At 41.7% G+C, this 69,242-nt stretch overlaps 1 protein-coding gene and 2 long non-coding RNA genes across 8 annotated transcripts in view; 2 read left to right on the forward strand and 1 right to left on the reverse strand.

Annotated features, from left to right (window-relative positions):
- Positions 1-265: 265 nt before the first annotated feature.
- Positions 266-37,019, forward strand: LOC119023686 (chemokine-like protein TAFA-5). Of its 6 annotated transcripts, none has more exons than XM_037105773.1 (4): positions 266-976; positions 15,434-15,583; positions 28,348-28,475; positions 36,872-37,019. In XM_037105773.1, exons 1-4 carry the CDS (start codon positions 886-888, stop codon positions 36,878-36,880), a joined length of 378 nt encoding a protein of 125 aa, XP_036961668.1. In that variant the 5' UTR covers positions 266-885; the 3' UTR covers positions 36,881-37,019. The 6 variants fall into 6 exon arrangements, 5 of the variants coding, with proteins under 5 accessions (XP_036961668.1, XP_036961666.1, XP_036961665.1 ...); XM_037105771.1 differs by lacking the exon at positions 36,872-37,019 and adding an exon at positions 29,581-30,170; XM_037105770.1 differs by lacking the exons at positions 28,348-28,475; positions 36,872-37,019 and adding an exon at positions 17,047-17,942.
- LOC119023687 lies at positions 26,713-28,788 on the reverse strand. Its single transcript, XR_005076313.1, has 3 exons — positions 28,564-28,788; positions 28,319-28,438; positions 26,713-27,591 (listed from the first exon to the last, which is right to left on the reverse strand). It is a non-coding gene; the product is annotated as an uncharacterized LOC119023687 (long non-coding RNA).
- A 29,586-nt stretch (positions 37,020-66,605) lies between the features above and the next one.
- The window catches only part of LOC119024219, a 10,590-nt gene continuing 7,953 nt past the window's right edge, over positions 66,606-69,242 (forward strand). Inside the window, exon 1 of the long non-coding RNA XR_005076422.1 lies at positions 66,606-66,904. This is a non-coding gene — a long non-coding RNA (uncharacterized LOC119024219). The remainder of the gene's footprint in view (positions 66,905-69,242) is intronic.

The following is a 69,242-nucleotide window of genomic DNA, read 5'->3' on the forward strand; positions in this document are numbered from 1 at the left end:
CGCGCGCGCGCGCGCGCGCACACACACACACACACACACACACACACACACACACACACACACACACACACACACACACACCTGGTTCTGCTCACATTCCGGTTTTCCGCATCTCCAGGTGTTTAGCCTGTAGATGGATTTGACACGATATTGTAACCGGTGTGACGTCAGTCTGTGATTGAGAGAGAGAGAGAGAGAGAGAGAGAGAGAGAGAGAGAGAGAGAGAGAGAGAGAGAGAGAGAGAGACTCTGTGAGGAGGCTGCAGATCACAGTGGACCTGGAGGCAGCAGCTGCACCTCCTCCTCCTTCACTCTGCTCTCCTCTCCACCGGGCACCGAGCAGCCAGTACCGGAGGGGAAACGTGCAACATGCCCGCTGAGCAGCTCCAGCTGGGCCCGGTGTCGGTTTTTCCACTTGTGGAGGGATTTACGCGGACAAGCGGACGGAGACTCCTGGTGGATGCGAGGTGCAGAGAGCTGTAAGTTGCAGGCGGTACACTGGAAAACTTGATCTTCAGAGCAGATTTTGAGTTACGATGAACATGCTGTGGTGGAGGGGATCAGCCCGGGCATCTGCTGCTGCTGCTGCTGCCCGCCGCCGCTGCGCACCGTGACGCGCCGGGGAGCGCGGCGAGGACCCAGGTGGCTTCACCCGGAGAGTCCAGGCAGAAACAAAAACATCTGTGCAGCGATAAAATCTCCTCCGCTGTGGATTTGTCACTTCTGGCTATTGTGTGGTTTCATATCCCGGAGATGCCACCCGTATCTCGGCTCCATCCTCCTCTGGGTCGGATCGGGATGGATGAGGCTCAGTGAGGAGGCTACAGCCGGCGGATAATCACAGTTTGGACTTTCTTGCTCCCCGAGCGGCTCGCGGCTCTCCCTCATGCAGCTCCTCCGGCTGGCCTGGGCTCTGACTGCCGCCGCGGTCTGCTTCCTGCTCCTCCTGCTCCTCCACAACGAGATCCTGAGAGAAGGTACGGCTCTGCAGTTTGGGACGGTGTGTGTGTGTGTGTGTGTGTGTGTGTGTGTGTGTGTGTGTGTGTGTGTGTGTGTGTGTGTGTGTGTGTGTGTGTGTGTGTGCAGAGGGTCAATATCTCAGCAGGTCACCAAAGAGGTGAAAAGAAGAATCAATTATTATTCTGATTTTTTGCTTTCTGGGTGCGTTCTGTGTGCGCGCACTTGTGCGTGTTTTGCGCACATGTCGTCCAGTGTGTGTATGCATGCAGCAGCGGATGGTATGGTGATCGAAGCCGAGAGACGGGAAACAGATAAGACAGCAGCAAAAGCAGAAACACCAGCCTCGGGCCGCACCGGACCGGACTGGAGTGTGTCGCCCGGCTGAGGTGGTCAGGAGGCGCGCTGAGCTCCAGCGCAGGCCCGCTGGTTTTCATTGGAAGAATCCAGAGAGATTACAGACACTACTCTCTCACATCATGCTGCACACACACACACACACACACACACACACACACACACACACACACACACACACACACACACACACACACACACACACACACAGTTTTTTTTTTAATTAATTTTAATTTAAAAAACAAAAAACAAAACAAAACAAAAACTCGTTAATTAATTCCTTGATAAATAAAAGGATGAGTTTACTCACCTATCAGCATACTACTCGGGGTTGCTGTGGCTCAGGTGTAGAACCAGCAAACATACTTCACTACTCAACTACATTTATTTAATAAAAAAGAAAATATAATTAAAGAAACCATTCTGACATATTCTTCAGGGATTTGGATCAGATGATTCCTGAAGGTGAATTCACAAGTTGAGATCCAGTTTACCAGCTGCAACAATTAAGTGATGAACAATACAACAATAACTCAAATACAAAATATGATATACATGATCATTAAATGATGAAGAGGCCTACTTTTACTTTGGAATACTCACGTATTGATGTCAGTACTTACTAAGAGGGCAGAGTCAGTGAGAAGGTGAAGGTTCAGGTCCTCTTACCTTCCTTTCTTGATGGTTGATGCTCAGAGGTGAAAGATGTCCAGAACTGTTCGGGACCTCAGTACCACTGAGAGGTTAAGTGCCTGTGTGCAGACAGCTTTCACGCAAAACCCACCTTCAAAACCAGTCACGATCCCATTTCCAACTGGAAAACACATCTGCTAATGTTATATAAAACAACAACATACTTTCCTTTATGTAAATATATATGCTTCAAAATTGTTTGAAACTGCTTCTCCCGTCCGTGCTGGAGGGAACCTTTCCATAACTACAGGTCGTTACGCCAGCCGGTGTCAACACTGCTGCAGCTGACCCTCTGATGCTGAGTGTTGTGAGCTTTTTTTGGCAGGGAGTCGTTTTCCTGCAGAAATCTCCCACGTAAGATGTCACACAAAATAAGCTGTGATGTTTCATGATGTTCCATGGGTTGATCTGTAACTCATGTGAACTGCACATGCGCTTCCTTGCCTCCTAAACACACAGGGCTTGGAATGGGTGTGTTTCATTTATTGCTTTGGTCTTTTAGATTTGTGTCACAACCAAACCACTTTATTGATGTCACTCACGCCAAAGAGAGAACTGAATCCTACTGAATTCCAAACATTTTTTGTGGTTGGCTGACACATTGCCGTCACATTTCACATATGAAGCGAAGAAGGTTGCTGTTATAGTACCGGCAAGAAACACAGGACCCCTTCTTTGTTTCTTTCATTCTGCTGTGTGCACTGCCGTGATTGTTTGTCACCTCAACAGTAGATTAAAGTGAAAAAACTAATCACAGCAGCGTTAGAGTTTCTGACTGAGATTACATCATGAAGGACTTCAACTGTATTTGACTGCACTGGCAAAAAATCAGATACTCTGTGTTTGTGTTTTTGTGGCGGCTGGTCTGTTTAACAAACAGCCAGCCGTGGCGGTGGTGGTGGCGCAGCTGATTGTCAGCTGGACTTTCCCCAGAAGATGTCCCTGCACACATACCAAGCTTGGATGCCCAACTAACATTACTGATCTGCTGCAAGGTGATTTTTGCCAAGCAGGAGTGTAACCAAAGAAGAGCAGCGGCTGAAAAGGTCGCTGTGTTTATGAGGGGAAACTGCAGATCACCATCCCAGTATTAGCACCGCCGCTGCTGGCTGTTTGTTCTACCAATCAACCAATAACAAACTGCACATAAGCTACACGTTAAACAATCCCTGTGCCTGACTCAAACTGTTAACTCTTAAGCTTACGTAACAACCAATCACAGCACAGCAGGGTGTCCCTCCCCTGTCCGTCTGGCGAGTGCGTCGAACCAATTACATGATGTTTTACAGAGAGACGAGGACCAATAGAAGCACAGAGTTCTCTTCAGCTGTAAACATGATGAAGTGAAAGAGGAACATTTTTGTTGGTGCTGTGAACAAGCCCCCAGGAAGGGGGAAGTAGTGTAATACGTAAAAAACATTTTTAGCTTCGCGACACCCTCAAAATGACTTGTTTCACCATCAGAATTTGAGCCATTTGGTCCAATAAAATTTGAAAAAGTCTAGAAGAGCCAACAAGATTAAATAATTTAAGCTCTATTCATGTTAGACAGGCACTAAACTGGAAGTTAGCCGGCTCAGTCGGTGGAAGTCTAGTGCTGTACGGGCTCCACAACACGGATGATCCAAGTATTTTCATACTTGGGAAATCAAGCCTTTTGTGGCTTCAAAGCACCACTGAGCTTTCTGACGACTGAACGGTGCTCTGTCTGTCTCCTCTGTTTTAATGAAACACCCGTGACTGGAACATACTGTGGGCGCCATGTTTACATTCGTGTCCCTGGAAGGCAGCCCTTAGCACCGCCTTCCCAATAACGTCATGCAAATCATTTAAGTTGGCGAGCTATGATTGGTTGGGGACAAATGCTGTTTTTAAATAATTTTTTTCTCACTACACAATAAATGTTTAAAACTTGATTGTAAAATTTGATTGTATTATTTGTTTTGGCTTTTCTTTTCTTTTCTTCCTTATTGGTCCACCCCTCTTCTATACCAAACCTGAAATATAATTTGTGCTGCATTAGTGGTGCATATCGACAGAGCTGTTTTAATTTTGGATGCTTTTACTTTACAATGGATAACATAAATATATATGCATATTAACCTTTAGTTAGGTTACTGCAGCACAGGTCCATCTGTACAACATAAAGCTTTGTTTTTGTCCTGCAGCTCTTAAGTCCAGTTTGAGAATCAGAGTCTCATTTGCGCTTCGACCTACATTAACAGAATCAATGTAAAACTGCCCAGTGATCCATGTGGACGATCTGCTCGGCTTTTGCTTAAAGAGGACAGGAACAAAATCAAATCAAACAGTCTCCTCTTCCTTCCTTGGCTGCAGTAATGATCGTCCGTGATGGTTTTCGGGTGTCCTCGTCGGTTTGTCCGCAGCTCGTTATCTGAGCTTTCTGTAATGTTGAATTTATCCCTCAGAGAGAGGCTCTGCAGGAGAGCAGCTGCGTTAATAACTTCGGCAAATTCTAAATGCGAAGTGAAGAGGACAGTTTGGAGTACAAACACTGAATTAAACACGGGCTGAGTCAAAGAGTCAGACTGAGTTTTTAATTTAATGAAACATCAACCAAACTTTTTTTTTTTTTTCTGTTTATATTCCAGTCTGATCCTGCAGTTCTTTTGTAAAAGAGGCATGAAGGAGGCAGTGATGTTTCTCATGCATTTAAATGTAAAATCATCAGGATTAAAGGCCTGGTTGATCTACATTTTTAAGTCAACCATTAACCTTGACAGCAAAGGTCCTCTAACTTAACTCTATTGGTAATTTGATCCTAAACCAATGTGTTTCCCTCAATTTAACCGATCCAAACCTTAACTTTAGAGTGATCACATTGTAAAACAGATTTATTTTTACACAGTGAATGCTCTCTCTTACAGTTTAATGCAGAAAAGCATCAATTTGTGTTGGGCAGCTGCTTCTGACTCTCCCCCTTGTGTGCAGATGTTTCAGATAATCAGCTGCTGCAGAAAGAAGAAAATCATAAAAATCCAGCAGCTGCTCATTGAAATTCATCAGTCAGAGCTCAAACAGACTGAGCGAGGCAGGTTCGGGTCTCCCCTGATGCTGCAGGGACTATTATTTTGAAAAGACTGTCAGGTTAAGCAGGTGAAATATCAGATTAAGATTCCGTTAAAAAACACAAATGGGAAATGAAATTAACCCTTAGTCTCTGTTGTTATTGTCCTTTCTTCATTAATCGCCTCAGTGTGGAACGCTTTAATGAGCACAAACTACAGACTGAATTTAATTCCCTCATGCTCTCTGTTTACTGAGTTTCTCCTTTCTTTTCTCTGCCTGCTCACAAAGCTCATTTAGATCATGGAAACAAGCCTATTATGCAGCAGATACACTGTTGTGCCTGCAGTGTCGAAAGCTTACCTAAAGGAGCCTTCAGAGTCCAAATGAATTCTCAATGCTCCATTAAGCCGAGCATATATTCATGGGAATTATGAACACACTGCGTCTGAATGAGAGAGAAAATCAGCAGCTGAGAAGAGAAAGGGAAACACAAACAGAAATTAACGGAGCAAAAAGCTGCGGAGGGCGTAATTGGATTTGAATAAATTCATCCGGAGGAGGAACGTCAGTGAGTGATTCAACGCCGAGCACGACTGGAACTGTATTTAAAAATTTAAACACCCTCAACTGCACTACAATACACGTCCCAACCCTCAAGACAAAGACAAGATGATCAAACGCTGTGTGGCGGAGGAACCAGCACTGACACGAACAGACTTCACAATAAGAGTCTCTGCAGCAGCGAAGTCAGGATTTAAACTCAGGGAGCAAAGTCAGAAACTCAGGGGGCTGACTGCTTTCTGAAAAACTGCATTTAAAGCTGAAGAGTAAAGAGTCGATACGAGCATCATCTCAAGTGTTTCCGACAGTGTTCAAACTAGGAGATATCCACAAGTCTACTCAAGATAACGGTGCGTTTCATTTGGTTCGGAAGTTGGCAAAGGAGAGTATTTGTGAGCAAAACTTTAAAATCCGTGATCATTTGTACCTGAGTCACATCAGGTAGATCAGCAATTGTGGTTGTTTGACTGCAGGATCATTTGTGTTTCTGAGTGGTACTCGGCCTCAGATTAACAAGACCATTTTACTGTGCGTGTGTGTGTGTGTGTGTGTGTGTGTGTCCGCTTTCTATCCCCCCTGCCCTCTCTGTAACCCTACGTTAACCCTAGTCAAAAACATAACACAACATAAACATAAACGTAAACGAGGTCACCTCTGCAGATCTTTGCTGCAGTCTGGTTGGTAAAATGTAAGATAATCTCTGAGCTCTCCTACTGTCAGTGACTGGCTCCAGATCAGAGTAGAATCCAATATGACTGCGGCTGTTTGCTCCTCCAGAAGCTCTGGCTCTGCATCAGACTCCTCTAGTGATTTTTGATTGAGAGCGCTCCAGCAGTAGAGATTACACACTGTGCATTTATTTGGGTCTAATAACTGAGTTCACATCAGCTTCAAGGACCCACTTTGTTTTTTTTTGTTTTGTTTTGTTTTGTTTTTTTTAAGTCCCCCCTCAACCTAAACATTTCCCAACCTGTGAAGATGAGCGGATCCGATCAGCAGTGACACTGACTGACATGTGATCTCTCTTCAAAATAAGAGTCTCTGCAAAAAGGACCATAACAACAGCAGATGTTCTTTAAAAGGGTTAATGTAATGTCCCATTTTGTGTTTAAATGAATTTTAATCTGATATTTCGCCTGCTTAACCCGGCAGTCTTTTCAAAGTAAGAGTCTCTGCAGCATCACAGGAGATCTGAACCCGTTCAAGTCTGTCTGAGCTCTGAGCAGCTGCTGGATTTTATGATTTTCTTCTCACTGCAGCAGCTGATTATCTGAAACATCTGCACGCAAGGAGGAGACTGAAAAGCAGCTGCCTAACACAACCTGATGAGTTTCTTACAGTTATTTTATAAACATCTGTCTGTCTGTTTTTATTTCATTTACTCATTATTTTGATCCTGCTCAAGACTCACAACCAGGATTCACTGGTTCCTCAAGCTCCTCGTCGCCTCCAGAGACACATGAAAGCTCTGAACACCCCTGACAATGGTGGACTTTAATCACTTTCTGGGTCATGAGCTGGAGATGATGTGTTTGTTTTGGCGCTCGTCATGTCACTTGCTGTCATATATCTGCTCTCAATCATCATATTAAACATGCCCAACAGTAACACCTTTTTGCTTCCAAGCGGGTTGACTTTGCGTCCACCCTCGTGTTGGATTCTGTATTTGTTCTCCTGCTGCAGAGACTCATTAACCGTCTTCAGAGGATCAGAAAACAGCCGTCACATTGCGTCTAAACCAATTTCAGCCTCATCATTATTCTTCTGTCTTCACTCCCGGGACAAACACAGTGACTCCGGTTTTCCCGCTCTGTGATTGTTGTTCTTATTTTCAATTTGCTGGGAATTTACAGGAGATGACAGATAATAAAAGCTCAAACAGAAGCTATCAGCAACATGTCACTTTGTCTTCCTTCCTCTCATTCATAAATAGATTACATGTCAGCTGTGATTGAGAAAACAGCAGTCCGAGCAGAGAAAACAACGCATCGTAATTTCATTATTCTGCCGTAATGTGAGCGAGCTGTTTGCAGTCTTCACGCTGCGACGCGCGGGATTCATTCGGCCGAATCATAAAGTCAAATGAATGTTTTACTGCAGAGGCAAACCGCAGGGATCAGAGGGAGGAAATCAATTCCAGCATGAAGGAAGTCATCACAGCAAGTTTACTGCTGTAAGAGAGGAATGATGATGATAATAATAATAAAGTTATACAAGATATAAAAACTTGAATAAGACTTTGGGAGAATTTCTTTATGACAGTAATAAAAGGTTCCTGCAGGTTAGAGCCCGACCAACACGTCAGTTGGCGGATATTATCGGCTGATGTTGGTCTACTACAAAAAACCATTTGGTTTTAATGGACACGGTGCAAAAAGCAGTTCTTTGGGTGATTTTAGAATTATTAAATTATAACTGAAGTTTACTGTTTCAGTTTTGGTTCACAGATGTTGTTTCAAAGTGTTTGATAATGTCATTTGAGGGCTCACTGCCAAAAATATCGACTGATACTCTACGTCAATGTCTTTGACTTTTTTCCTCCCAGATATCAGCTTCAGCATCGGCCCCAAAGATGGCATGTGAGATGGCATGTGGGTTGGGCACCGCTGCAGGTGGACAAACTGCATTTTTCAAAATAGAAAGTTTTGAGTTCCAGGTGACCCGTAAAAAAAGGTGTTCATCAGCAGGAAAGTGGAACATCAGGATGAGGGGTCGACCCACATGTATTTATCATCTTTTAGAAATGAAGGAGGCAGATAACGGATATGCGGGGAAAATTTTTATTTGCAGTAAAAAGGAAAATCCTTGTGACAAGATTTTAGGTCACCCAGAGAAGGAACGAACCTCAGTTCAAGTTACCCGAGTATCCAAGTATAAGACTTTGAGGTACTTTACTTGTGTGTTTCCATTTTCTGCTACTTTATACTTCCTTTCCACTACATTCATTTAATAAATTGACGTACAACTTCACAGATTCAAATTTAATTTATTGCTTATAGGATAGGCATTGTGATGTGTTGCCAGTCAGATAGTGTTGTGGGCGGGACATTGTGTGAGTGGATGCAACAGAGCCAAAGTGGCACACACAGCACCAATACTGATGATCATGAGATGCTGAATATCGGCCCGACAGTCAGTCTATCCCTTATCAGGAGGTTTAGATTTGGAAACATGAACAAATTCAGACAAACTTCATTTTCCATGAGAACGCAAAAAAAACTTCAAGAGCATGAATGTTTGGTCTCGATCTTGAAAACTTTGAGGAAGTTTAACAAAATAATCTTAATAATCTGAATCTTCAGTTTCACTTACTAACTTTTTTTCTCTGAGACGTAGCTGCACATAGTTGGCAGAGGGGGGTGGACGTCCTACCCTCTGGAAAATGGATGTTTTTTGTTCACAAGTTATTTCATGACTGTTAAAAGACCACACATGTTATGCCCATCCTATTAACATGCTTTAAAGTGCAGTCGGTCGGGAAGCGCTGGCTCATAATTTGTGTCCACTCTCAGCTGTTAAACTCCTGCGGCCTTTTTCAGCTGAGTCCAAAGCTCTTCATGTTGCGCTCTTAAATTTGTTTTAATAATGAAAAAGCAGCAACTTGTCAAACATTTGAATAACAACAAACCTGCAGCTCCGAGCTTCAGTCGTCAGATTTCTTTTCTCTTGAAGATTGTATCAACAGATAGTTATTATTTTGAATTTAGCTGCTGTGTCTCTTTCATGTTTCCAGCAGACGCACGGTTCAGCCCTCCTCTCCCAGCATCCTCTGCTCAGACTGTCGAAGATGACAAACAATAACTTTTTTCATCTCGGTGTGCCGCAGCAGATGGAGAATTAAACAAGGCCGGTGATGAGTTGCAGCTAACGAGGAAACAGAGCCCATCGCTCTGCTGCTGTCTCTGGTTACCATGGGATACCTGTTAGCGAGCGGCGTCTCTTACATCATCTACATGCAGGCTGAATCCCAATTACTGCAGAAAGCTCCGGGGCGTCTCAATATCAGAAGCTCCGAGGGTCGATGATCTCTGGAGTGGGAAAAAGGAGCTGTGATGTTTCAAGAACATGCTGCAGCTCTGAAAGTGATACAGGTGATCTGAACTTTTATTTTTGTCACCTTTTAGACGGCAGATTAAAGGGCAAACTTGGGCAGCCAAATGAATCTGAACATTTTTGTGAGATGTTTTCCTCTGGAAGCTAATCTGGTGAGCTAACCGCAAACACACTTGACAGCAGCGAACACGACAGCATTATTCAGGCACTGTAGCTCTTTGCGTCGACTTTATTTTGACTCCTCTCCCAGGACTCTACATTATTTCATTCAATAAAGAGTTAATGAGGTTGGACAGTGGAGCGCTCTGAGCTCATTAGCCATGCAACTTTGGGATAGTAGGCTCCAGCATGCAAGTTTGCATCAGAGGTATATTATCACATTAGACTATGCAGGATCTCACTGACAGGAGGAGAGAGGTCACTAGGTTCATCTCAGCTGACTGTCCAGGGGCTATCAATAGTAGTAAAACACTGAAGTCACAAACAAACTATCTAATCAAGGCAGCAGCAAACCAGCAACTCTCATGTCCTGTGAGGTAAAATGACTGTATTTATCAAAGTAGTCTATGTTCATTAAAAAAAAAACACTTCCTCATGCACAAAACATGGGCTGGGTGGTTTCATGTTTCTCTCTCGCTAATTATTAATTCCTGTTGCAGAATGCTGACTTGGTTCTAGGCAGGGACAAATAAAATAAACTTCAGGTTTTCCATCCATTTCTTGTTGACCTCAGCCTCTCACTCGTCTGTGGTTTGAGTGTATAAGCTTCCAGCCATTGACCTTTGTGTTGGATCTGAATACTAGCAGAAAAGTGAAGGTTAAAAGCTTCCTCTACCCTGCATGTTGTGTCACTGGATTGCGGACTGTGACCTTTGACACTCTAAACATGAATGTACACAAACTGTTGATTCCACAGGGCTCACAGAGGTCTGACTGTCTGTATTCATCCATAGAGGAGGAGGAGGAAGAAGAGGAGGAAGAGGAGGAGGAAGAGGAGGTCTCAGACAGCAATGAGATAGTTTATTAGCTCCCATGTAGCCTGGAGGCTAACAGGAGGGGGTGAACACATCAGACAGAAAGCAGAAGTTGTGTTAATGCAGGCTGTCAGATGTAATTATGAGCTTCATGAAAATTGCAGAGCTTCAGCATGGAGAAGTGAGCAGTGTTTTTAAGATGAAAACTTCAAACTGTTAAATCTGCATTTCATGAATAAGAACCACTTACTACTTAATGTTTTCCATGAATCCTTCAAACTGGAGCTCACAGAGGTCCAGTTAGTCTAAAGCTGCTGTAGCTCTGCAGTTATTTTAATCCAGCTCCAGCATCCTTTTAAAAATGATCTTCACTGGTGGATATAATTGACAGAGTTAAAAAAAAAAACAGGAGCTGAACAGAGCGTTGAGGATGAGAACATTTTTTACATTTTATTTAAATTCAATAATTACCTCTATAAAGTAGTTTTCATCGTTAGTGGTGGAGTCCGCCATGCCTTTGCTCAATTCAAGTAACCCTCAGGGGATTCACAGGACACCATACAGCATGTAACCCAGGGTTACGTATTCCGTTGATATCAGCCACAGCTGATGCTAATAGGTTCAACATTTCCTACTGCTGCAGCTAAAAGCAGAAGTGTGTTATTGTGTAGCAGGGACAGGAGACACATTTGTCTGTGCAGTTGTGTCTGCAAAACAATGTTGAACATGTTGAACATTTTTTGTTCACACATAATTTTACATTTTCTGTTTGGCTGCACGTCAGCTGCTCTTCTGTACCATCTCTAACAAAGCAGCTGCTCAGAGAGTTGTTTTTTGTTTGGTTTTTTGGGTTTTTTTTTTTTTTTTTGTAGTAGTATTGAACCATACTTGCTGTTCCCATGGTAACCAAAAGTTCTGTCAAATGAACCTGGACTGAAAACAACAGTGACTTTAATGTGACTTTAAGATGCCAATAAGATGAGTGTTACTGGTCACTGTCTCATACTTATTATAATATATAAAGTGGCATGTTTTCCTCTGGAGTTTCAAACCTCTAGAAGCATTACGGAGCTGTTGTTCTGGCGATAAGAAGTCTGCAAGCTGGTGAACATGAATGTAAACAATTCTCTATTTAAGGTACCTTTAAAAGTTTGCTCAGCTAATCTTTATGTTTTGTTTTGTTGACTTCAAGACTTCATGTCTCGGTGGCTTTCATCAACATCACATCACCATCAGGCTTCTTTTCTTAAAACTTAAAGCTCCTCCAGGGCTGAGTAGTACTGTTTAATGTGTTAAAGTGGTTTAGTTCCCATCTAAATAATGTAACACCCTTTTGTAGGGAAGTACTTTGTTTCCATATTGTTTTGATTATGTAATTTCCCTATAGAAGTGTTGTTTGTCTTCCGGAGAGTCTAACAGACCTTAATCCTCCACCTGAACAGTAACTCATCTGATGGACATCAGCCAACAGAAACAACAACAACACTTTGTCTTTCACAAAGATGCTGCTGACAGCGAACGCCGCTCACCACATCAAAATCTCTCAGCTCCTGAGAGCTGCTGCTGCTGCTGTTGCATCATGTGTCAGCTGAAGCTTTTCACCTCCACAGTCTGGAGTTAAAACAGCTTCAGCTGGAGAAATGACAGAATAGATTTTTAAAAACACAACAGTCAACAAAGTGTATATGACAAGGGAGGCTCCTCTAGCTTTCACAACATACAAGGTTTGAAAAAAAAACTGCACAAACACATTGATGATTTTTTAATCCAACACAATCACAATGTGAGTGTGGTACGTTTCTGCAAAACCACAGAAAGTTTCTTTATATTGCAACTTTTTATAGTTCGGGTTGGATTTTCTATTCCTCTCTTGTCAGAACACTGTGCTTATGGTCTGGTTAGGTTTAGACAAGAAAACAACACTCGGTGAAGGAGAGGAAAACATCATGGCTTGGCTTAAAATCAATCAATCAATAAATGGGTGAAGATGGTCCAACTTTCCTGTGATAACAGATGGTTTAGACTCCACAAAAATGTCTGGAAAAGTCTGTTGGTTTTCTTAACAATATTCACTGGTGTAACTCAAGCTGCGGTTGGCAGTTCGGCAGCCTTGTTGGGTGATGTGGTAAGGGTTCACTTTTCCCCACACACACGACCGTGTTTTGGAATTCTGTCCCCTATTTGTTAAGGTCTGGTTGGATGGACAATCTTCCTCCTGGTGATCGTCTTTTTTTGTCTTGCTAGGAAATTTTCCACTTATTTAACCATTTTCCAGGCTGATAGAAATAGAAAGGAAATGACTTGATGCTCTATCGGAGATGATGTTGAACCTTATCAGTGATTTGCGTTTCTTAGGCAGACTCATCTTCAATGAGCTGCTGCTGTTTCTGTTCTGGTTGTTCTCCCGCTCTGACCCCACTGACCTCCATATTTCTGGAGAACTGTTCCCTCAGTTCTGCATGCTCTGAGGTCCTGGTTGTTGTGGGTCCAGTCCTTTCTGAAGACGGGAGGGTTCATGGCTCTTTCACGACAGTTCATCAGCATGCAGGGGGGCCTTGTGCTGTCACCAAATACACCTCCCCTAAACTACTGAGGCTTCCCGCCTGAGTCACCCAACATTCATCCTTCCATGATTCAGTTTCTGCCTCAGCTGAATTAAGTGAAGATTTGAATGTATCCACATTCCCAGAGTCTATGGTATTTCTTTAAACTTTTATCACAGCTGGCAGCATGGCAGTGTCGGGCCATATTTAAATCATTCTTGACCTATTGAATTTATGATTTTGTTTATACTTTCATGTCACCAAGAAGATTAACCCTGCTGCGGAGGTCTCCTGACTTGTCCTGTGTCATTGAAAAAAAAGAAAAAATCTTATAGTCTCTGACAGAATACCTGCAGACTCCAATTATCATCAGCTCTGCTTTGTGTTTAATGCCATTTTGATGAAAACACTGTGCAGAGCTGCTTGTGTTGTCTCGATGAGGTTTAAGAGGAGGTCCAGTGGTTTTGAAAAAGTTTGGAAAGGTCCCTGAGGAAGTTGGGAAAAAGTTTTAAAGATTTGACTGTGTTTGAAGAGCTTGCAGGGTTCCTTGGGGAGGTTTTACCTGTTCTTAAGGAAGTTAGAAGATCTTGAAAATGTTCCAGGGTTACCTCAAGGACTTCCCTGAAAAGCTGTCAGCTGTCTTGGAAGATATTACAGGGGTCTCTGCAAAGGTTTTCAATATCGAAGAGGGCTTGAGCAGGTTCCAGGCTTTGAATAGATGGTTGTAGAAGTTTTGGAGGACTGTATATCCCTGAATGTTTTCTGTGTATTCTGTGGAGATTCCAACTGTTATTGAGTTGGTTTAAGACGGTTTGAGATGGCTTTGATTGAGAAGGTTTAAGAGATCACAAAAAGGTCCCAAGGGTCCTTGAGAAGGCTTCATAGACCCTGGAGGTTCAAACATCTTATGAAGGTTTCAGAGGTGCCTCAAGGAGATCGTGGAATTCCCTGAAAAGCTGTTGCTCCATGAGGAGCCATAAGAGGTCTTTAACAGATTCCAGCATTCATTGAAAGAGGTTCCAGAAGTCATTGAGGAGGTGTGAGATGTTAAGAGATCATGAAAAGGTCCCAAGTGTCCTTGAGAAGGTTACAGAGCTACATGAGGAGGTTGTAGAGCTCAGTGCAAAGTCATTTTTAAGAGGTGGCAGGGGGCCTAGAAGAAGGTCCTCGCCTTCAGGAGGTTTATGGTGTCTTGGTTCCTGGGGCCCTTGTGGCAGTTATAGTGATCCTCAAGGATGTTTTCAATGTCCTTTACAAGGTTCTAGAGATCCTTAAAGAGGCTCTAGAATTTCTTGAACAGGCCATGGAGGTAATTGTATGTTATTAGTGAAATCAGTACTTGACACATCGACTGCAGTTTGATTAAATCTCTGGTTTAGAGTTTGAGGAGAATAAATATGACTTTAAACAGATGCCTGTCAGCCTATCAGAGAGCAGGATTCTGTTTCCATGGTTACTCTGGTATGATTTATGTAAAATACTGGATGTGTGTGGATGTGATCAGTGTAGTGACAGATTGACTGACGTGCAGCAACAAAACTGACAGGAAATAATCAGCTGTGAGTCAGTTCAGACGTCCAGCAGCCGTCAGTCAAACAAACTGTTTTTTGAAACTCGTTCCGCTTCGCAGCTGCAGTGAGGAGGAGTTCTTCCTCCTGACTCACCTCAACTTACACCAGCATCTTATTTCACAGGCCTTTAATCGTCATATTTCAGCTGAGACCGAGGACAGAAGAAAAAAAAAAAACTGTTTATTAATGTTGTTGTTTTACACGCTCCTTTTTCTATCAATAATAATTTCGTGAACTGAACCTAATTCTGTTTATTCAGGAGAAGTTGACAAAAAAGGATTTTATTTTCAGTCGGCCTGTAAACTGTGCTCCGGTTTCAAACTGCAGCAGTTTGTCAGAAGTGACACTAATGAGGGAAATAACAAAATAAGCGAACGTGTCTCAGGGAGAAAATAGAAAACAGCAGGAAAATACATTTTCACACACTCAGGGAGCTAAGAAGATATTCCATTATTTTGGCAAAAAAAAATGAATGTAAATGAGGAGAGTAATAGAGTTTCAAGTGCAAGCTAAACCTCCAGTTCTTTCTCAAACTTTCTTTGGTGTCGTCAGTTTTTACCACTCAGTTCAATGCAGTCATACAGTGAGCCTCATGTAACACCTTGTGGATCAGTGGACGAGCGCTGTAGCTGTATGTTGACAAACAGTTAAAACATACAGTATGTTAATGTGATTTGCTTCCTCTGATCCCTCAGGTCAGCTGGCGGCAGGGACCTGTGAGATCGTCACTCTGGACCGGGACAGCAGCCAGCCGAGGAGGACCATCGCCCGTCAGACAGCCCGCTGCGCCTGCAGGAAGGGACAGATCGCCGGGACGACACGAGCCAGACCGGCCTGCGTTGACGGTAAGATGCCCGTTGTCCTCTGATGGTCGCTGCCAACTGGAACTGTGCATTAAACCGTCAGTTTGTCCACGTCCATCTTGACATGAACCCTTTACAAGTTGCTTTGAAAAATAAATCTGTTTCCTGATGGTCAAGTATGTCAAGCTGATGACGGTCTAAGGAGCAAAACTTTCATTAGGTCATGGATAAAAAGAAATGTGTTGGGGTATTAGAGACACACACAGGCCCACAGGTATGATGGATCATTAGGACCACTGCTGGGAAAAAGATTTGTTTCTGGAACCCAAAATATTGTGTAGAAGAAGTCATTTTATGAGAATAATTTGTCATGAGAATAATTTACAACATAATAACTAAAAATATTTGGATATCTTTTTTTACTAAGTACAGTTACTTTTTAAGACTGTTGACAGTTTCTTTCTTCTCCTAAATCTGGTTAATCTCTTCATCAGTCTTTTTTTTCCCTTTTTTCTGGAAAACTCAAATCATCCATACGATCCAACTATTCTGCAGCTCAAATGATCGGGGAAAATCCTCTTAACCTGCTGAAACGAATTCTTCTTATTTACTGAACAAACACGTTCCTGACTCAACAACTGTCGGGACACTGGAACCATTGTTACCGAGCGAATCATCAGATTCTACTGAACAGTTCTCAGCTCACTTCAACTTTCTTCTTCTGTGGTAATGTTGCTCAGCTAGTTGCAAGGAGTTTAGGCACAATATCTACTTTGGTTTTGGGTTTGGTTAAAATGACTACTTGATCATAATTAGGGGACCTTCAGTATCATCTCAAAAGGAGTAGGCACAATGGAAACACAACGATTCGATTAGCTTTGATATTGCCGATCACCTGACTTCCTTTTTTTGCGTTCGTCATCAATACAATACTTCCTAGAGGTCTTTGTCACCTGAATGTGAACAAACTTCACTTTATAAATGTTGCTAATCTTCACAAACACCAGTTGGATGTCTGATGTGTTTGTTGTATCTTTGAGGGTAAATTGAGAGTGAATTAATGTTATTTTCAGGGGAGTGTTGTTTCATTGTGAGCTGAGATGCCATCAGAATGCTGAGCCCTCTCTGAAAGTCACCGTCAGCTCGCAGCTTGAGCCTTGAACTTCCTAAAGGAGGCAAACGCACACACACCTGCAGCCTCCCTCTAAATCCTCCACATCTCTTCATCTGGACGACGAGGTTCAGAAAGTCACGGCCCAGATGGGAACAGCCCAGAGTTGCATTTCATTTCATCACCGGCTGTCTCTTTCCTTTCTCTTCCTATTTCTCTTTCTGCCATCTGGAAAACAATGGCAACAGCTGGAGGGACACTGCAGGGATTTGCAGGCAGGGACTGTGAACAGTTGCTCAGCCGAGTTAAAGAACCGCCGCCGTCTCTCCTGCTGCTCTCTCTTCAGTAAAGCTTCAGTTGAACAGAACTTCAAATGTTTTTTTCCCCCCCTCAGATTCGTCTTCAGATAGATGTTTCCTCACATCAGCAATGATTTCCTGTGGTCAGGATGAAGGACACACGATCCCACATCATCACATCAAACAGGATGTGATGAAGATTGCGTTTTCGCCTCATCAGCAGAAAAACTTCATCTTGTCCACTGAAAAGGTTTGAGCTCTGACTGAACTCTACTGTCGGACTGCAAGGTGGAGAGGTGTCTATACTATGTTCATCTGAAGTGACCTTTTAAATCCAAGCAGACAGATTCAAGCTAATTTCCAGAGGGAAAGTCTGCTTTTACCTACAATAAACAGTGTTGACAGAGCTAAAGGATGGCAGATTCTCCCCACTTCCAGCTTTTTGTTGTACGTTCTTTTTTTTTTTTTCTTATTTAATTCAGAAAAGATGTTGCCTCACAAATCTTACAGAGGGATAGTTTGCGGGCCGGGACTGAACAGGTTAAAGCTTGTGTTGTTGGAGCTGAATTAAAGTTCGTGTTGTCAGTGATCGGAGCTGTTTGAACGTGCTCTGCTGCTCTGGGAGGATATTTTCAGCTGCAGACTCGATGTGAGAACGCTGCTGATGGCTGCGACCTGTTTTCCGAGCTCAGAGACTCATCAGCAGCTTCCTGTTTTTTCCTCCCTGAACATCTCAGAAAAAGGAAAACCAAACCTGCACAAACTCGCAGTGACCTCCTGTTGGCGGTGGATGACCCGGAGGTGCTGCCGGTTGTTAAGCAAGGGGGATGTTGGGCTAAAAACTCTAGAGCTGAAAAGGGAAAAAACTCCATGTTTTACATAGACCGTAGCTAATAAATATTGAGGCAATATGTGGACAAAAGTATGTGGACAGCCAGTCGTTCTCTTCATATGGAATACTTTTGTGGAAATATACATTCTCTTGGTGATATTGTTCATTTAATAGAGACGCAAATACAAATGTTAACGATGAACAAGGTGACAGAGCCTGTAATAATTGTCCAACGGTAAGAATTGTATTCAGTGCAAACTTTAGCCTTCGTCTGAGTTTCTCTGTGACCTTTACGGAGCCTCATGTTGGTATTTGAGTCGATTTGTGTTTACTGCTGCAATCTCAGGTAACATAAACTCCAAAGTCTCTTCAGCGTTTCACGGAGAAAAATAATGGTGTTTTTCAGATAAAATACAACTTTATTCAACCCAAGGGACATTTTTGGGGGAGGCATGAAAAGTCACGTCAAAAAACAGAAGCAAATGTGTCTCCAGAACGAGGTAAACAACTGTTCAGTATTCAGATCATTCACTTCAGCAAAAGTTGCATTAATACAAATGGTCTATTGTTACGTTGTTGGAAATGATTATTGACACATCATCAGATGTTCTTTAATGTTGTAGGTGCTATTATATACATATTTTATTAGAAGTTCCTATGTTTTTTAAGTACATATTTATACGTCAAGAGTAAAAGAGCAGTTGTTTTTGTTTTGTTTTTTTTACACAATTTTTTTTTGCCGTATTTATTAAGACAGTATTTCAATTCACTGAGCAGGAGTTTGACAGAAAACAGTCAGAAGTTTCCTGGAAATGAATTGACCAGCTATTATTACCTGCTTGTTAGAAAAGATCAGAATATTCAGATACATTTAAATCCGATGCTTAACTTACTTTTGACATTTCCAGACCTGAAAATGTGAGTGTTACCTTTTTTTCAATGTTTGTTTTAAATCTTAAAAAAGTGAAGGAAAAAAATCATAGCAACAAACAACTAAACAACTAAAAAATGTGGCATTTTGAAGGAGTTATGGATCAACCATGCGTCAGTAATAAAAGACTCAAAGATAACTGTAAAATCCTTTATCCAGGTACACAAACATTTTTCAGCTAAACAAGAGATATTAGAAATAACTTTGCCTAGATTATATTAATATATTTCTTGTAAATTTTCCCCTGCAGTTGAAAATACATCCGTCTACTCTTGTGGACATTATGCACCAAAGGCATTATTCTGCCAGTTGGACCTATTTAGACATAACTGGGCCTTGTAGACTTAGATACAATCTACAAACTCTTTAATATTGATGTCAGATAGCCTCAAATAAATATTAATTGAAATGTTAATTACTTCATGATATTGAATAAGACATACAAAATAAGATAAGTAAGATAAATAATCAAAATATGCAGAATGGAGACATTTATTCCCAGAAGAGGAGAAAATGTAAACAAAATATTTCAGTAAAATCTGGATAAATGTATTTCTAGCAGTGCATTTAGTTGAAATAGTTTAGTTTAATTCTTATTTTCTGAGCATAAGATGATTTAACAGTTATCCCCGGTGTACTTCGTGCTCCTTGTCCTTTCTCTGCCATGTTTGATTTATGATGCCATAACTCAAAATGATAAAACGATATGCAGACAGTAATCAAATAAAACTGTGGACAAGGCTTTTTGGATCCACTTCATGGTGATTTGGACACAGTACCTAAACTTATATGGTTACAAATGTCTTCTAAATATCCATCAACTTTAGTGGACACCATGCATGAAACACTTTATTACTCATATTTCTTTCTTTACAACACATTTTCATAGATGCACCTCCTTATTTTAACAGATAGCAAATAACTAGATGAATGAATAATACATTTTTTAAATATGTTAATCGAGCAGGCACAGCAATGTGTTTCTGTGATGGACAAATTTCTGTCTTGTTTTATTTAATCAAAACAGCTTTCCAGATCTTTCCACTGTGTGTGGCGTTCAGAAAGCCTTGAATAAAACTCAGACCTCTATTTTGATACGGCTGACCTTTCCAGTGCCGACGAGAACTGCATGTTGGTATTTACGTCAGTTTGTATCTGCTCGCTTTGCTTCGTGCTGTTCTGCTGTTGAAATCCACCAGCCGGGCTCAAGGGAAGAGATCAGACCGTAGTCAGTTCATATCTGTCCTCTGAACATAGCTAAGGTCTGGCTCGGCTGCCCTAAACCGTGGGTTTGGGTTGCGGTTCCGGTGTGGAGTTCCCACTGTGAGCGGGATAATCCCAGCATGCACCGCAGGAAGTCACACTGTACTTATCACACAGAGAGAACCAACATGTTTACAGATACGGAAACTCAAACAGGATGGAAATGTTTAATTAACTCTGGTTCGAAAAGCATGGCTCTGTCTCTAACTTTGATTTTAAAAAGCTCCTGCACATAAATGTTATCCACCCCCTCTGCTTTTTCACACCTCATATAAAACAGAAAGATGCTACTGATTTAGAAAATCGCCCACTGCTGTTTTGAGTCAGACATTAACGCTATCAGACTCTCAGCGATGAATTAAGAGAAAAGGCCAAACAGCTGTTCATAGTGAACGTATAGTGGGAAAAAAACAAACAAACAAGAGATGAAACCATTCTGCTTCTCAGCAGGTGGAGATGAACTGAAAAGGGCAGAGAGGTGGTGCGTTCAGGGACTGTTCGATGTTCAGGAGTCTTAGTGGTGTTTTGACCTGCTCTGATCTCAGACGTGACGACAGAATGGAGGGGGAAAACATACGGAGGGAGGAAAGGAAAGGAAGATGAATTATAGACACAGCAGATATTTTTCACAGAAGAAAAAGACACATTTTCTAGTTTTAATGATTTCTGCGTGTCAGTATTATGATATTTATCTCAGAATAAATTGAAGAGATCTACACGAGAACAACAAAAACAATTACACCATGCCACACACTTAAGTTCACTTTTATTTTGTGGCAATAAAATGTGTATATGGAGAAACTATTTTGGAATTCCTGTGAGAAAAATGATCCCGTATGTAAAAGATAAAGGTTTTCTATTCTCCTTCTTCATTTAAAGATTTTGATCTTATAATTGTAATCCTACTTAAGCTAAATTGCAATCCCTTATAACTCAAAGGGGAAACATCTCCTTTTTTGTCTGTGTCAAATACAATGTGCTTCTGCAGAAATATAAGTGAGACAGATCCTCAGAAAAGAAGACATTTAAAGAAGGACAAAAGGAAACAAGTTACGAACAAATCGAGAGGATCAAGATTAGACGAAAAGATGATTAAAAAGAGAAAAGCAAAAATGAGAGTCAGCAAAAACGGAGCCAGAAAACAAGGGAAGATAACAAAAGAACAGAAATGCTCATCAAACTCTATCTGCCTGTTCTTTAAAAGAGGAACGATGGTCACTGTTTTCACTTCCTGTTTACACCGCAGCACAGTTTTTATTTTCTTCCATCTGTTTGTTCTCCGCCTCGTTTCCTCTTTGTTTGTCCCTCGTTCTTTTGTCTCCGCTCCTCTCGTCCTTGGGGGACGAAGTGGCGTCCCTCCTTCTGGACGGCGTGTTTGATGAATGAAGCGATTACAAAATGGCCTCCTCTCTTTTTCGGATAAATGAACTGCGCTGAGCGGCAGCGGCGGCGGATGGATCTGCGTTGCGGTCGTTCATTAATCAGCGCAGTGATGCAGCGCTCGCAGGTGTTCAGGTGTTCACCGATACCTGAGATTAATCCTCAACACCGTTTGTTAATGTGAGAGTCTGTTCTCTGGTTCTGACTCTTTTCTATATTTAACACCTGAAAACACACAGACTCCGTTTCTTTGCGGGTTCAGTCCTCGGCTCCTCCGCGTGTTCAAGTGACCTTGAGCAAGATACTGAGCCCTAAATTACAGGAATGATGGAGATTCTTTTCACACTTCTACAGTTTAAGGGTTTTGAACAAGACAAAAGGCAGGAAAAAGCAATTTATATGAAAACAGTCACTGATGTTGTGACTGTGATAATGGGTTTCGTGCTCCCTGAGCCTACCAAAAGGATGCTCCACCACTTTTTTTCCCCGTGTGAAAAAATGTAATACAGCTCACACACTCCTGTCAAAATTCACAAAGTGTACATTTAAAGAGTGCTTGAAGTAGGACTATCACAATATCAGATCTTCACTACGCGATTATATGGGCCAGATAAAAATGATGCTCTTGAGGTATCTACAAAGAATTTAAGGAATCCAAAAAGCTCTGGCACTGGAGACACAACTTTTTCTCTCCTTACTCTGGTATGTCATATTTGAAGTGATTTTGCCTGGCAGTGGAAGCCACATACTGTGGTAGTATGTCGCTATATTTACTGCATCTTTTCCCTCTGCTTTGTTTTTGCTTTTAGTCATCAGTGGCAACCAGCATTTAGGTACATTGCCCCAATCTGCAAGGCACAAGGTAGACTTATTTATCATTTTTAAATGGCTTTTAAAAATAGAAATGAGGGTTTAGTGCTGGAGCCCTGCTACATCTATTTGGAGTGTTGAGAAAGAGTTCAGGAGGACCTGGCCTGAGGAGTGAACTGCTCTGTAGTATACTGGTATGGCAGGTGGCAGCAGAAAGAAGCAGAACTGATTGAAGACGCTCTGGATTATTTACACAATGTTATCATATGTTTGTTATGAACGTGATGACCTCAGAGATCTGAATAGTTCATACTTTTTGGTCCTTGTTAGGACTCAGGCAGCAGCGTCCCGAATTAGTTGCAGCTGTCTAAAGGATTTTTTTTAAAGGAGTCCTGTAAAGACACCATCACAATAGTAAGGCAAGGCAAGTTTATCTGTGCAGCACAACTGAAGAGAACTGTCCCCTTTAATATCAAATGAAACACATTTGGATCCAAATATTTATTTGACAGAACTGTTTCCAGTCCTGGTTGAACATTTTGTCCTCCAGTCTGAACACTTCCAGCTGATTTCAGGAAACAGCAGCACTTACAGCCTCGCAGTGAGGCATCTGCTGAAACGTACCGACACCACAGAGGTAATGGAGGTGTTACAGAGGGAAGCGTGCGGCGTGCTCACTCAGCGGAGGCGTCCTGGGACGATGGAGAAAGGAGACGAATCAACAAATGCGGCGGCCGCTGTCGGCTTCCATCCTCGTCCTCAGCAGGAATCTTGGAGGAGCTGTGATTACACGTCGTCCTCTCAGAAACTAACAGGGCGCTGCTGTTTCCTGTCGCTCTGCTGTCTGACACCGTTCATTGTGTCTCAGGGGGAATCTGAGCGCGCTCAGTGCTGCACCGCTGAGCCACAGGGAGAGAAGTGGTGAAAGGTTTCCATACAAACCTGAGCAGCACGAGACACACACACACACACACACACACACACACACACACCGGGCAGCAGGGATATTAACAGGATTATCAGTGTTGAGGAAGCCAACTACAGCCAAGTGTTCCTGAGCCTATGTACTAATATTGTTTATACAATCATATGTTTCACAAAGTGGGAGACCTTTGGTGTTGATCCAGCTAAAGGATGGGCATTAAGGGATCTTTATGGAAAAAATCTGGAGTAGGTAGGTGGCTGGTATCTATGTGTCGGTACAGTTTGATGCAGGTCTGCATCAAATTCTCTTATTTTATTATAAGACAATGGAGATTATGATTCCAGCAGCATTGTTTCGCTGTCCTTGTGGTTCACTGTTACAGATGTGGGGAGTATAAATGCTTATCAAGGAAGGTTAGGATTAAAAGTGATACAGGGCTATCAAGTTTTAATCAGTTTGTCCTTGTAGAGTTTCATCACATGTAACTTTTTTTCAGTTTAAACAACTTTCTCCAACCAAACTAAATTCCTCCATCGGGTATCTGTGCTGTAATTCAGCTAGTAATTGGCAGCTTACAAAGCCCTCTTCCCCTCCAACACTGGGGATTGTTGACAGTAGGAATGTTGATGACATTATCAGCAGAGAAGAAGAGCTGTGACCTTTATATTTGCTCTATGCAGCGGCAGTGAGTGAGTGAAGTTTATGCTCTAAGTTCCCAAAAAAGTTGTGTTCAATACATGTACTCTACATTCTCCTAGAAATCCCACAATGCAATGCTTCAGTGCACTACATTTTATTTTATATAGATCAAATTACAGTTACACCTGTAAGCGATGACACATAATGACAGTGACTGTCGGTAGCCTCGGCTTACCTCTAGCTTGTAATATTCCTCACACATTTGTGTAAATGTTAACCTGAATTCTAAAAATTATCTTTCATAAGCTGTTGAAGCATTTCCTCTGTCGGGAGCAGGACTGCTCTCTCTCCATCTTGATAGAGGTGTGAGCCATGTGAGAATTTAATTAAGTATCATGGCTGAGAGGAGCAGCTCTTCAATAGGAAATTGGTCTGATAATTGGGGCCTAACGGGCTATCACAATCACACCACTGCTCTGCTGCTCCGATGGGAGGACTGATTACCTGGTTATGTATTACAGACTTTCATTTTCTTCATCTTTCCCCGGGCTCTGTACGGAGCGTAATTTAGTTTGGGGAATGAGAGCGAGGCCGGAACGACGGGAATGATTCGGCCAGTAAAGTGTCACACAAACAGCCGGAGATCTTCGCGAGTGGGGAATTCATTTTCAAATGAGACGACAGGAGGAGAGAGGCTGGACACAGGATCAGCTGGCTGGCCCGACAGCCGCCACGAGTGTGTGTTTGTGACTGCACACAGAGCCTTTTATGGGTTCTCTGGGTAAGAAAATGTGTCGCTGGTTCACAATTCCTCAACTGGAGATGTGTTGTCCTGTGTTAGATTACATTACCTCTCAGTCATAACCTACCTCCCAACTTTTGGGTTTGTTCAGACGCTATCCTGCCCTGGCACTTAGACATCAGCAAAGTTACCTGGCCCGTCTGCCTGCAAATGCTGATATTTAATCAGATTCTGGGTTGCCAGGTTGAGGTAACAAATGGGTTGGAATTGAATGTAGTGTGTGAGTTAACGAGAGAAACCGTGTTGACCATGAAATACTGGATAAACCCAGGAAAAACAGGTGTTGGCAGGTTATTTTGAGATGTGCTGCGTTATGTCATGTTGTGTTTATTATGGAGTGTAATGACACTTTATATAACATTGTGTAACACTTGATTGTGTTACAATGCTGCATATTACCGCCATTTTTTTTTTTTACAGGTTAACTGGCGAATCTGTCAGTTTGGCATTGTGGCATCAATACTGTTGTAGACTAAATGATTGATTAAACTGTTATCACCAGAATTGATACTCAGCATTTTATTCAGTGTTTCATTCATCTAATGTCATTGCTTGAATCTGTGGTTTTGTTATTTATTGTTTTTTTATTTTAAAGTAATATCCTCCGTGTCTTGCTGCACTTCACATTTCCTTCCTTTGTCTAAGTTTCCTACATTTGCGATTGCCTGGCCGTCCCTGACGTGTTTCACCTGCGTCCAATTATCACTGCCGTCTTTTTGTGCTCCTTGTTCTCTTCGTCAGTTCATTAAGTTTCCCTGTTCCTGTGTCTCCCGCTCCCATCTCTCTGTGATATGTATCATGCTTTTTATTACTGATTCTCTGTGTTACACGTGGTTTGTAGCCCTGCCTTTTGATTTTGCATTTGCTTTTGGTTTGTGCTTTGTGTGGCTTTTGTATTTCGCAAGTCATGGAATCTGTTTTTTTGGCTTTTGTTATTAAAAGCTCATTTTTCATTCAGTTACCTGTCTGCATTAGCGTCTTGCATTTGGTTCCCCTTTTTGTTGAATCCTGACATCCAATTGACGATTATATAAATTAAATGAAACTAAATGAGCTACTCTGACTTTGATTTCCGCATGCTTGCTCTGGATAACTGAGTGATTACAGCAAGTTTTAAAAACAATCGCACAGATGCTCATTTCACTCCTAATTCAGCCCTTATATACAATAAACAGACTGTACACAACGATCAGCTAAGCAAGCTCAAGATCATCATGTTCAGTATTCAACGTCATCAGATCATCATATATTTCAGTATTTTAGAGCCAACGCTGTTCATTTTGGGCAATCATGTCAGTCAGTACCATCATATGAGAAGACTGATCTTCGTACCTACACACTGTCATTCATGTTGTTGTGTTTTCTCCTTCCTCTCCAAAATGATAAGCATCACTCTTGCTTCTCCCTGGTGTGTTTTTCCCCTCTGGGACCAGCGGCCATATTTAATGAGATGCACATATAGTTCATTGCTGACAGATGTTTGTTCCAGATTCTGCTGAAAAATGAACAGCATGTTCTTTGTCACTCTCTCTTATCACTGTGACCTTTGACCTTCTCAGTTTTGACTGTTTGTAATCTTGATTATCTGGAGATGTGATTCTTAATCAAAGGGAAAATCCACCTGTTTTTACACATGAACATCAGTAATGGAAACACATAGCTTTCTTAACAGGGTATTTAAATCTTCTTAAAAGGGATCGTGTCAACATTTTTTACACATACAGCTCAGGGTTTGTTATATTTAGATGCTAAGAAGTATTTTCTGGCTCTTGAAAAATGACCCTGATGATTCCATAGAGACATCATCAAATTATCTGAGCCTGCATTGTTTACTGGAGGTGCCAAGAGGGGCTGATGATGAGATGACACCTGGCTGCATTATGGGAGATGTAGGATCCACTGTTCTTAGAGTGTAACACATACAAGGGACTAAAAGCCAGGATGTCTCTGCCTCTGATGGCACCAAACGTCCTGTGATTCATTTTTTTCTTGTTTGCTCCTTCCTTGTTCTCCTCCTCATCTTCATCACCCCTCCTCTCTGTGGGCCAATCAGGGAGCCAAAATATGCAAATGCAGATGTGAGAATGTCCTATTTCTTTATAAATAGCTGAGAGAGGTGTGTACAGTAAACACAGTCAGTACTCGCATGTTTGGTTTGGTGCGTTTATTCTTTGGAGATTTAAAGAATAAAGGCTAAATAACAAAGTTGTAATTTGTAACAAAGTCTGATGAAAATGACACTGTAGTATATATTTGTGAGAACAAAGTTGTAATTTCAAGACATATGAAAATACAAGTAATTTTACAAGAAATAGCTGTTACTTCAAGACAAAATGAATTTAAACATTTCAATTAAATTCAATAGTCTGTACAACTACTTCAAGTGCTTCATTTGTCCCCGGGGGGCAAATAAAGCACTTGAAGTAGTTACACAGACACAAAACAAGTCAGATAAAATAAAATAGACTCATTCGGTCAAAACAACTTTATTAGTTGTAATGTTTTCAGACTGAAGTCATACTTTATTTTTTAAATTTTACAAGAAAGACATTATATGATGTTCTAGCTTACATGTAAAAAAGAGACAATGACTGGTTGCTCTATTTAACAAAATGTCGGGAAAAAAATGTTTTAGGTACTCTTGGAAAAAGGGAGATTCCAAAAACAATCCACAAAATTATTAAGAACAACAAAGGAAATTTAAAAAGCTTTTACTGTTGTGGCCAAATCATTAAAAAAAAAGCCAACACCTTTCAACCATCAGGTCCTAATCGAGGCCCCACCCAAACCATGTGGCCTCACCTTTACAGCAGCCACAGCCATTTGGAGCAATGGAGCAATGATAAAACAAGAGATGAGAGGACACAAAAGGTTAAAACATACCAAATCGCCACCTATACACATAATATAACATCCCAAAAGGCCGTAAAGACAGAGGGAAAAGAAAACAAGATATCTGTGTCCTTACTGAGACCAATGCATCCATTGTATGAATCCAAACAGCCTCCCTCTGGTTCAGGTTTGGTTGTTTGATTTGTGGGTTCACTGTGTGTCGTTTCTTTTGGAAATTTAAAAAATGAAGAGGAAACAAATAGACATAAATAGTCACAGTTTTTAGAGCAAAGTCTGATAAATTTGTCAGAAAAAAGTTTTAATTTTATAGAAAAAGCTGTGACATTATGAAAGTGAGCTGGAATTTTACAGGAAAAGGGTTGTCATTTCAGAATGATTTTAAGGCAAAAGTAATAAAGAAACATTTGTACAAGAAAAAGTTTCCTCACTCTGTAAAATTGACTCATGCTGTCATGATGTTGTTAGACTGGAAGAAAAAAGTAAAAAATGATAATATTTATAATAATATTTATTTTTCCAAACCGTGACACTGCCCTACCAGCCAGTCACTGACATTACTTATCATGATATTCTGTATGGTGGTGTGTTAACGACTTTACATCATACAGGTAACCTAATTATTTAACAGAAACAATAATGAATGATAATGTATAAGATGCATACGTGGATTACTAGTGGAGTAAGAGTTCAGTGGAAGGAGGAAACAAATCAGCTGTTTGTCTGCTGACAGACTTTAAGAAGAGTTTGGATTATAAACATATATATGTATCTTAAATTACATGTGAAAACATCACTGAAGACAGGAACTGCCTGGTCATGCAGCAGTGTCATAGCAACGTGAGGAAAAACAAGCATGCAAATTTAGTGCTCAACACAAACACGTCCTCTATTCTAAAAGAGAATTAAAAAGAAATGAAGACTAAACAACTCACCTGTCTCTCCTCCTCCTCTTCTCCCTCAGTTCGTATCGTGTGGAGTCGACAGTGGTGCGAGATGTCGCCGTGTTTGGATGACGAAGGCTGTAATCTCCTGGTGAACCAGTCGGGCTGGACCTGCACGCAACCAGGAGGCCGAGTCAAGACCACCACGGTGAGAACAGAACCAAACTGGACTAGAGAGAACCCGAACCTGTTCGGCCTCATTCACATGTGACTGAAATCGTGTCTGTCTGTCTCACCCCAGCAGCGTCCTTTCTCAGTACGCTGGCTTTTCTTATTTGAGCCCATGTTTTATGGTGAGGCATCTTGACTTTGCTAGTGTTCTATCAGTGACATAGGTCAATTCTTTCTTTCCTCCTCTCCTTTTATCCCTCTGTCTTTCCTTCCTTCTTTTCCTCCCCGGCAGTTTAATTTCAATCAAAGATCTGATTTTACCATCAGCTTCTAATAGCGTGAGGACATCATCTAACAAGGACACCGCTTATCAAAATAACAGCCAAAAGCCAGTGTGTGTGTGTGTGTGTGTGTGTGTGCGTGTGTGTGTGTGTGTGTGTGTGTGTGTGTGCGTGTGTGTGTGTGCGTGTGTGTGTGTGTGTGTGTGTTGATTGAATAATTGCTACCCATGAGTGCTCTCAGCGGCTGATTAACAGGAGTTGTTTCAAGAGCCTCTTCATGCAGCGACTATAATCACATCCACCAAACCTCATTCAAGATTTGTTGATTTTTAAAACACAGATCTTTGTCTTCCTCCAGTTCTCTGTCATTTTCTGTTCAGCCAAGGACTCTCAGCCTGATTATCATCACTGTCTCTTGAAAACATTCATTTGTGAACTGTGAACTGTGTCTGTACGCAAACTAACCTACAGACCAGCATGCATCACTTGATACTGATAACTGATAGCCGTTAACATTCCTGATTTGGACTATTGTTTTAAGAGAACAAGACATGAAGATGGGGATGGGATGGCCCTTTGCAGAGATTTTATAAACTAAACAATTTTCTGATTAATACAACATATCATTCATAGTTTAATTGATATAATAATTGTTAGTTGCAGTCCTGTATGAAGTCTGATCCTGCACCAGCTCTCAGGTGAAAATCAGAACTCAGTTTACTTGAATTCATGGTCCAGAAATGTGCATTTTCCAGGAGAAACCCATACAGCTGCTCTGATGACAAACACCACCTCTCAGTTTACGTGATGTTTAAGGAATGAGACTAATGCAGAAAGACGACTGTAACGTTCTGTCTGCAGGTCAGAGCAGAGCTTCCTCTGAGTGTCTGACAGCGTCCTGCATCGACACACCAAACCTCCGCTCACTCCTTCACTCCTGCGTTCTGGTTGGTTGGTTTGTGACGAGTCGGACCGCTCTCTGAATAATGAAGTCTGTCAAACCGCCGCTGACTTTCACACCTCGGGACACTTACAAACCTCCCTCCTCTCTGCCCTGTCTGAGAGTTTCTCCTCCGTTGGGAACTTGTTGTTTTAAAGATGGACAGCAGAGCGAGGAGCTGCCCGCCGTCATGAAATTCAGAGTCAGATCGCTGGAGCGTCATCTCTCGGCCTCTTGAGGGCACACACACACTCCTGCAGCATGGACACATGTTGGGGGATTTAGTCTCTTCTTGACTGTTCTCAGTGGTTCCTTTACCACCTTTGTTGAAACTTTGGCAAATATGTTTTACGTTGATATCTGTGTTGTCATGAGCATTTCTACAGTGGCGAAACCTTTCCTGGACGTTTTCAAGATGGTTTACAACGTTTCTCAGACCAAGCACGAAAACACACCAAACTTTCCTGTATTATTTCAACCCAGTCACCAGAATCAATGCCAATATTTCCATTTTGTCATAACCCTTATGCTCATGTTATTATTATTTCTAAAATAAACATAAGTCATCTTTATTTAAGTTATCAGTTGTTTCACTTATTCACTGTAGCATCCCTGAGCAGAACATTTGGGGTATAGATGATGCCAGAACAAGCCTCACAGTGTGATATCATGTAGGAATGATGGTTTGAGGTTTCCTTTCAGTCTATACCATAATCCTGACTCTGGCTGGAAGCAAAGGATGCTGGGAGAAGATGTTTGATCCTCTGAGCTTGTCCTCTGGCTGATGAATGTCTCCCCGGTGTCTCACACACAAACAGCGCTCTCTCATCTCTTGTCTTCATTTGGCTGAGAGACGTCAGTGCGCTGTTGCGCCTGCCGCCTGCAGCTCTGCGCCAGATACACAGACGAGGAAATCTCCATTTAAAAAAAAAAAAAAAAAAAAAGGGGAGCTTCACACAAACAAGCTGCTCTGCTAATGAAGGACAGCAGATCTGATTGACTCGCTGTAAGGCAAATTAAATTACAGAGACCCAGCAGTGAGTGGGCGGGCCGACACGCAGCTCTACAGTGTTTACACGAGGAGAGAAATCAGCGTTCATTAAAGCTCAGAAAGCACGATCAGAGGGACAAATGATGTTCAATTAGCCCTGAGGAGGTTTACAGGCTTACGGGGATGTACAGAAAGTGTAGAGGATATAACTGGTGATATATAATGAGACTCAGTGTTCCCCTGATGTCTCTACAAGCTGATGGGGACTCAAATGTTGTCACAGATCCTTTGTAGACGGGTGAAGACGCTACTCACAACACCGCCAGATGGATTGCAGTTACACTGACATCCTTCTCAGGATTAATTGTTATAACTCTGGTCGATTAAACGCCATCATCAGATCAGATTTGAATTTGCCTCATACTTTGGTTTATGATCTAGTATCTTCTACGTCAACTCGAGGCGGAGCAGCTCTCACTTTCTTCTCTCTTACAAATGATTCAGTTTCATGTCAGTGGTATCTCAGAGAAGCTTCACCTGACAACTCACCTGTGTGTCTCAGAGGCAGACTGTAACATCCCAGGAGGATTTTAAACATCTATAGGCTCCAAGAGTATTAAAAAAAGGGGGGGGGTTAGCTCTCTTTAATTTTTTAAGAAGCCGCAGCATTGCAGTATTAATGAGACGACTTCTGGCTTGTTGTTTTGTTTTTTTTTTTGCTTTGGAAATGAAATAAATAGAAGCGGAGCTCATTGTTTCTCATCACCAGTTGCAATTCATCATAAAGCAATTATGTTGGAAAACAAGGCCGCCTGCTTTCCAGTTTACTCCCAGCTGCTGTGTTTATCATGGACACAGCAGATAACACACACACACACACACACACACACACACACACGTCTGATAACTGAAGCCTGTATTTGCTGTTATAGAGCAGTAAAGTGATTTAAGCTGATGTGTAACTAACAACACGATGAGGCTCGTCTCTGTTGTCTCTGTTCCTTCTTGAGAACACATTCTCCCCTCCTCAGAGTCTCTGATCATATCTGCTTATTGAGTTGTTCTCCTGCTATAAATTGTGTTTGCCATCAACTGACGAGCTGCAGACAGTACCTGATTAAAGAAAGGTTGATTAAAAAGAAAGATTTGGTGAAACAGGAGCCGACTTCAATTACAAAATGAGCTATCAAAGGAAACACAGTGTGTCCAGTGGGACTGGGTACCAACTCGGTACTTTAAAGGGTACTGAGTGAATGACACGGAAAGGTGAAAGGTGAAATCAATCAGTGCCAAATATATCTCAAAGAGTGTGCTGTGTTTGAAGCCTGAAAGCCAGGTCCCAATCACGCCTGCAGCCAGCTCACTACTACATGAACGATGAGGCATCAACATCTTCATCAACATCTTTGTGTGATTTACTACCTAATCAGAGATAATTTGGGCTACGATCACCGCCTTGGTTGACCTTATCTGAGCATTTTTACCATAAGCCAAAGCACAGCTACTGGCTGTGTCTGAAAACTCTCACAAACCTGCTGTTCTGTATGTTAAAAGAGTGGGTAAGGGGTTTTAATGTGTTACTGTGGTGTGAAGAAACGTTAACGCCAACATTATGTCCTGGTGACCGGGCTGGCCTCCTCTTCCTCCTTTCACAGTTGCCATGTTTGTATCACTGTAATGCTGCTGCTTTAAAGCTTTCTCTTCATTGGAGTGAAGAACAGGTCCAGACACAGGGACTCTACAGTTTGGTTGTCCACTTCCTTCACTTGGTGCGCACAGTCAGTAAACTGCTCGGTGAATCTCCAGTTATTTGTCAAAACACCTGGCTGTGGATTAAAAGCCCTCTTCCACTAAGGGGAAAGGAGCAAGCGATGCATGACAGGTGTTGCGTTCTGATCTTCTTCATGTAATTGATCCCACTGGGCTGCCAGGCTTTAGCCCGAGCCAATCAAAGCAACGGTTTAAACTGTGTGGTCACAGCTGCTTTGGTGAAGGAAGCGTCTGATCAGTCTGGTCGGTCCTGCTGGAGATGCGGGCACCTGATGATGTCCGGCTGTTTTTTAACATTTGATCTGTGAGGAGTTTGTTGTTTTTACTGGGCCTAATGATTCAGAGCTGAGCCTGAAGTCAGTTTTTATTGACATGTTTTGGTGTGTGAATGATTAATAGTCAAGAAAGGTTTTGGAATCGACCCAGTAGCCACAACTTAGAAGTTGATGACATGTTGATGTTTGTTCAAAACTTTTTTTCTCCAAATAGATCAGTTATTGCAGGTTTAAATAGCATTAAAGTAAATATCAGCATTTTTGATTTCATTCTGTCTGATCTCGTTCAGTCTGACAGATCTTTGGACACGATCTTCACCAGAAACAAAATAAAGTAAAGAGTTTGATCTGGATCAGTCGGTAATGATGGAGCCTCAGGTGCGTGTTTTTTAGGAGGGTGTTGGAGTTGAAGAGGTGAAACCCGCGCGCATGCTGTTCATCTGTTCATCTCTTTGAGCTGTGTGGCTTGGAGCAGCTGAAAGCGTTCAGCGTTTCATTTCATCCCTTTCATTCGTACATGATCATTACAGTCTGCGGAGCGAGGGTGTAATTTGCCGTTGCAAAGGTGTAATCAGGCATCGCAGCTGAAAGCAGAACTCATTTGTGTCTCGCTGCATTGGCTCACCTGGAGGGGTTTTTTCGTTGTTGTTGTTGTTGTTTCATCACAACGTGTCCTTGAAAAAAAGTGTGTGACTTTTCCTGTCTGTATGTTTCCGTACGTTTGTGCGTGTCTGGTAGAAAACACTTTGAATTTATTTTCGGTCACACCGGGAGAAAAAGACAGAGGAACAAATCACAGTCTGCTCAATCAGACAGAAATCCAATTCTCCTTGAAGAGAAGGTGACTGTGAACACGGCATGATGCAAATTCAGCAACTGAATATCCTGTAAATAGTTTCTTTTTTTTTTCCCCTTTTTTTTAACAGGAAAAGATTACAGCTGCTGTTTTCACCTTGTCTTCTGATCAGACGGAAACTGTCAGTGGTCAGTTTGACTTAAACCTCCCTGTAAACACTCAGGAGGAGTTTGAAGGCTGTCACATCACATCATCTGTTTTCCTTTCACTTCGAACCGACGGCGTCCTGAGGCCGTCAGCAGATTGGGCCCTGAAAGACGAGGTCCAGGATGGCAGGAATCCAAATTCATTAAGCTGTGGAAATAACTCAGGTAGAAGCGTCTCATTTTCAGACGGTGCTGACAACGCCACTTTTTCAGTCAAATGATAAACGTCACCGGCTGCAGATTTTATCAGCTGTAGGTAATTGATGTTAATTCCGTAACGAGCTCTCTGCAGCAGGTGTGTGTGCTCAGCTAAAGATCGTTTGTGAGGGAAAAGGAAACTCACTGCACTGTCACTCTGTGACACACCACTGTACCAACCATGTAGTCTGACTTACCAGTCGCTATAACGCCGTCACTGGGCACCTATTCAACCCTTCCTTCCGCTATCTCCACTATCTAACCTCCAAGCTATTAACCTACACTCTGAAACTGGTGAATTTTTTTTTGCCTCTTCCTGTTTTGGTTCAGTGGCAGACACGCCTTCTTTGTGCCTATATGCCGCCTTTTTGGCTCCACGCTCTTCCTCCTGCCTTTGCTGATTCATTTTGTTCATTATTGTCTGAGGCCGTTTTTCTGTTGAACCTGCACCATGAACAGTCATGCCGTCTTAGCTGCTTGCAGTCTCAGTCTGCACCATAACCACAGAAACAATCACTCGATTACTGAACACATCGTCTAAACACTTGAGGTTGAGGACTGAAGGCTCGACCCCGCTGTGTTGTGCTGTGTGATTATTTCAGTGTTCGCTCAGGTCTGATCATGACTTGGGCTCAGAGTTTCCCAGCAGCAGTGAAAGCCTGGAGTGTTATTTTATTTCCTGCAAAAACGCTCCACGTTTGCGCAACACATTAAAAATGTTCCAAACACACCTTCACCTCCATGTTTAATCAGCTGTTAGCGGCGCGTTTAGGGACGGTCTGAATGTTGATGCTGTTACAGAGTGATGTATGGTTCTCAGTGTAATCCAACTTGTCCTTGTCTGACTCCTCCGGCTCTTTTTGAATTCCAGCAGCAGTCAAACAGGATAACCATGAATAATTCAGGGGTGAGCGGCTCAGAGGTGCTTCTTCTTCTTCTTCTTCTTCTTCCTCTACTACTTCTTCTTTTTGTGAGTCCTTACCTGAGAGCAATTACAAGGAGCTCTGCCTCCACAGAGGGGACAGAGATGAAGTGTCCCTGCTCCTTTGTCCCCAGAGCTTCATATTTATGATCCATCTCAGAGCCTTCAGGGGGACCATATGTCCACACTTCATGAGATGCACACTCTGCATACTGGGTGGAGCTGCTGTCATGTGAGAGTGTGGGGTGGCTCAAGCCTGGTCTCATTCGCAGGTTGTCAAATACGCCCACTGGCATTGAGATGGACTGGTTTTTCAAATATATGTGAACCCATCTATATGCCATTGTCATGATGCTCCTTGAATGTCATAATAATAGTTTCTCCAGGACCATCATCTCCACTAAGTAACAAAGTTTGCATCTGGAACAAGCCATCATGGATAAATGGGTTGAGAACAAGTTTTGCATCCTGTTAGGAACATCGTTATACTTATTTGCTCATTATCTTCCTTTTTTTTTCAGCTTTCTCTTCAGTTTTTTCTTTGGTCTAGGTTTTGGGAAACATGGTTTGGGTTAAAATCACCAGAAAAAAATGTTAGGGAAGAACGTTTCTGCCACGTTAAAACTGGATGTCTGTTTAGGTTGAATTTTCTGTGTTTCTCTCATCACAACGCCGTGCTTATGGTCTATTTAAGTTTAGGCGCAAAAAACATTTAGTTGGGGTTGGATCACAGATCAAAAACAGAGATGAATCGACATCCCGTGAACAAATAGCCAGATTTGGTCAGCACACTGTGCCACTGAGTGTCTCCAGGTGTCCTTAAACATATCCAGTAGTGTGACTCGAAGTGTGGTCACCTGTTCAACGTCATTGTTGGCTGTAATAACACCCCCACCTACCCATCCACTTCCCCCCTCGACAGCTGGTTAATAAACATGTAATGTGAACAGTGTAATGCCACCTTTGGTACAACTGTCAACACTGGATGTATCTGTGGTTTGCATAAATGTTAACTGTGAACATTATATCCTGAGCTGGTTGAAATAGACTATTTGCTGCAAACGGGCAAGAGGTCATGTGTCACAGACCGCCATAAAAACGCCGACTGAGGCCCTTATAACTGTATCTAATCCTTAATATTGTTGGAATAATAGTGAGAAATGAGAGTGCACGTACATGAAAACATAGAAAGTTCATCAGTGAGATTGGTTGACTGGTTGTTTGACAAGCAGGCTGAGGAGCTCTTTTCAGGCTCTTCAGCCAGTCGTACTTTGATGATGTTTCTCTGAATGTTACTCGGCATGTTACCTCCTCCCTCTGTGTCTCTCGCGTGCAGAGACGCGTTGCCGTGTGAATTCCCATCGTGTCAGTGTGTTCGGTTTCATCTCCCGCTCAGCTGCTGTAATTGGATGAAGGGCTGTGTGGTTTTTAATTCTGCGGCTGGTGCGAGGCTCGTTCCCTCTAATGAAGCCCAGCAGAGTTGAGACGCTCACCAAGAGCAGCCGGGAGGAAAGCATGACGCTGAGGACGCTCAAACTGAGCTGCTGGCGACAGTTTTAATCAACCAGCCTGAACCAAATCAATGACTTTTACCTTTACAGTTGATATGTATTAGTTTCATTTAAAACAGCACCTTCGAAGTACTGGAACTGATACACATTTTTACATCTAATGAGCAGAACTAGAATTGGACTGTATTTTTCATGTTATTCATCTTTCTCTGTCTTTTTGTAGCAGAGCCTGATGTTTGAATTCTAGATTTACTGAATACTAAATTCATGTTCTCATTCCCAGCTCATCAAAAACTGACACACGGGATTGAAGGACTGGTCAGCCGCCATCCCGCAGTGTCAGTTTATTGTCGAACTGCGAGTGAGACTTAAAAATCTTCTTAAATAGGACCTTTTCTACATTTATGTATGTGACATAATAACTTCCTTTATACTTACACACGTCAGGCTCATGTAGTTGGATAGCCCCCCCCGCCGCAGGCCCCCAGACGTTCTGATTGGTTGTCAGATTCTCTTCTAACGTCACTCATTTCTGTCCTCCAGGTCTCCTGACAGCGGCGGCAAGGACAGGCGCTCCCCAGAGAAAGACCGGTTCCCATCGCCCATCGCCCATCATCACCAAGCGGAGCATCCACTGACGCCGCAGCAGCTGCTGATGACCAACCATCAGTCGCCATCAGAGCCACAGAGCGAGGCGTCGGCACGCCCTCCCTCGTGCTCGGGTGACCTGTGGAAACTGCAGCTTGAAGTCCTGTCTGGGAAGGAAGTGACTCCGTTTGCTCTCCAGGAGATTTGAAAAAAGTGGATTATGACTAGCTGCCGGATCGATTTCTTTTTGTTTGGCACAAAACTCTGTTTCGTTTTTACAGACCAAAGATGAACAGAGCCAGCGGTGAGACGTTCTTAGAGGGGCGGAGACTCTCAGAAGCCCTCCCACACACACACACCACCGTATCCATGTAAAGAAATGAACACGTTGTGTTATTATACAGTAAGTGACTTAACTAAGCAAAGTAAAAAAAAAAAAATGTATATGAGTTAATGATAAAACTTCTAAGTATCTGTGCGAGGAGAGAAGCTGTGGGTGTTTCTGTTGGGACAGCACAGCTGTTCATGTGCTGCGTGTCAGTCAGATGGAGAAAGTGAGAAATCACAGAAGACATTTTTATGATAAGAACATAAAACTGTGCAATTCTGACAAATTTTGAAGATTAGAGGCAGACTTGGAAAACTGCCAGTTAACCAGGGCAGCAACACATCCAACCAGGTGAATGTACTTTTACAGGAGTCCACTTAAACTTAAGCAATCATTCAAGACTACACTCAATAATTTGAGCCTCTTGCAGACCATTTTTATGTGTTTTGTTTTTGCATAGTTTCAAAACAAAACTACAGAAGCCCCGAGGGTTCAGTGGAGACATTATTTTCCGGTGATCTATTTTGTAAGTGTGGTCTAAATTGTGTTCCCTCCTGTATTTATGACTTGTAGAGGAAAAAAAGCGTTTTGTCAGAATAATCTTTCGAAGTTCCTCAATCATTTTTCCCCATCTGTGAAAACATACGAAGCAAAACAGCACTGACTTCACAAAAAGTCTTGCTGTGTTTATGTTTGTAACAAGTGAACTGACAGCCAAACAGCTGCTGAATGAGCCTGAATGAACATCCTGACAACTGAATTTAAAATAAAACAAAATAAAACACTTACAGATATTTTTTTTTGTTTCCAGCCCAGTCAACAAATTAAAGTGTTTGAATTTCCCATTTCTGAAAACCACAGACGTTTTCAAATATGTATGTGTCATCTATCATATCTACATTTCTACACTGTGCTTCATATCATGTTCACATTCCAGGTACAGGAGCTGAATTTTAGTAATTTAGTCATCCGTCAGTGGTCTGTCGACATTGACGGATGACATTTCCACACACACTAAAACAACTTCAGTATATTCTCCATCGAGTTTAGAGCCAGCGTGCAAAGTTTTTACTTTTTATCATAGTAAATGCAGAATTCTAACTGATTTCTGGCTCTTCTCCACCCGACTACGATATGCATTAAAACAGATTTGACATGTCTCAGTGCCACATTCAGACAACATGCTGACGGGGCGCCGAAGGTTTCACTGAAGCAGCCGTTTCACACCAGAAGCCGAGCTGTCGTGTCTGTTTGAGGGGAAAGAGGCATTAAATGTATTTTCAAGAGCCTAAAGTTATATATTTAACAATTTTATATGTTGTATCTTTGTAGAAAATCTTATTTGACTCTCCGATGTGCTCGTCATGAACTGGATTCACAGCCAGCTGCCGAAGTTTGAACCTCGCTGCTGTTCAACGCTCGCTTACGGTTTCAGACAGTCGCACCGTTTCAAAGCAGGCGTGGGGGAAAAGAGTCCTGATGCCACTTTCTTATAAATCACTCTTTTCAAAGCATTTATAAGTTGTAACTAATGGTTTTATGAGTAGTTGACGGCTGATTTACCAACACTTTAAGGTCAGTTGTTTTGATTTGCTTGGTAGTGAAAAAATCCTGTTAGCTGGTTCTTTCTGTAGTGAAGTCTGTTTTTAGGTTTCTTACAATAGCTCATCGAGTCCACAGTCACTGTTAGCAAACTGTTGATAAATTACCCTTTTCCTGAATTAAAGAGAGAAATCAAAGCGATTAACATCCATCTAGTCATTTGTTACAACTTATAAATCTTGTTTAGGAGAAAGTGGGATCGATTTTTCCTTCAGTTATTATAAGTTATATACACCAAAATCCCATAATGCAGTGTGTCTGTAGGTCATTGCCTTATTCATCATCATAACTGCAGAAGATGGACTCAAGTCTCTGTTTTGATGCTCTGCCATTATAAACCATGTTTTTCATTAAACAGAAAACACAAGTTTGTCTTTCATCAAAGGTTTTTTTCTTCTAATGTCCCATTTGAGTTTTGTATTGAAGACAAGAAGAGGAAACAGGCCGAAAGGTTTCTCTGTGGGGCGGGGGGGATATGTTTACTGTGTTCAACACAGTGATGTGGACATCGAGAGTTTCTTCGTTGTGATATTTGTTCGCTCTGGGTTCTGAGACGTCTTTCACTATTTATGAAAAAGGAACAAAGTAGTGTCCTTTTATTATTATTTATCCATTTGAGGCAGGATTTGTCTCAGGCTGCAGTGGAATAATTTCCTGCAAAGGAAATCACACAATGTTAAAGAAGGAAAAAGAAGTAGATGTGAGAAATTACTTTTGTAAGTACTGGACTGCACGCAGGGGTGTAAGTAAGTAATTAAAAGTACTCCTACACTGTAATTAAGTACATTCTGGGGTACTTGTACTGTACTTTTAAGTCTGTAATTTTGTTCATTCATGAAGTACACATTACACCATGCAAAATCATAACTGAGTGCAATTTGAATTGATATCCAAATATTTAATCTCATACATTTTTAATTCTAATTCCAAAATCTGCTTTATAAAACACAGTGATCTTAGTATGTTTGCAAACCTTAGCTAACTGTTCATTCCACTGAATGTTTTACCTTGTAATTTGACAGCATATGCTGTCACACTTTCTTGCACATGTTGTAGGCTGTTGCTTACTACGACTATATATCAGGTCCTGGGTTACATTTTTGTGATAATTTCAACTGCAGGTGCTGATGTAGAGTAAATAATTCTCATTTGTTTATCAACTTCTCTATTTTTCAGTACATGTTTTATGCTTCTAAAAAGTGGCGGGGTCATCTTACCAGCGTCCTCTCTCCTTTTTTTTTTTGTTAAAGTGCTTAACTGTAAATTTGAAAACAAACAAAACATGCTATGATCACTGAAGAAGTATAAAAGCGATGAAAAGCTAAACCAATTAGCTCATGAACAGATAAAGATTTAACCTTGAGGTAATGTTTTGAGGATGACGTATGCAGTTTTGATATCTTCAGATAATGAGAATTATATAATGAGAATTATTCAACAAGATTGAGATCAAAACGGTATGATGAAGCCCTGACCTTCAGACAACACCGTTCGGCACAAAACAATTAGCACAGAGACAAAGACAACAGAGACAACACAGATAGCATCATGTTTCTTGCAGTGCAGAGGTGGTTCACTGGAGATGTACAGATGAGGACATTCGTTGTAAACAGGTGATTTATATCCACAGCTGGCTCCTCAGACTGACGGGTGTTGCAGACTCAGTCGTCTCCCTGTCAAACAGAAGCCCTCAGACGTGTTCAGACATTTTCCCGCTGAATTCACCAGCTGAATGTGTCAGTGTTCTGGCGTCAGATGAACTAAAAATATTGAGCTGAATGTAGGCTGAGCTCTCTGAGGCTTCACTGCTCTTACATTATCCTCTTTTATTTATTAACTTTAAATTCTGGCCTACTTCTCCCCCCACAGCACTATTAGCCCAGTTTTACACACAGAGCAGGAAATCATAAGAAATCTGCTCCTGTGATGCATTACCTGTTTACTAAAACCAGGATCCGTGAGAGCTGACGGTCAGTCGTCTATATGAGACAGTTAACACTTATCAGTGACATTTTTCATGACTTTTATATGCATCATATTAATGTAATTGATTTTTCCGGCAGCAGGCACTTTCCTTCATCAGGTCCACAAGCCTCAAAACACTTTCTGCAGACTTCCAGAGAGTCTGTCTGGGCTCCCTCAGAGGATAACCCAGATTATATAGTATTATGTGGATGTGACATGATAAAAGATTGCCATGATCAGAAACATCATAATCAGTCTTCATGACAAGGAACTTTTAAGTGGTTTTGAAGCAGTCTCACTTTAATATTGACGTGTCAATATGAAGACCAACGGCGAGAAGATTGGCTGCTTCTGAATACACATCAGGAATTATCCAGGTGAGTGCTGAAGAGGGACTGAGGAAGTCTCACAGTCTGAGAAAAGAAGCTGCTCTGTAGTCTGGTGGAATGGCAGTAAAACAAATTTTATTTACTGTTTTTAATGAGCCAGTATCGCCATGTAGACCTTCAAAAGGAAGAGTAAGAAGGATAAAATGACGCAGGACTGCAGTTGGCAGCGTGGAAGCAAGTGGACAAGCAGGAGGCCAGGAGGCAAAAACATCAATCAAAGAGGAAATGTGTCATGAAGAGCGAAATCTGGAAGTGTATCTCTTATTCTTGGAATAGGGAGAGTCCCTCAAAAAATCTCAGAGAGTTGGCAGGTATATGGTCAGTGTGAGAGATATTGGTACATTCACTGTCACCTACCGACTGCTTAGCTCGACCTCTGACTCAACTCAAAACTCACCAGAAACTCTGGTTCTTGCTGTTTTCTTCCCTCCATCTCACTTTCCTCAATCTCTGAACATATATAACCCATAACCCTAACCCATATCTAAAGCAAATTAAAAAGTGTGGGATTTGAGCGTAGGACTTGCTTAAGTAGAATGTTTATCAGTTGCATTTAGAATAGTCACAAACAGTCAAGAAGATGGAAGTCCCGTCTCGCTGAGCATCTTATCCCCTCGTAGCCTTGATATGATGATGATGAGCTCGTTATGAAACGTATGAACATATGAACAAAGACCATGACCAGGGTTGATATTTCGTTTGAGTCATAGTTTTTTCTTTCAAACAAGCAACAGATAATAAGAAACACTAATATTTTTTTTTTAATTTGATGACCAATTAATTGTCTCAGTCACTTGTCCAGTCGGACTTCAAGCCTTTCTCTTCATTTCTTCTTGCAGTTTCTTCATGTGAGGATTTATTGTTTATTTCTGTTTTGTATTGTTGTAAACTGAATATCTTTGGGTTTTTTTGATCGTCCATAACAAGACATTAGAAGACAAGAGATTAGACCAAAAAGAAACAAGTTTTGATTTCAATGGCGAATAAATCAACAACGCACAACATGGTGAACATGGTCATCAGCTGCAACTCTAAAAGGAAAGTGACATGGAAAAAATGTGCACTTTTTTGAAAAATGACATTATTTAAAGGCACTTACATTAGTCAGTATACTGTGTTAATCACGGCATCTTGATTGATGCAATCCTGAAATTTAGCAGTAAAATCACAAACACTTTGTGATTCCCCTCCCCTCTGTCCCCCCGTCTCCCCCTCACCTCTGTGTCCTCGTGGCTGCAGGGAGCTGAGCTGATGTCAGCCAGTCGTCAAGCTCCATTTAACATCACTAACAACCTGAATACATTAACACCTTTTATTACACCTCTGCCGCAGGGCTCCTTGTGTGTGTGTGTGTGCGCGTGTGTGTGTGCGCATGTGTGCATGTGTGTGTGTCCGCATGCGCGTGTGTTTAGTTGGAAAAATTAACTGTTGATGAAAATAACTGAGTTTCAATGTCCTGCTCAGTAACAATGGTTTGTTAAGAGGCTAATACATTTGGTTAAATCAAAAGACAGTTTTGTGAAATATCGATGAAGCAGTTAATATTCCAACAGAGGAGGTTCTTGGAACATTCAGCGTATAAACTACAGTAGCTTCCTCCATTTCGACTCCAGACAAAAGGTCTGTGTAATATGTAGGCCTACAGTAACCTCTCTTCACATGTATATGTAACTTCTACTGTCAGAGGGCTTTCTATTAGAACAAAACAACAGACAGAATCTGAGTGTTGAGCCAGAGCCTCTGGAGGAATAAACACCTAAGGTCCCTTTGGATTCTGCTCTGATCTGGAACAGCTTACCGACAGGAGAGCTCAGTGATGAAAGATATTTGGGATTAGAGAGTGGATTTATCTTTCACTCTTGTATAGGAATGTACTTTCATTCTTGAACTTAACCTTACAGAGAGGAGAGGGGAAAAGAGGAGAGAGTGTTGTCAAACTCACTTTGCTGGTGGTGAACACACCATTAAACAACCACCACTGCCAGTCAAAATCCCTCTGACGTGGCTCAGACCCAGATGCTCACAGAAGAGGTAAAGTTTGTGTTGGTTAAGTTTTGCTGATTTCCTGTTAAAAATAAATAAATAAATAAAAGAGCTGGAGCACTTGTATTTACAGGGGGGGTTTGTTTTTTTTATGTGCCTCAGTCTTTCAGAAGTCAGCCCAGTGATGTTTTTCAGTGCTAAATTAGCATCGTCAGTGCTATTTGAGCTCAATAAGAAAAAGCTTTGGATGAGTCTAGTCACCCCAGCAAGCAGCTTCCATGGAAATTAATTGATATTAGCACAAGCATTTTATCCTTCTATGCCGGTGTGATGACCCTTAACTTGCTGCCTGCAGTTTTACATGTAATAGCAACAAAACCCAAGTTTTGAAAAAACAAAATCTTCCTTTCATTGAGTATTCTCTGTAATAATAAAGAAAGACTGCTCTGTGCCATTACTTTATACTTGGATATAAAGAACAAGATTCCTGGCAGAGCTGCGTCTTCTCACCACAAACACACTGGAGCTGTTTTCATCTGGAGCGTCACAGTCCTGATGTAAACTCCCTCTGTGTGTCTGTGAAGCCGTCTGTGAATGTTAAAACCACACTTGGCAAAGCTCAGCAGAGCTCTATTAAGCCCTGCCAGCCTCGCTGACATGATGCCATTAAAATGTGACCTGTGTTGTGAGAGGCTTGGTGTGTGTGTGTGTGTGTGTGTATGTGTGTGTGTGTGTGTGTGTCCTCACATTTGATATTCCAGCAGTGTTTCTCAGCAGTAAAGACCAGTGTGGGAATCTGGACCAGTGTTGTTTAGAGAAGCTCAGAGCCACTCAGCTCAGCCAGGGCCAAAGCAGAATGAGGACTCTTATTCTGAAAGTCTGATGTACTGGATGATTGAGAGCCCAGAGGAGGAGAAGAAATATAACTGCATTTCCACAACAAGTCTGAATTCAGGATATGGTTAAGATAGACTTTGACGAATCTTTAGCAATGATAGCAGCTCTGTGGATGTTGTCAAATCACTTTGGTCCAGACTTAAATGTCTCAGTACCTATCAACTGGATTAAGGTGACATTTACAGAAACTCATGGTCTCCAGACGATGAATCCTTAGAACATTGTTGATGCCCTGACTTCTTTCTGTACCCAGTGTCTGTTAGAAACATTAACTATTAAAGCGAAATATCCCAACAGTCATTGGATAGATTGTCATGCAACCTTCATGTCACCTTCTGAACATTTTGAAATAAACTAACTGGGGTTAGACAGAATAATCAGCTGGTCTATCTTATAAACCACAAGCTGACACTGCATCTGATCTGAGATTTTAGCATGGTACCTAACTGAACTAATATTGCATCATAGTAGGCTATTTAGAGCTTTTGAGGTGGCTTTCTAACAAGTCAGGCTGGACAAAACTTTACATTAGTTGACCGTCTACCTTTTATATGTAACAATCAGAAAAGCCTTAAAACAAGAAGCAGAGGGGAACTGTGCTGTCCAAAGACAACATATCTACATTTGTCACAACTTTTTACTGGTTATACTTTTGGAAGTAAAAGACACAGTTTATTCTGTTACTGTCATAGTATTGCTTTTCACTTTATATGTCTCCTGTTTCATTTTGTTGAATTTATCCTCATGTGTCTTTTTGTGACTTTCCACTTCCCATCTCTGTCTTTTCCCGCCCTTTTTCTGTGTACGCCTGAGTTTCATTTGTTCCTCAGCATGTGTGTATTGAAGTCTGTCTTTTCCCCTCACTTTTTAGTCATCTGTTTCCATCCTGTATTCCTGTGACTGTTCGATGGTCCTTGTGTGCTCCCTGTGTTCCTGATTTGTTCCCCATGACTTTATAGTTTGCTCCTTTTTATATGACTCTTTAGTTTTCTTGGACTCTCCTTGTTGCCTTTTTGTTGCTTGCAGCAATTTTGGATTTGGATTTTTGGACTTCAGCTTATATTTTTAAAGCTCGCTTTTTGTTTTAAACCCACCTGCCGTTGTGTCTGGTTTTGGGTCCTCACCGTTTTGCGAACTATAACAGATACATATTCAACACTCAAGTTGTTTTCTTCTGTTCTCATCAGGTTGAGTCTTTTTGGTCTTGGAATCACACAGCTTATGCTGATTTCTATTCTGATGGATTTTACCTCGAAGTATTCAGCAACCAAACATGTTTTCAAACGTAAATGTTTCATCATATACATATTCATATACTCATACATATCATCTACCAAACAAACAAATGCATTTAATTTACTGTAAGTTTGTGTCCTTGAAACCTTGAAGCACGTCCACACAGAAATCCTGCACAGCTGAAGAAAGTTAGAGGAATGAGTTGAAACTGGCGAGAGCTAAACAACTGCGGTCACAAATAAAATGAGAAGCAGTTTACATTTTTCAAGTGTCAGGTCTTATTTACAAGGTGAGAAGGATAGTAAACCAGCGACTGCAGTTTGGGACTGTGATCCGACATTTGCAATCGTGTAACAACTTCTTTTCCTGGGTGTTTTATAAGCCTAAACCACACCAGAACATATGCACAGTGTTGTCACAAACAGAAATTGATTATTTTAACTTAAAACACAGTCTTTTCTTACGTAACCATGTAGTTTTTTTGCTTAAGTGTAACCAAACATGCAAACTAAACAGTCACAGCTGGATGACAGAGCAGTTAAACTCTTGTTTTTTCTCATCTGATCACGCTCCACACAGCCGCATAACATCCAGTCTGCAGGACGAACCTTCAGCTCACCGCTGCTGATAGACGGCCACTGCATGGACCTCCGAGAGCACAGCTGTAACGGATGCATGAGCCATGAAAAATGCAGAAGCCTCCTCCTAAAAACGCTCATCCTGCATCTAACATCAGCATGACACACACACACACACACACAGGCACACACTTTATCAAACATATGCAGGCTTCTCACAGCAGTGTAAAGCCAGTTTCCATCAACCTGAATTATGGTACATACTACACACGGCATGCAGATACTGTACAGTGTGTATGTGTGCTGCAAAGGGTTTACAGTTTGAATAATTGAAGCTCAGGAGTTTTATGTTTACAGGATGTGATGCACGTATATTTTCCATACTGTACACACACACACACACACACACACACACACACACACGTGTATTGGACTCTCTATAAGTACATTCTCACGGTAAAGCTGTCCGCTTTTTTTTCCATTAAAGATATTCATGATTGTAGTTTTGATTCTCAACCCTGAACTGATTTGAGGCTGAAATGAAATGCATCTGTTTATGTTTCTACCTTAATTAATCCCAAAGGGAACATGTGGTGTTGTTGTAGCCCATTTTCACAACATTATTAAAATGATTTCCTTTCCACAGTTTCTGTTCATGGTCAATTATGGCACTCTTCTTCCTCTATTTCCACTAGCACTGGATGTAAATCATGAGGTGCAGAATCACGCTGCTTCATCTTTGCTGCGTCTGAATTATTCTACTTTTGTCCCTCTCAGGATCCTAATATAATATAATATAATATAATATAATATAATATAATATAATATAATATAATATAATATAATATAATATAATATAATATATAACAATCCATTGCTAAATTGTTGGCATAAAAATGTTATGTCATGTCTCTAATGCAAAGTATGTTACAAAAGATGTAGTTTGACGATGTCTTGAAGTAGTGTGGGATCATGGGAGTTGTTTTCTTTGTCAGTAAGCGACTACCCTTTCTGATGAAAATCTGTCCAGCGTGACTGAGGTGAGAAATGTTATGTTTTACTCAGCACATGACCGAATTATATGCACCGTCACCTCGTGTAAACTTGTGGTTTTCGCTGGTTTGAGCATTGTTGGAAATATCTGGTTCATGTCAGCCCACAATGCAACCAAATGAACAAAAAAAATTTGGATGTTTTATAATTTTAATGCAGAAATGTTGCAGATTTTATATTAATTGAGAGACTGGAATGTGTTCCTTATAGACTTTATCAGACAGAAACCATCAAAATAACACGACTTTATGACTCTTTCTTAAAATACAAACAGCTCATTCTACCTGTTAATGTGACTTAATTACTTTAGTAATTGTGTTACTTTTACTGCTATTATTAGCTCCTGAATGTACTATTTTTGTGTAACTGATGGGTTAGGGTTAGGGTTAGACTTAGGTTTATTGATTAAAATGTACAAATTAAACAAAACAAAAAAAACATCTGAGTTCAATCAAGCCATGTTTACTGCCTTTATTAATGAGGCAGGTCACTGTGTGATGTGATGAACATTCTCACTCACAAGCTTCACAGGCATTAACTGGAAATAAGTGAACAAAACGTGAATATTGGGTTGGACACCTCATCATGAGCTGCATAAACAGTTGTTTATACCACAAAAGTACCATTGTGTCATTAATGTCAGTCATCAACTTGTCCTGCAGGTTAAAGGTGTTTCATGGTGACTCTACGGTCACCAAAAACAAAGGACCAACACTTTTTATGCCAGAACACAAGGAAGACTTGTACAACGTTGTACTGGACTGACTTGTTTGTATATGAAGACTGGTCGGTGTAAATGTAAATGTCTCTCTGGCGTCCGGTGAAGCAGAGAGGAAGGTGACATTCAGGAGTCTCCACTCGGCTGTGAATCAATCAGTTTTGGTCTCCGGCGCTCGGGAACAACCAGCCCATACACAACAAGAGACCTCCACCTCCTGCCTCCTGTAATCCTGTTACTACACCTCCACACCGTCCCTCCATCACCCGGAGGAGGGTTTACCATCCGACATGCAGGATGGAAGGTCATGGAGACTCAGTTTGTATTATCAGACGGGAAGTGTGGCGTCGGTGTTGTTGCTGACCAACAGAGGAGGCTCTGATGACAGCTTCATTTCATATTAACAAGCTGAACTTTCTGCTCAACCCATTACATCTCATTCAGGAAATGAACAAACACACAAATATGCAGGATTAGGTAATGTTTTAGATCACAGCCCACGACGTACAGTGTTATTGTCGCCCCTTGATTCCACCAGACACGTCCCTGTTACCTGGAGTGTGCACCATTTTGTTTCATCACCAATGCAACTCCACTGCATGACGTGATCAATAAGTGACAAAAATACACTGAATGTTATCGGCCAGGCCAGGAAAAAGAAAAAGAGCATCCTAAAAAGTTGAGGGAATTTCACTTGGAAGCAATTGGAGTCCCTGGACAAAAAAGGTTGAGCACTCTGAACCAAGATGCTGGGTGCTGCGCCTCTGCTCTGGGCAGCAGCCCGCTGCTGCAGGCACTTACTCCTCATTGGGAACAAGTGAAAAAAGTTACTGACGCTCAGAAAAAATGCTGATTGTGGCCTTCAGGGTGTTTATTGTAAATATTTCTGACTTTGGTGTGCTGTAGATCCCAGGTCAGCACAGTGTGTTCTGTTTTGAAAACTGACCGGCTGCACTATGCCGTTACGCTGTCTGACTTCCTGTCGATCTGCTTTGAGCAGATTGACACAGCTGTGGTCAAAAATAAACTTGGCTCTGAAGAGAGTGGAGAGCTGCTTCTGCTGCCGAAACGTGCCGTGGAGCAGCCGGTGGAAACACGAGCATTATCTAGAACAGCCAGGATCTGCTCCGATGACGTGGCCGAGACAGGCCCGGTAGAATCAGGGGGTTCCGGAGTCTGTTATTATGGGTCCTCTTTGTTTTTGTCTGATGATGCTCCAATTATTATGAATATGTGATACACGTACAGCGATCAGAGAGATCAGAGAGAAGCAGAGCTGGAGAAGACAAGAGAAATCAAAAGTTAATTATTTATTTAACTTTTAATGTGTCACAGCTGCTGACTTTTATGACATGAAACCTCAAACTAAAGAGTCCCTGATGAATAAAAACAAAAACACAACAGAGGTGTCTCTGTGACATCATCAGACAACCTAAATATGCGTGAGGTCGCTGCAAACTGGTCACGTGACGACCTTAAAGCGACAGGACAGGTCAAGAGGACAGAGACACATCAAGGAGTCCTGAAGGACGAGGAAGGGGTCGACGTTAGCGGGTAAAAGAGGCGAGATCCCAGGAGGAGGAAGGGAGGTACGACAGGTACGAGAGGTAAGACAGGTACGACAGGTCGGTCCCTCCGAGACACATCGGGGGAATAGAGAGACGATGCTGTCTGCAGATGATTAATGTCGGGGTCAGAGCGGTTTGTTGAAGGTTAGATGAGGACCGAGGCAGGTGAGGACTGAGGCGGCGGTCCCAGCACGCCGCCATCACACCTGTGGACAGGTACAGAGTGGCGACTCCTTCGAAGGACTCCCAGCAGGCCGCAGATGAAGCTTCACTCCTCTCCCCAGAGCTTCTCCTGGCTTAGTTTTTTCCTCCACAAGCTGAATTACATCCCAGAGACATTTATCATCTGCCGAATTCAGCAGTGAAATTTAAAATGTCGCATTTTCTTAATTAAAAGCTCTTTAAAATCACTGTTAAATCACTTTCAAGAGATTTTTTTTTTCCTGCGGTCAGTATGACGATGAGTGTGGGGGCATGTGAGGATAAATTCAACTGGAATATATAAATGTTATAACAAACGACAGCATTTAACAGCTTCAGTGATTTCCTCCTCTCAGATGTGACTGTGAAGATGAACAGGCTGTGATTAATTTCACTGCTACAGCAGGTTTCATTTACATTTTTTTTTCCCCTGAAGGACTGTGACATGCAGAAGCTCAGTAAAATCACAAATTAGGAAAATGAGGCTAACGTTGAGCTGCTGCAGAAACAGAACTGACTGACTTTGTTATAGAACCAGTGACAAAGTCAAAGAGGATGACGACGAAACAGACCCTGTTATTTCCTTCATGAACGCATTCAAACTCTCACAACTTTATTTAAAATTCTAGCCAGATCTCAAAGTTTGTAAAGATAAGAAATCTGCCATGTTAAATTTCTGGGAAAGTGTCTAAAATGATAAAAGCATGACATGAAGAAGCCCAAAACAAAGCACAATGTCTAACTTCTGATTTAAAGATGTGACTAGGATCATTATATATGTGTGTGTAAATCCATTTGAATGTATTGATTCATGTTGTCCTACTTTCTGATTAACCATCAGTACCAGGACAGGTGGATGATGTTTTTTTAATTGGTTTAAATGTAAATTCTGGCTGTGCAGCTCTTTGCTCTGACCACTAGAACATCTTGAACCCTTAACAGCAAATTCAGAGATTCTCTGTAAATATTATAGAAACATCAAAAGGAAGGGAAATCTTAAAACGAGACATATGTGAACTGATGCATTGTATTTCCTCTTTTTCCATGAAACATGTATTCTCTCTAAATGCTATAAATGTATAATGAATGGATGCATTTGCAAAATGGCTCATTACACATATGAAAACACATGTTAATTATTTTTTATTTAATTAATGATTATTTTTTAAATAAAAAAAAAACAAACAAAGAAAGTATGGAAGAGAAGACCAATGGACAGGAGAGCAGAAAACAGAATGTTTGAAAAATGCCAGAAAAAGAGGGAAAAACTAAGAATGAATGCAAGAATGGAAAGAAGAAATTAAAAAAGAAGGGCAATAGGAAGGAAAGAAAGGACTGCATGACAGGAAGGAGAAATTAATAAAACAGGGTTTTAAAAAGGAACAGAAGAGGGGCAAATGAAAAGAAGGAAAAGGAAATTAAAGCGATAATGGAAGAAAGGAAGGAGGGGTGTTGGGAAAAGGAAGGAAGGAATGAAGGGAAGGATAAAACACAGTAAAGAGTCTAATAAAAGGAAGAAATGAAATAAGGTACAGAAAGGAAGGAAAAAGATTTAAGGGAGGAGAAATGGAAAATAAAGGGAGAGAATGGCTCTATAACTGGATGAAACAGGAAGAACTGTAAGGAAAAGGAAAAGAAGAAAAGAATCATGAAAATTGAAAAGGGGAAGGAATGAAGTAAGAAAAGAAGACAAATGAATTTAGGGAAAAGGAGGGAAGCAGTGGAAGAAATGCAACATGCACAGTTCCTGTAAAACACAAAAGCAACTAAAAGACATTTAGATCTGTAATGTTTCCGTCGTCTAACAGATGTTTTCTTCCTCCCTCTCTCCATGTTCATCCCTCTCTCTGAGCAGCACCGTGGTGAAAACATGCAGATGAGCCTGAAATAAACATAAATGATTCACTCCTCATCTTCATAGACGGAGGTCAGCGAGGAGCCGAGCTCAGCGCCGTTGGTTTCGCTGCCATCCAGGAGCAGCGAGCGGGCGGCTTTAAAAGGGAAAGTGTGTTTCTTTCACTGGACCATGTGCTGATGTGAAGTGATGTCACACCTTGTCACGTCACATATGGAGATCATCCACATCAATAAATAAAGTGTGGGTGAGGGTCGAGGAGCTGCTGGTCGTTTAATTGAAATCAAGAAATAATGCACCCAAACCGAACTGCTGCGAGGTGGATTCAGTTTTATCTTACCTTGTGTTTCTTCCACAGCCGTTCTGACTTCTGCTCTACAAAGTGTTTCTCAGTTTCAGCTAGTCTACATTCATTCTTGCTCTTGATATCATGAGAGCCAAAGTGTTAACTCTGTTGAAAATGGATAACATACAAATAAACAAGATTCAGACTCCACAGCTCTGTGAGGCTGTATGTGAACATGCTCACACTGACAATGCTGCAGCTGTAATAAGACTGCAGGCCACCTTCAGGCAGCGGAAACAAGTTGTGACTCTCACTGAAACTGCTCCTGCTGGGTTTCGTGTTTTCCGTTGCAGGTTGCCTGCAGGTAAAGCGCAACCACCTGACCTGATATCTTTATCTGGGCAGGCTGAGCCAAGGTTACAGGCAGGCTCTCTCTCCCTCACAGGTCTGGTATAACACCACACATACATCCATCACTGCATCCGCCACTGACTTATACATTCAATATATTATTAGCATTTACTATGTTGCTTTTGTCTGAGTTTCAAATAAAAAAAAGTTGTTTAAAATACACTGAATCTTTTGTGGGCCTTTTTTTTTTTTTTTTAGCTCACAGAGTCAGGCTTGTGACACAACTTTGACATAACATCACCTTTCATGCTGATATGTTGAACCTACCAGCTGCAACCGCATCAGCTGTGTTTTAAGAGCTCAAAGTACTGACAACTCCAATCCCTGGAGGACTTACATACAGAACCCAAGGGATCCACTACAAACGCCCCAGTGCCAGGCACAACAGGACACCCCCCCAGAGGTCTTGTGACCACCCCCTGACAGATCAGAGTTGTTTTGTCGAGGGTAACCTGCGCAATATTAAGTAGGTGGTTTTACTGTGGCTGATCTGTGACTTTATAGGGTTTAATATCTGCTTTTGTATAATCACAAATCAAAAATTATTCTTAATGTTTCTGTATTTGTCAGATTTTCTGAGGGACTTCTTTCTTCGTCCTCCCTCTGACCTGACGCAGGATGTTTTGTTGTCCCAGATCTTCACATCACCAGATGAATATTTCATGGTGGGACGCACAGAGATATCTTGTTATATTAATATTATATTACTGTCTCATTTGTCGCTGGATTGTACAAAGTGTTCCTTGTTCAGACTTTGCTCTTATCCATCAGAAAATGTCTAAAGCAGCTCTGAAATTGAGCGCTGTTTAACCTGCAGTGAGACGCTTGGCCTCCTGGGAAACGTGTCCCGTTCCTCCCCTACACCATCCATCAACGCCGCCAGGGGAGGCAGCGGGCGGTTTGGTCCCGAGAGGAAAAGCTTCCGGCGCTGCAGGTTTCTGTTTTAAATCCACACAAGAGCAGAAGGACGCGATAAATAAACGTTTAGTGTGAAATAAATCAGCGGAGAGTTTCATCGTTCAGTGTCGAAGGAACACAACCCGATCCAGACGGCGAACGTTCTTATTCTATCAGCGAGAAAAACACCAAAAAACCAGGTTTAATTTAGGCTCATCGGTCATTTCTGAGGAAGGAACAGGCCTCCTCTACTGAGTTCATGTTTACGGTTATTTATACATGCAAAGATGTATTCACCTATGGAAGCACATCATGGACATAAAGCAATGAATGAAATGTCAACAAATGATTGTAAATATGTATATTTGAATCAACCACACGCCTTATTATTAACTCAAAACTAGCAAATAATAATAATCAAAGCTTTTTTTTTGTAAATCTGACTCTAGTATTTAAAAATCATGTGAACATTCCTCTGATAAACAGGTTCATTGGCAACAGGTGTCAATGTACTACACTTTCTGCCATCATCCTCGTGAAAAATCCATAGGAGTGATTTAAGTAACAACTGTCCCAGTCTCTCAGGTTTAGAAAGTCGCTTTTTACTTTTATATTGTAAATGTTAAAGGACAACAACATATTTTCTGTCAAATATCCCCTTTGCTGTCTACGTTTTGGTTGTTATGTCATGATGCAGAACTTAGAGTAACTGTCTCAACCTCAGCGACGCACTAGGTCAAAATCATCAGATGATACAGTAGGTCGCTGTATGTCTATTATGTATGAAACAGCTTGAATTATCTTGGCACGTACAGTTATATAATTTACAACTTGAGCAGGTTGCCCTGCATTTAAAAACAAAAGGGTTCTGTTAGTAGTCCACAAGTGGAATGTAATTAACATCTAACAAATTAACAGTGATAGTGACACCACCTATGACTTTTTAACTCACTGCTGAGGAGTTTAGAACCTAAAAAGTGGAGTTGCCCTGTAGCTCAGTTGGTAGAGCGTGCCCCATGTACAGAGGCTCTGCCCTCGCCACAGCTGCCCAGAGCTCGAGGCCGACCCGTGGCCCTCTGCTGCATGTCATTTCTGTCCTGTCATTTCTCCTGTCCTGAAAGAACACGTTTTTGTACAAGACAGGAGGAACTGGATTTGAAATTCTCTCTAATTATCCTGAAAATGACTTTTTGATGAATCAACAAAAAAGTTTAGAAAATCTGCCTTTATTCTTTATCTAGGGGAGAAAACCTGCTGTCATTTTCTCCATTTTATACTTCGCTACAAACATAATCTTCCAGGTGAAGAAGAAGCTGAAGCTTCTATAACACTGGTATTTTCCAGATCATCTATATGCCAACATTAATTTGAGTTGCTTCGCTAATTCAGAGTAATTTAACAGCAATTTAAACTCTCAGCCGTGCCGAGAACATCCTCCCTGTGGTTGCAAGTGTGTTTTCTAATGAGACTGTCCTCACACGGTTAGGAGGGTAGAGAAACCTCTCTGGATGAAGCTGTGTTAGAAGCAAAGTCAGTGTAGCATCGCGGTGACACTGAGCCAATGACACTGAGCAGACCTGGCTCCCACAATGCATCAGCTGTCCTCAAATATCAATTTTGCACTTGACTTCACACGGCTGGCTCACCATCGAGGGCTCCTCCAGCTCGTGCCATCCATTTGTCATTAGTAGATCATCAGCGGGGGTCGACACACACACACACACACACACACACACACATAAGCACACACGTATAGTTTTAAAACCACAGGCAGTTGTCTCTACAGCAATATTTAAGTTTGATTCATAGACACACAAGGTGGCAAACATATCATCAAACCCCCCCCCGCCCCCCCAATACAATAACAACCCCAAGAACCCCATTTAGACCCAGAGCCCCCAATCTCAGTGCTATGAAAAAGTCAGCGTAAGATCCTTGGTTGTGTTAACAAATACGCAGGTTTTATTTGCTTTACAAGCTGTCTTGGGGATCATGGAGGAGTATTTGAGTGACTGATGGACCGGCAGAAAGAGCAGTTCACCATTTCATCTCCAGAGCTTGGACGTTTACAGGTAAAGGCACCAAGCTGGATCCCTGAGCTCACCAGACAAACTTTGTTAATTTAGCTTTTGAACAAAGGACACATCAAATAATTTCTCATATGAGTGAAGAGCGGCAGAGGGCGAACAGAGGTTGCCAGCCACATGAACGCACACAAACATTGCTCTGGCACCGCCTGCCGTTTGCTAATCAAAGGCTGAACTGTGGGTCAGTGCAGGTCCTTAAACATGGAGGAGCTGATAATGTTGGTGTCTGAGTACCCAGAGCTGCACAACTCAGCACTAGCCTTGTATAAGGATAACCAGAAGAAGACCTCGGTAGGGATAATATTTCCACCAAGTTATGGAGATGTATGCCCCCCCACCCCCGACCTTTATTGTACATACACATGTTCATATACAGAGATTTGCAAGCTAGCATATGTGTTGTGGAATTTTGGGTAGGTTGTACAAATGCTCTGACGCTCACCGAAGCATCTGCCTGTCATTGCAGCCTCGGCAGCGATCTAAAAAGCTTTGCTTTCTGGGAGAATCCTTTAGGCAGGTAGGCAGCTGCCAGGGAGGTTGCCTAAGCACACAGCAGTGTGAAAAACCCTTTAATTACAATACAATTCGCCAACCATGCAAGAGCCGAAGTTGTTGATCTTACCTGACATGAATACACGGACGAAAGAAAAAAATGAATAACCTTCAAATTCCTGTTCGCAGTGGAGTTTCTAATGCTGGCCCCTCCCACTTGCTCTTCCCATAGACTTTACATTGTAATGACGTACCAGTAAACAGATAGAGTAATCTGAAGATCAAGTTCTCCTGTCACTAACTTTACATGTATCGCTCTTATAATGGCACTCTATGGGGTAAATGCTATTTTGGCCGTAGGGGAATTTTTACTCGCAATACTTCATGTGGCCACTGGGCAGGATTGGAAGCAAGGCTGAGGACTGCCATTACATCCAGGTCTAAATATTAGATTCATGCTGCCAAATGGATTGTAGTGAAATTTTAATAGTTAGGTTTTATTGCTTTTTGTTTTGCTTTTTATTGTGCCCAGTGGTTGTGCTAAACTCAGACCCATCTCTTGCTGGATGACGGAGATAACATTGATATCCATATCTTTTCCTATTCTTTTTTCGATGTTTTGAGAAGGGCACTGGTAGTTTGGTGAGTGGGAGGTATGAAGCTCATGGTGTCAGAACAATCAGAGAAATCATTGTAGCTTGTGCTTGTAAAAATATTATTAAGAATTAGCATGAACTAACTTTTGTGTTATGATCCAAAGGACAGTCTCGTTTTTTAAGGCTGATTGAGACGTTCTCCTGAAACGGTTGTCCTCCATTTGATTTTGTGGTGAATGCAACAGCACAACTCGCATTCAGCCTTGACTTGGGAAAATGTTAAAATACAATGGCATATTTCAGCATTTTGGTGTTACCAAAGAGTAGGTAAAGTTTTGTCAGACTTCCCCTGTGCAGACGGTGCGCCCTGCGGCGACGGGAAAGCGCCATGATCTGCAGTACAAAAGGGAGGAAAGTGACGTGTGTTGGTGAAGCCAAAAAGCCCTGTCGCTTTCATCGAGTCACCTAATTATTCCTCTGGAGGTCCAATTAGCCTGACGGTGGCTGGACATGAAGCAAATCGCTGGACTAGCAAGGAGCCAATGGATTGGCTGACTACACAGTGGGCACAAAAGATGCTAAAAATACACTGCTTTGGATTCGTCATGCAAATTCAAAGCTAATTGTATGTTCGTATCAAGAGAAAAAGTTTTTCTTTTCACTCAGTAAACTTTTAATTGCCATGACGGTGGCACACGGATGTGACAATTCTTTTAAGAGACAGAAACCTGGAACAACATGCTAAAGACAACACAGCGCCTCTTATTTTAGCAAAACGACTGAATGCACTTCTGTTGTTTCGCACAGACGGCTGAACAAAAAAACATATGCCAGAACCTTTTGAATGTGGTTTAATATGGTTATGTAATACAAGAGTCAAACCTCCTACCGTGCACGTTAGCTAACAAAGTTTCATACTAAATAAAACAAGAGAAGCGAGCAAAGTATGAAGGAAAAAGTAGCAAAAGTAATAAACTGAGATTGGTGGCTTGCGCTCAGATTTTCTGAATATAGGCTCAAGAAGGAATATTAATTGAATTTACGCTTAAAAGTCTGTGCACTGGCCTTCAGAAGTACTCATAGTCTTGGGGCTGATGACAAGTCTGAAAAATGAAACATCTGGAGATGTAGCGTTAAGTTCAAATAAGTTAACCAGACCTCAGCAGTTTGATTCAGACGAGGCTAGCAACACAAGGCTATATTAGCCGCTACTAGCTTAACACAACCAAATCTTTGCAAGGTCTAGCATCACACTCCTTTAACACTGTCGCAAAGCAGTCTAAGACTAAAAGCAAGTGAAGACCTCCTGTGGACCTTCATCTTCAAACTCACTGATGATGTCAGTGTGGAAGACTGACACGGCACCAAAGCAGCAGGACCAATCAGATGGCAGGAGAAGGTGGGGCCTTTATCTTTTTTACCTTTATCAGTTTATTTATTCAGTTTCTTCTTTTCTATTCTAATCAAGCAGTAACCACGCAACATCATTGTTCATTGGGAGCCGTTTTTGGTTCTCCTGATCGACTCCGATATTCTCTCTCTTCTTGCTCTGTTTTTGGTCTCCACCAAGTGGGAAATACCTGACTCCTTAGCTGCTAAATGGTCCACTATGTTCACCAGCTTGTCACTACCTGTGTCTTTGCAGCTGACAAGATAGTGTACACAGAGTCTTCACAGCTTCTCCTCTGAACAACAGTTCAAGAAAGAAATGGCCAGACAGATAAAGAATGAGCTGAAACGGCATACGCCGTTGTTGTTGTCAAATCAAGAGTCGCTGCTCTCGCTGGTCGTCACACCTAAACCACACCCGTAGTTCTCAGTAGTACCTCAAAGGATGCCGATTGGTTCACTGTAGTTTCGGCCTCAGATGTACAGCTTGCAAATCCATCTGCCTTGCAAGATGATCTTTAAGAGCAACATCTTTCACACGGTCACATTGACAAAATCAAAACCTTTACAACTGCACTTTGATAGTAACTTTGATATATTAAGCCTTTCAGCAAAAAAATAAATAAATAAAACTCATCTGATTTTCTTTTAGTCAGGACAAATTCCAGCTGCGATGTTGAGTCAAATACCATTTTACCTCACACTGTGGAAGTCTTTATTGTCTTTGACTTTGATAGTGACATGTTGGTGAGTTACCATGATCTGTAAAATAACACGTTTTCAAAAGAGACTTTGAATTTAAAAAATCCAGATCCTAGCTGACTTAATTTCATCTCAACCTGAGGGAACATCCATCTTATCTCACCTCGTTCTTTGTCTCCTCTTCTTCGCCGCTCTGCTGTGACCGGCCAACATTCAGGACTGCATGTTAAGCAAAGTTTCCTTAACAATTGATACCGGCGAGCGTAAAGCACAGACAAATGGGCCGGGATGTGCACCATCCATCACGCCCACAGAAGACTCATTGTTTGCAGATTTTAACCTAGAGGAGTTCCTCCTGTTCTTCTCCTGTGAGACCCACAAATCATGAGCTGACAAGGAGAGCCGAGCTGTGCCGAGCTGGGCTGGGCCAGGACGGGACAAGGAGCTCACAGGCTTAAAGAGGAGGAGAAGAAGAGGTTCCTCCGATCTGAAACAGGAAGTTGGTTCAGGAATCTGCTGTTTTAATGACCTCAGCAGCTTGCTAATAGCGGTAGGTTTAATTAGGAAGTTTTACTTCATTAACCAAGTCTTTTTACCTCTATGGTAGTTTGCAGCTGTAGTGATGGCAAAAAAGTCCATTTCTGACAAGCAAAGTGGAAAATTAAACAGTTGCTTATGTCATCACAGTGCAGCTCTTACCTTCAAAGTGAAACGAAAAGACAATGAAAACTTCACAGCAAGAGTTTCGAACTCTGCGTGAGTTTGATGTTGGGGTAGCAGCAGAAGACGTGGCGGCAGTTGTGATGTAACCAGGTTGGAAATTTCCAAGGGATGGTGAGTCGCCAGGACAGCCAGAGAACAGAGAGATCCTGAACATGAGCCAAAAACTGAACAGTTTCTCCTCAGAGATCAAAGATTGATGAAGGTGCTGCTGCAGGACAAGCAGAGTTCAGTAAGTCTGTTTCACTTCTCTTCATTCAATGACTTCTCTTCTAATTACCTCAATTTTCACAGCAAGTATGAGGGCAAAAAAGTTGTACAATTACCAGAAAAGCAGGAATTGTATTCACTCTTCCTGCTTCTAACCGTGACCAGTCACTTTGATTTATTTGAAATATAACTACTTTATTTCTTGACATTTTCAGTTTTCATTTCTTGAGTATAAATTCTGCTTTAGAAAACACCCAAATTCTTGTCAGTATAATAATAATCTTTGCTCTTCAATGACCGTCGGAAACTGCCCTTCAGATGACAGAACTGGGAAGCTGCATCCCATCATTTTTGTGACTTTTTAAAACCCACAAACAAACCACAGCGGCCACTTCACTAGGTGACTGGCCAGGTGAGTGGAGGTGTGAAGGCAGACAGGATTTGTACCTCGCCTTCTCTGTATTTCTTTCAGCACAAAACAACTTTGATCGTTTGTTCCGTTCGCCCGATTCATCAAATCTGTGTGACGACAGGTTTTTTGTGCAGGCGAAATGGAAAAAATGTTCCCTGTCTGGGAAACGGAGCCCTTCATATTTTATGCATCCTAAAAAGTATCACATCTGCACTGTAGTGCTGCACTGGAGGAAATCGTCTGTGACTGCACCCGAAAATGGCTGCCAGCCAACTTCCTGCAGAAACACTTGACCTTCTTCTTATTTATAAAGTTGTTTTTATTTTCTGTTCTTATTCCATGCCATCTGACTGTGAACAGATTAATATTTCCCCATCAGGGCAAATCTTTACTTCATCATTCGTTCCTGTTAGCAGACTCACAGCTCTGCTCCCAGCCACTCATTTGCACGCTCATTTTTCTCTTTTTTTCTGTGAATTATTATCAGAGATGGGTACATTTATTATAACGAGGGGTTAGGTTTCCTGGAAGCCATTTCTAGGGGAGTGGTTAGTTCCTGTTGATGAATGTTGGCTAATCGCAGGTGTCAGACGCCGTGTTCTCTATCATTTATCACATCTTTAAAGGACGTCCCTGCGGGAATATTAACCAGCCCGCTGCCACCGCTCCACTCTTTAAGAAAGTCTTTAGTGATATTACAGCAGCTCTGTGCTGACATCACATCAGGTGAGCAAGCTGACAACTTCATATAAATTATCTTGTTTCCGATACAGCACTTAGAATCTAGATACTTGGTTCATCAAACATAAATGTGATACACGCACACGATTACACAAAAACTGCTGAGCGGATTTCCATGAAACTTGGATGGAGGATGGGTGTCGGCCCGGTTGAGACCCCACCCTTGAAGTGGATCAAGATAACGGGACGGATCCTGAATGTTAATTTTGAGAGATTTGAGGGCATTTTTCAATATTTCCGTTAATTTCTCAGGGTTGAAAAGCAGCTGTAGGTGCTCTACTGAGTAAAAAAAATGTTACATGTAAAAAAGAAAACACTAAAATGCAATATAAAGGAGGTGGGTCTCATTCAAAGCTATGAAAAGGCAGAGTCAACACTTGGTTGTACTGATAAGTAGGCAGGTTTACTTACTGATCGACTGGAAAGAAAATTGGAAAACACCAAAGCATTCTCCTCCATCAGAGGGGTTCTTTCCCCTTTGTGTAGAGTTTACAGTTATTTGAGTTGTTCGAGTGTTACCAGGGGATAGTGGCTGGGGAAAACAATGCCTCTCCCTGTTGTGGTTGCACAATGGCAGATGGGAAATGTGTTTCTCAGGGGAAAATGTAGCCAGGCCAAATCTATACGCTGCTGATGTCATTTTTTAAAAGTAATTACACTGTGAGATAAGTATTTACATCAGAATGAGAAGTTAAAGCAAAATTAAGTTTTATCAAGTTGTACTTCTGCATTTACTTGAATGAAAGATCTGGATGCATCCTCCACCACTGACACACACACACACACACACACACACCCTGCTGTGCTGCTCCGTCAGTTACGAGGCAGATTAAATGGATTCTCAGCGTTACTTAAGAGCTAATGATAAGACTAATGGAGGCTGTTTTCACTCCGTCAGGGGTTTTCCCCTCACAGCTGCCAGAATCCAGATCGCTTACAGAGGCTAAGACCATGATGATAGTGTTAAAAGATCTCAAGTATAGTCAGTGAAAAAGGTGTGTGTGTGTTTGTGTGTGTGTGTGTGTGTGTGTGTGTGTGTGTGTGTGTGTGTGTGCTGCGAGGGAGAGAACAGAAACTGCAACTGAGGCGGTGTTCCTGAGACGATCATCCAAATGAGAACGGAAGCAAAAGAGCAACCTTTCATAGCACGAGGACGTACGCAGGCGCATTTATCTAAACATGAGTACGTTCGCTGACTATTATCGCAACAAAAAACTTTCTACACTTTCACACCTTTGCGTAGGGTTTTTTTTCCTCAGAGACTCACTCCAGAAGCTGGGAAAATTTTGTTACAAGCTTGAGTCTGTGTATACCTGCTCACTGGTTGAGAGGACATGTTGAGGACTGAAAGAGGATCCAGTACAGGTAACGTTGCTTTTACAAGTGAACGTGTCACTATCCATACTCCTTACTAATAAAGGAAAATCCTCATTGGGTAGCTGACTTAAGTTTATTCATTAATTTACAAAAACCTGGTTCTGTAAATAGTTTTCTGATCAGAAATGGTGCACGCTGGGTACTTCCAGAGATTTGGATTATGCCGGATAAACTTGAATTTTCTTTCTGTTGTTTAGAATGCTGCAATGCTGTTTCACTGTGAAACTCGGGAAATTTGATGTGGACCGCAAAAAAGAAAAACAGGGTTAATTTTTTGGTGAACTGCTCCTTCAAATAACAACTTTTGTTCAGTCCAACCCACGTCTGAGTGAATCTGTGGTGGCACTGGCAGGAAAATGACTCATAATATAATTACTACAGCTGACAGTCTTTTTGGATGAGGTCTACAGTGAGTCAAGGACAGAATCAGACTGACCTGGGTGCTGTTCCTGAGCTCTCTCAAGCCTTCACAAAAAGGCATTGTCACACTGTGATTGTCTGGGAGTGGAATGCCTTAAGCTGCTCTCGCTCATCAATTGGGAGCCAGTCTCCACACCCTGCACACAGGTGATCTGAATCCACTGCAATCAGACCAGACGGGCCTTGGAACTCAGCTAAAACCAAAAAAAAAAAGACAGCAAGTACCACGTAATGGGCCTGCTACAGGTGTCATACAGATGCAGATACTGACAGACGCTCATCCCGAGGGTGAGGACATGTCTGTTGTGATCGTATGTTGTGTGCGTTTGAAGGGCTTTCATTTGTAAGAGAGTCTGGTCGTGAGGACGAGTCAGTTATGGTGACCAAGGACGTGTCATTCAAATCTGGAGCCACATTCATTCCTCCACCACTGCACCATGATTTTGTTATATAAGAACGTATTATTAGTCCATGGCGAGGACCTGCAGTTGGGATGACTTTTTGTCTTGGCATGTAGGTCCTGATTTTTGGGTGTGTGGACATTTTAGTGGCAAGAACATGTTGGCTGTCACAAAATTTTTTAATCAGTTTGAATACTTTCTAAGAAAAAAAATTCTCTCATTTCAGCTTCTTAAATGTGAATATTTTCTTTCTTTCCTTTTCTATGAAAGTAAACTGAATATGTAGTGGGCACAACAAGATATTTGACAATGTCATCTTGAGCTTACCATTTTGATTACCATTTTTCACAACTGCTGACATTTTATAGACCAAAGCATTGATTGATAAATCGAGATAAGTTCCAACTTTGGTTTAATAACGTCTTTCTTTGCCTTGTGGTTATATGTACATGTTCCTCGTTAATATATATTAGTAGTGATATGTTGGTCAGATCACATGTTGGGTCAAGTACTGTTTTTACATCCGAACAAAGCACCACAAGTTCTTGTAAAAGCTTTAACATTGCCTCACTGATGTGGAGCATTTCATCAGTGACACCGATCTGTTTAGCGTTCTTACCGTGATCCAGTATTAAAAAACCTTTCTCGTTCATCAAACATCCCGCCAACCATCTCTGAATGAAGGCGACGGCGCGCGCTTCCTCCTCTCTTCCAGGCTCCGGGCTTCAAACGGGCCTTTATGAATTCTAATGTCACAGAGAGCCTGGCTTAACGAGTCGCTGTAATGAGTGTTTGTTAAGACGAATGCTGGCACGTCCTCATTAGCATAGCAGCATTTAATGAGCAAGCACCATCACACAACTCTAATCACCAGGATAAACAAATGAGAGGAGGAAAAATCATTACCTGCTGAATAAAAACACTCATCCGTCTCATCTGTGCTGACTGTGATGGTTTACAGCCCGACAGATACATGAGAAGGAAAACAATCTCGGGACATAAACCTAAACAACAACCACTGACTTAATACCTTAAACACGTCCGCTATTCACTGCGTTTTTTCTCTTTTCTCTTTTCTGACCTCCTTTTGCTCACTTCCTGCCTCACTGCGTTTTTCTGCTACCCGTTTCATTGTGTTTGTTTTATTTTTTCTTTGTTGTTGAAAGTAAAAGACTTCCAGGCTGCCGAAAAGGAGGCTTCGAGACTAATGTGGAAGTATTTTGAGGAAAATATATAAAATAATCATATTTTGATATAAAACTCTTCTTCTCTTTTCCAAGCAAAAATGATTTTTCTTTGTTCATGCATTAAATTGAGAATGAACTAGCTGTGTATTCCAGCAGTAATCACTGTTATAGTAACTTGTGTCTCTCCTCCTCCTGCTCATGCACTAAAAGAGAACAGGAACGTTCTGGTATCCCTGCCCACTTCATCCAATCAGGACAGAGAACTCCATGAAGAGCCGGTCCTCCTGTTTAGAGGTAAGATCTTTAGCCCGAGCCCGAGCCCGACCCGGCCCGAAATTCGGGTCGGGTCGGGCCTAAAATGTCAATCATTACGTTCGGGTCGGGTCGGGTCGGGCTCGGGCTTCTCTCTCGCTGACTTTTTTAAAAATAAATATATGTTTATAAAAATGTATACTAAAACGATGTGTGGATACTAAACTAAGGAATACTTGTAAATAAATAATTTGGATAAAACAGAGAAGGCAGCGCTGTAAGGTAATTGCTATATAACTACTACTAAACAGGAGGCGCAGAGCAAGAGCACGCTTTGCGCACGGTTTTGCGGACATTTCGTGAACGTAATCTTGAAATTTCGGGTTTGCTTCGGGCTCGGGCCTGCAAATCAAGTTAATTGGTCGGGCTCGGGCTGGGTCGGGCTTTAATGCCTGCGGGCCTGGGTCGGGTCGGGCTGGATTTTTTAGGCCCGATCTTACCTCTACTCCTGTTTGCTGATATGTCTTCCAAAGTTCGCTGAAATGATCACAATACTTACTGAAGCTTTAAGTTTCATTTTAAATCAGTCAAATTAAGTCAAAACTTTTAGGCCTGCTTTAACTTCAAGTGGCTTAAACTATCCCTTAATGTCGTTTTTCTCAATATCATGAAAGAAAGAGTTCTCCCTTTGGAATTTAGCAGCCAGACCCAACTTCACAGCTGTGTGTCTGGTTTAAGTCATTTTGTTGCTTTTGGCTCAAGTTGGATTGTTCTGAATCATAGCTTACTGTTTCTGGTACAATTTCTTATACCAGATCATCTAGGCGGGCAAAATATTACAAAGCCCCACTGTTTCATCTCCGAACTCTTGAAATGAAATTTGCAGGAGTCAAGAACTGCTGCTCGGGCTTCAGAGATGGTGGATTTAGTCCCCGGAGAGAAGAAAGAGAAATTGCAGAAAGTCTATAAAAACATCAGGCTTCCCAAAAAGACAACAAGAAAAAGGAGGCCGTTTCTATATGAGAGCAGTAATGAAACATTGTCTACACCGGCTGACCTCTTCATTCGGGAGGTTTTTCTTCCACTGATGCACGGCAGCATCGAAACCAGTCTCTGAAAGATGGAGGAAATTGGTGAATGATGAATGACGTCAGTGGAGGATGGTGATGGAGGTCAGGAAAGCTATCCACACATCCCCTGATGAAGCGCGTCTCCCCCGAGAGAGACGCTGAACTACACGCACAGTCCAAGGAGGAACTTCTAGAGCTGTCCAGGACTCTGTGTGTTTGTGTGTTACCCAGCAGCTTCTGTTCACACTCCCTGTCACCGCTGCATCTGGCAAGTGATGACAAGTCTGAAGCTTTTAAAGAGATGTAGCATTTATAACTTGCTGTGAGATCAGACTCAGTCTGCTCAGAGTTCTGTCTTGAGGTTTGATTGTTGGGACTGCTGTCTTGAGTCGCAGTGGGAGGCGGGCTCATCCTGGGCAGGTCTGACAGGACTGAATGGGATCAAGGCTCCTATACGCCAGGCTGACTGTCGACTGTCCGGACAGTCAGTGAGTGTCGGGGGCTCTTGAAAGTCCGCCAGCCTTTGTTTGTGCGTAGGCCTTCAAGTTCTGGTTTCGCAATTGGCTCTTCGTTACATGTGTTCAAGCAACGCAGCCACACCGCAGCACAGGCGTCCAGCGTGTCCAGCCTGTATCAGCATCATTTGTCTCCTGTCCATGTTTGTTATGCTGTGTTGCCTCACTTTTAATGTGCAGTTTTATTTGATTGGACAAATGAACTCAACACAACTTTCAATGTAAAAACAACATTTGAATTTAACAAACAATGCCCGGGCTCAGACACAAACTTGCCCTCCTTCAATTTAAGTGCGGTAAAACAGATGTAGAAGTCCATCTTCCCCACTGTCTCCGTAAATATCATATCGGAATTAAAGGAAACTCTGTGCGCCAAAAGCATTCACACTCTGACACATTAGCATACCAATTAAAATACCGTCATATCTCCCAGCATACAGATCTCCTCCCACTCACTAACACAGCTCCCTCTGGTCTTTCTTTGACCTCTGACCCCTCTGCACTGCGATGATGACACTGATTTCATTAATCCTCCGTGCACTCAGATGTAATTAACAAGCCAGAGGAGAGGCTGGAGGTGAATATCAATCCGCTGAAGTGGTGATGATGTGGGCGGCGGCTCCTCCGTCTGTAGTGGCAGATACAAACAGGGTCATGATCATGCATATAAATTGATTTGAGAATACAACTTGCAGTTCTGTATTAATAGGGAATTTGAGCCTGATGAAAGACCAAGGTTTGATGCTTCCGGTATAATAAAGGCTGGACTGGGGGAGCAGCAGGTGCAGCTACAGCTCACTCAAGGCCACAGATAGGGGCCTGGGTGAGACACTTTGTAGGCCTTAAGGAAGTCAGACAAAAATGAGAATAGTAAGATGACAGTCTCGCGTGATCATGACAAGGGGGGTGGTCCAGGAGGGCACTGGTGACCTGGACCTCGGGTATAAAAGAGGGTGATCGGGGCAGATTTCTCAGTTGCCCCGGGGTACCTCATGGATTTATAACTCTTCTCTTGGAATAAACACCTTTTTGGACTGAAGACTTGCTGCCTCGCCTCTGTTTTGGACTTAGTCTCTGAGCGGTCTTGTCTGTTTTGGACTTAGTCTCTGAGCGGTCTTGTCTCAAATTTGGACTTAGTCTCTGAGCTGTTTTGCCTCTGGTTTTGGACTTAGTCTCAGAGCCGTTTCTCCTCAGATTTGGACTTTAACTTTTGAGCGGAGTCACAGAGTCAGATAGTGGAATAATTGGACGGATAAGGAAGGTAGTCTCCCACTACATTTTGGCGAGCTAGCCAGGAGGAGCGGCCCGGTACACAGCCTGCGGCGGCGGACCGGGAGGGACGGGACGGCGGATCTCAGGCGCGCCCCACATACACCATTAAGGGATATATTTATATCTTTTCTTCATTTACGAGTGATACCGTCTACTCCTTCCCAGCCCCAAGTCTCAGGTATTGTTCTAAAAACCTCTCCAAAAGAACCTAAGACTGAGAATTATGAAAAATAAAAATTAAATTAAGATAAATTTAATTAAATTATTATTGTAAATTTTCCTTTATAAAAATTAATAAGTAATTTTAAGTATTGTTATTATTATTAGTTTTGGTTGTATAAAAAAATAAAAAAGTAATAACCTGAATTGAAGTATTTAAGAGGCATGGCAGCGGCCTTCAGGCCAAAATTGTGAGTATGTGTGATTGATAATTATATATGTATGTTTCATGTATGTTTATGTAAAAGTATGATTTAGTCAAGTCAGTTCATGTGCGCAGCGAATTATGTCTGATAAATAATGTTCATGCATAGCTTGCCCTAACCACCTTTTAATGATAAAACAAAGTATGTATGAAGAGGGATGGATAAATGTGAGAGAATGCTTTTTAACATGTTAATTTGCATGTGGATCTGTATGTGTCTGAGTCTTGGAAGTGGAATGGTGTGGTATGTTGTAAAATATGTGGCAGTACTGAGAATAATGGCACAAGGAAACTGCACTAAGCAGTTATCTGTTAAAACAAATAGCTCGAGCTGTGGAGTGTAAGGAGACGGGACAGATAAGTTGAAGATAAAATGCGCGTTGATGTCGGAACAAGTTGTTATTGTTGTCTGAGTGTCTTATCGGTTGTTATCGTTGTTGTTATCCGAGGAAGTCGGTGATAAAGTGGTATTGTGGAAATCTGCAGAAGTCGCTAATAAATTGTTATTGTGGTTTGAGACTATAGTAAGAGGTTGTAGCGGCCCGTGAAGAGGGCCGAAAGAACTACAAGTCTAATCTGTAGTTGTTGTTGTTGTTGTTGTTGTTGTTGTAAGTCGTTAAATAAGGTGTTGTTGTGTTGTGAGATTTGAACAAAGAGCTCATTCGACCCGGGGGAAGGGTCAAGAGAACTGGCGGTCTTACGAATAATCATTGTGCCCTCTCAGGAATGATTTAGACGCGCATGAAGTTCTGTTTGGCGGGGAAGCCAAAATCGCTGTGCCCTCTCTGGAGCGATAAAAAGATAATGCGGATCCAAGAACAGCGCCTATGAAAGAGGGCTGTTATAGTGAAATAGCTGTAGAGTAGAAGAGAAGAAAATAATATAAGGCCTTTGTAAAAATATGTACATAAAGTGTGAAAACTGAAAAAAAAATGCATGAATGTAAAATAGAGGAGTAAGGTACCGTGTAAATAATAAAATAGAACAAGTGAGGCAGGACAAATTAAAAGAAATAGATAATTGTAGTAGAAGAAATTGTTTTTTGTTCTTTGACAAAAATACGTAAGTAAACAGTTAAATTGTTTAAATAAAAAAAGAGAATAATAATCGGAAGGCCAGAGCAGGAGCAATCTAATCCAAAAAAGATAACGGCAGCAAGGAAGAAAGAATAGAAGATAAAAGTAACGCAGCGCCAGCTGTGCCAGTCAGCGTCCGACAGGATGGGCATAACACACAGTAAGCGGCCGACGGGACTGACACCCGCAGAATTAGTAATGTTAAAACACCCAACGCAAAAGAGAAAAATTCAGGAGTGCATGAAAAGATGGCACGGGGTATCCTCTGGAGCCACAAAGTGGCCGTTAGCAGGGACCTTTGACCTAAATTATTGTGACTGAATAGAGGCTGAATTACAGAGAAAAGACCTAAAGAATGATGATAATAAATGATAATGATAAGTAGAAGGAAACATGACAATTTCCACTGTGAGAAGTAGACGGGAGAATAGTGGGAAAAATTACAGTAGAGGTGAGAGAGAGAGGGCCAGAAGCAGAACACACACATACAATCAAAAATAGATCAGGGGAGACCTTGAAAACCAGCCAGCGCCCAGCACAGAAAACAATGAGACACTGTCAGGGCAGCTGCAATTTAGACTTCAGCCAAACCTTCTGCATTTAGCAGAGAACTTAGACTTGGAGTAGAGAGCAAGCATTAAAATCGATGCTGTGACAAATAAGTAATAAATAATAATAATAATATAGGCGGCAGGTAGAGCAGGTAGGCTCGTCATCGGAACAAGATACTGAACCCCAAATTTCTCCTGATGTGCAGTTGGCACCTTGCGTGGCAGCCTCTGCCATCAGTGAGGGCCCTGCGCTGAGCTGATGACTCGTCCAGGGAGTGCCCTGCCTTCACCCAGACAGATAACTGCGACTGGCTCCAGTAACAAACCCTGCGACCCCATAAAAGGGATGAAGTGGTGACGGACAACAATAATGATGCTAATAATAATAGTAATAATAATATTTAATAAACAATAAGAAAATAGTAAATAATAACAGAATAGTAAATAATAGAAGAATAGTAAGTA

Source organism: Acanthopagrus latus, chromosome 8 (genome assembly GCF_904848185.1).
Source record: "Acanthopagrus latus isolate v.2019 chromosome 8, fAcaLat1.1, whole genome shotgun sequence".
In the NCBI taxonomy this organism is placed as follows: domain Eukaryota; kingdom Metazoa; phylum Chordata; class Actinopteri; order Spariformes; family Sparidae; genus Acanthopagrus; species Acanthopagrus latus.

Bases quoted from the DNA above. Each gene is read 5' to 3' on its own strand.
- LOC119023686 (XM_037105770.1), top strand. From the start codon at position 886: ATGCAGCTCCTCCGGCTGGCCTGGGCTCTGACTGCCGCCGCGGTCTGC. The intron at 977-15,433 runs GTACGGCTCTGC...CTGATCCCTCAG, and splicing joins CAACGAGATCCTGAGAGAAG to GTCAGCTGGCGGCAGGGACC. The intron at 15,584-17,046 runs GTAAGATGCCCG...TCCCCCCCTCAG, and splicing joins CAGACCGGCCTGCGTTGACG to ATTCGTCTTCAGATAGATGT.